The 72089-nt window shown below is 38.0% G+C and overlaps 1 protein-coding gene and 1 long non-coding RNA gene across 2 annotated transcripts; one reads left to right on the top strand and one right to left on the bottom strand.

Annotated features, from left to right (window-relative positions):
* Positions 1-22991: 22991 nt before the first annotated feature.
* On the top strand, positions 22992-25172 carry FZD1 (frizzled class receptor 1). Its single transcript, XM_074272272.1, has one exon. The coding sequence runs from the start codon at positions 23154-23156 to the stop codon at positions 25032-25034; it is 1881 nt and encodes a 626-aa protein (XP_074128373.1). The 5' UTR covers positions 22992-23153; the 3' UTR covers positions 25035-25172.
* Positions 25173-30208: 5036 nt separating this feature from the next.
* Positions 30209-61632, bottom strand: LOC141545234 (uncharacterized). The gene is made up of 5 exons (XR_012482931.1): positions 61333-61632; positions 56208-56281; positions 45787-45925; positions 37595-37670; positions 30209-30357 (listed from the first exon to the last, which is right to left on the bottom strand). It is a non-coding gene; the product is annotated as an uncharacterized LOC141545234 (long non-coding RNA).
* Between the last annotated feature and the right edge of the window lie 10457 nt (positions 61633-72089).

Raw genomic sequence — 72089 nt, 5'->3', positions numbered from 1 at the left:
ATAATATTCCATAACATTCATATACCACAATTTATTCAGCCATTCTCCAATTGATGGGCAATCACTCAGTTTACAGTTTCTGGACACTACAAAGAGGGCTGCCACAAAAACTCTTGCACACACAGGTCCCTTTGCGCTCTTTAGTATTTCTTTGGGATATAAGCCCAATAGCAGCACTGCTGGGTCAAAGGGTATGCACAGTTTGATAACTTTTTGAGCATAGTTCCAAATTACTGTCCAGAATGGTTAGATCCATTCAGAGTTTCACCAGCAATGAATGTTTCAGTGTCCCAATTTTCCCGCATCCCCTCCAACATTCAACATCATCTTTTCCTGTCATCTTAGCCAATCTGACAGGTGTGTAGTGGTATCTCAGAGTTGTCTTAATTTGCATTTCTCTGATCAATAGTGATTTGGAACACTCTTTCATATGGCTAGAAAAAGTTTCAATTTCTTCATCTGAAAATTGTCTGTTCGTATCCTTTGACCATTGATCAGTTGGAGAATGGCTTGAATTATAAATTTGAGTCAATTCTCTATATATTTTAGAAATGAGGCCTTTATCAGAACCTTTGAATGTAAAAATGTTTTCCCAGTTTATTGCTTCAAAGGTACCCTTCTAATGGGAGAGACAGCACAGCTAGGAGAACACAATAGCTTAAGATTTGGGACTGGGAGACAAGAAGACAAAAATTCAAATTCAGCCTCAGATACTAACTAGCTTAGTTAGTGACCCTCAGCAAGTCATTTAACCCTGTTTGCCTCAGTTTTCTTATTTGTAAAATGAGCTGGAAAAAAAATGACAAACTACCCCAGTATCTATGCCAAGAAAACCCCAAATGGGATCATAATCACACACCACTGGAAAATGACTGAATAATAACAACACTTACAGGAGGTTTCAGACATAATACAGAAAGAAAGGTCTAATAGTTCTTTTCTTTTTCTTTTTTTCTTTCCACATTTCCTTTACCATTTTAAAAATCAAGAAGCCAGTTCTTTTTTGATTCTCTTAAATCACTTAAGAAAAATATCTGGTGCACATAACATGTGTTGGTTCATATCTAGAGAACAAATTGATTTGTGGCTTAAAGTAATAATTATTATCACCACTTTCACCAAACTAATAAAAATATTTATCTTGGGATAAAGCTTGAATTATAGATAACAGCAGGACACAAATTATATAGAACCTAAAATTAAAAGATACTTCAAATATCATCATTTTACTGAGCGGAATCTTGAGATTGAGTGAAGTGACTTGAGTGACCTAAGTCACTCAGTAGTCATTAGCTAGTACTTATACCTAACTCAACTGCTTCCCAATGTTCCTTCCACCTCCCCCGTCCCCACGTCCACTACTTTATTTCTTTCTAAAGTAGATCTAACCCACATTGCTTAGACAATAATTTTACTTTGACATAAGCAGATCTAGTTTTTCTAAACTTTTTACTTTTCCATCTTGCTTTTTCCACATAATCAAATGGGCCTGTATATTTCACTTCTCCCTCTGAGAAATGAGAAATTCACTGCTCAATAGTTGTTTTCTTTCCCCACTTAATAGTATTTTATTTTTGTAATTATATGTAAAGATGAACATTTGCTTTTATAAAATTTTTATTTTGTTGTTTTTTTTTTCTCCTCCCCTCTCTCCTTTCCCTCTGCCCAATAGAGTAAGCAATCTGATTTAGGTTATACTTATACAATCATATTAAAATGAAGAATAAGAAGAGAAAGGGAAAATTATGAGACAAAAAAGTAAGAAATTGTATACTTGACTCTGCATTCAAACTCCATAATTCTTTCTCTGAACCTTTTTGGAATTGTCTTAGATTATTGCATTGCTTAGAAGTCCATCAAAGATGATTATAGCACAATGGTAGCGTTATTATGTATAATATTCTCCTGGTTCTTCTCATTTCACTCAGCATCAGTTCATGTGAATCTTTCCAGGCTTTTCTGAAATGTGCCTTCTCATCATTTCTTATTTCTCATCAACTTCTTCAGCTATTGCCCAGTTGATGGGCATCCCCTGAAATTTTAATTCTTAACCACTACAAAGAGAGCTGCTATAAACATTTTTGTACATATGGGTCTCTTTCCTCTTTTAATGACATCTTTGGGATACAGACCCAGTAATGTTATTGCTGGATTAAAGAGTATGCATGGTTTTATAGCACTTTGGACATAGTTCTAAAACGCTCTCTAGAATTAGGAAGTTCACCACTCTATCAACAATGCATTAGTGTTCCAATTTTTCCATATCCTCTCCAGCATTTATCATTTTCCTTTTCTTCATACTATTCAATCTGATAGGTGGGGCATGTTACCTTACCGTTGTTTTAATTTGCATTTCTCTAATCAGTTATGATTTGGAACATTTTTTCACATGACTATAGTTGGCTTTGATTTCTTCATCTGAAAACTGCCTGTTCATATACTTTGATTATTAATCAATTGGGGAATGACTTGCATTTTTATAAATTTGACTCAGTTCTCTATATATTTAAGAAATTAAGTTTTTATCAGAAACACTGGCTGTAAAAATCATTTCTCAGTTTCGGTTTCCCTTCTAATCTTGGTTGCATTGGTTTTATTTACACAAAACCTTTTTTTAAGAATGCAGTCAAAATTATCCATTTTGCATTTCATAATTTTTTTCCTATTAAGTCATTAGGTTCAATAGTTTTTGCTGTTCATATTCCTTAGGGGCACAATTTAGTAATAGTTGTCTGACTGTTATTACCAGTGAGATCTTAGTCCCCTGTCTTTTGACCTGCAGATAGAAGGGACTACATTCAGAATAGCCCAAAGAAAAGTCAGTTCTAAGCATTTTTTCAGTAAGTGGATAGAGGATTAGACCAGAAGTCAAGAGTATTGAGTTCAGATCTGGCTTCAGATAGGATCCGGGGAAGATCACTTAACCAGGCCTGCCTCAGTTTCCTCATGTGTAAAATGAGCTGGAGAAGGAAATGGCAAAGCACTCCAGTATCTCTGTCAAGAAAATCCCAAATGGGTCACAGAGAGTCAGATATGATTAAAATGACTGAACAACAAAAAGGACTGAATAGCAAGCCCTAACATGTAAATTATTCACACATTTTCTCTTAATACAATCCTGCAAGTTCAGCAGTTGACAAGTATTTAATATGAATCTACTATATGCTAAGTACTGTGCATCATGGAAGGTGTTATTGTTCCCCTTTTATAGATAAAGAAAATGAGGTTCAGATGAGCTAAATTATATATCCAAGGTGATGTGCTTAGAAACTATAGATGGTGGGACTTTTACAATTACGAAGCTTCTGACTAATCTAAATCTCTTTCTAATGTGTCATGCATATGTTAACAAGTTTTATAAATGACCTTGTTTCTTATATAAAGCATAAAACATACCAATAAAACCATGTCTAAAATTAGAAATCTGAGAGTAAATTCTGAAACCTTTAAGTAGGTGTTACAAGTATTCCAGATATTTATGGACATTGACAGTAGACTGGGTTCTCTTCCAGCTTGAGAATATAACAATGTGGCCTCCAGGGACACCAAAGGGAAAAGAGCTTCCATCTGGCCCTTCCAGTTGCCTTTGAAACCTCCAAATAGAAGCCCCAGTGAATTGCTGAGCTGTTCCTAAAACTGAATTCCCAATTGCACCCCCTCTAGGCTGTGTGATTAGTCAGTCCTTGGACGCTGGATGCCTTCCTTCTGCTGGTTCTTTCCAATTTATCCTGTACATAGCTTGTTGGTACATTGTTTTTCCATGTTTTCTCCCCTATTAGAGGTTGGGAGCTCTGTGACAGCAGGAATTTGCTTTTACCTTTCTTTGCATCTTCTGTGCTTAGCACAATACTTGGAATACAGTAGACACTTACAGGTTGACTGGTTTGAGTGTTATTACCAGTGATACTTTAGTCCCTGAACTCCAGCCTCCAGATAGAAAGGATGACATTCTGATTAGCACAAAGTCAGTTCTAGGCAATTAGGGAGATACATCTTCTCAGGAATGTGCTCCTTTCGTACCCTTACCCCACTTGGTCCTTACAAATGAAAATCAGCCACTTTAAAAATGGAAAACAAAACAAAACAAAACAAAACAAAACCTATTACAACTAATGTCTTAGTCTTATTAAGAGAGACAGAGGACATGGCTTCAAACATACCTTGCTAAGTCTCTAGTTGCCCTGAGTAATGAATAGGAAGTGAAGCTATTCACAGGGTACAAGTCAGAGTTGGGAACACTGAAAAATGACAGAACAGCAACCCAGTCTGCAATCAAAGGACCCAGGTTTGATACCCCTCTACCACCCGAAACCCAAAGCAAGTCCTTTCTGGTCTCAGTTTCTTCAGGTGCCAAAATGCAGGAGATTGGAATCCATGGCTTCAGCTGTTTTTTCCCTTGATCTTCTGGACCTGAATATCCATTTCTCTTGGCCACATACATTATTCTTTATATATATATTTCTTCTTAGCCATATTGTCTCTCTCTCTCTGTCTCTCTCTCTCTCTGTCTCTGTCTCTCTCTCTGTCTCTGTCTCTCTGTCTCTGTCTCTCTGTCTCTCTCTCTCTCTCTCTCTCTCTCTCTCTGTCTCTCTCTGTCTCTCTCTCTCTCTTTCTCTCTCTCCTCTTTCTCTCTCCTCTATCTCTCTCTCTCTCTTTCTCTCTCTCTTTCTCTCTCTTTCTCTCTCTCTCTCTCTCTCTCTCTTTCTCTCTCTTTCTCTCTCTCTCTCTCTTTCTCTCTCTCTCTCTCTCTCTCTCTATATATATATATATATATATATACATATATATATATATATATATATACATATATATAGACACACAATATGGCTAAACTGAGTGAAAGAGCAATAAATTAATCAATTTTAAAATTTATTGTTTATGTAGTAGACTTTCCTCCCACGAACTTAAGGAAAAACACAGCTGACAAGCATTGTAAGCAAAGTTTAAAGGAATAAGAACTGGAATCAGAATCAAAAGTTTTCCATTCACTAGCTTATTGAATTAGAGTCAATCATTACTCTGAGCCTCAACTTATTCTTCTATAAAATAAATATAATTATTTTGGTTACTGTATGGAGACATAGTTTCATGTCCTATTTCTCACATATGGAGTATTTGACAAAGCATGACAGAATAAACAGGAAATTGGATGTTGAGCCAGGAAGACTTGAGTGCAAATTCAGCCCCTAACACTCATTAGCTATGTCACTTTGGGTAAACTTACTTAAGTTCTGTGTGATTCATTCCCTCATTTTTAAAATGAGGGTTTGGACTCAACGGTATCTAAATTTGCTTCCAGGTTGAAATGATCTTCTGATTCCTATACAACCTTCTCCATGTTATGGAGTTTTAATGGTATATAATTATTGTAATTTTTGTAGAGAAATATTTGTAAACCATAAAATATTATGCAAATATGAGATTTCACAAAGATTATTATTTTTTAATCATTTGCCTTCCTCCCACCTAGCTATATTATACAGATTCTTATCCTTTCCCAGAAGTTTTTTCCTTTCCTAAAAATGTGGCTTAATATTCTGAGATCCTCTCGATAATCTGATGGGCAGAAAAGCTCAAGTTAAGCTCAAAGCTTTTAATATACAAATCATGTGTAGAAGGAACAATCATAAATGTCCTAGCACTGAAAACCAGTACGGTAAATGGAAAATCAAAGAAGGATATGAGGAAGAAACCTGTGGAAAGATATGGTGCCCATTTCCAGTAGGCTAATTACTGTATTTGTTTCTTCTAGTTGCAAGAGATAATCATGGTACTTTGTAGAATAAGAGAAGGCTAGATGTTATTAGATTACTCCATAAGGACTCCATATCGCTCTCTTGTCTTTTGAACAAACAAACAAAAAGGTAATTTTTTGGTCATTTAATGTCATACTAGAGATTTCTGAGAGTAGAAAATCCCTGGACCATTTTGATTTTAGCCATCCATTGCTTTCCTTGCCTTTGGAAAGTGAATCTACTTGGAGTGATACTTTAACTGAAACACCAAAGTCTCAGTCAGTAACTTCGGACAACAGCATCCCTCAGATCTTCCATCTCCTTGTGTATCTTTTCTTTTCACAACTTTGCCTTTGGCCAGTAAAAGGAAATTCCCAGAAAAATAGAAAAAGCCCACATCAATGTCATATCTGCTCCCTGAGACTCAAGTCTCAGGGACTCAAGTCCTGATAACTCAGGACTCTGTTTTAAACCTACATAAATTCAGGCCTTATGAGGAAATGGAAATGGCCCTTGGAAAATAGTTTAAGAGGAGAAAAGGACTAGGTGAAATATCTACAGAGGACTGAGCTTGAGGCAGCATCATTTTGAAAGTACTGTCAAATGTGTTCTTAAGCAGTTTGCAAGGGAAAAGATACTGAATCAAATGGAAAAAATAAATCATGGTTGGTATCACTTCAAAAAAAAAATAACAAGACCTTCCAAAGATTTTAAAAAGCATCTCAATAGCTACCAACTCATTCACTACTTTTTAAAATTTCTGTATAATTTTTAAAAGAATTCTCTACATCTACATTGAATGTGTCTTGACTTCCTTTATCTCGGCTCAAAACCCACCTTCTATAACAGGCCTTTTCTGGGTCCCTTCAGTCTTTCTCTCTAAGATTACCTGTAGTCTGCTTTTTATATGTCTTATAAAAACATTGCTATTTGCATCTTCTTTCTACCATTAGTATGTGTGCCCCTCCAGAGCAGGAACTGTTTTTGCCTTTCTTATGTCCAGCTAAGGGGCACCATAGTGCATAGAAAACCTGGCCCGAAGTCAGACAATCTCCTCTTCCTGGGTTCAAATCCGGCCTCAGACACTTCCTAGCTGTATGACCCTGGGCAAGTCACTTCCCTGTTTGCCACAGTTTTCTCATCTGTAAAATGGGCTGGAGAAGGAAATGGCAAACTACTCCAGTATCTTTGCCAAGAAAACCCCAAATGTCTCAAAGACATGACAGAAAATGACTCAACAACATTGACATATCCTTAGAACTTACAGTGAGAGGTACCCAATGGATATTTGGAAATGTCTGTTCACTTGTCTTTCAGCTGCTTCCACCCACAGGTAATATTGTGCTTATTGCAAAGCCCACAATAGGACTTCCTTAACAAAATTCATGAACTCTCAAAAGAGATCAGACTAACAATCCATGTAGGAAAAACCAAATGAATGGAAAATTGGAGGTGCTGGAGCCAACTGACTCATAAGAACCAATTGTTAAATAATCAGGGTAAGCATTTAGACTTTGAAAGTTGCCAAATGCTGCAAAGCAGGCTTGAACAACTGTTTTGATGATTGTCTAGACTTAAGAAAATGTTAATAATGCAATTTAACTTAAAAGTGTGTTGTTGTTCATGAAACTTTTTTCCTTATTGTTTAAACCTTTACCGTCATATTCCTTTGGAAAAAGTTTATTGTTCAAATTCTGACATAATACATCTGGATGAGCAGTCCATTGAGTTGTTCCATCAGTGTATCCAACTTAGACAAATACCATAGGAAACAGAGGAGTAGCCCAAGTGATACAATGGAACCCACAAAACAGAGGAAGACCTACAGGGAGCTCTTTTCTGGATGAATCCTCTCTGAGCACTTATAGGATTGCCATAGATAAAATTTCACAGAATATAAGATGTGGCTAAGATTTCCAATCTGTAGTCTGAGTAGTCACAGTGTTCTAATCAGGGCTCAGCTGAATGATGATACGTTTCTTTAAAGGCAGCTATAATTCTGAGCGGGATATCAAATCCTGGACATGTTGCTTATAGTACTTTGTGATACTTTGAAGAACTAAGATCACTTAGTTTCTTCAGGTATGGAATGGGGATAATACCTATGTCACAGGATGGTTGTGAGATTCAAATAAGATCAAGTATGCAAAGTAAGACAATAATGAAATTCTATATGAATCTAAGTTATTCAGAGTACGCCAAAAGTATTAGTCTACATTTTAAGATTTTAATAGCAGAAAAATGCACTAAGACTTTTAGGACATGCTGCATAAATACTAACTATTTTAAACTATTGTCCAGAATTTCAGATGATCCTGATACTTCCCCCTCCAAAAGACCTCAGAATTTGGTCTTATAATTCCAAAAGACTCATGATAAAAAAAACACTGTTCACTTCTAGAGGAAGAACTGATGGAGTCTGAATGCAGATTGAAGCATACTAATTCTTTTGATGGGTTTTTTCCTTGGTCTGTGTTGTCTTTCAGAACACGACTAATATGGAAATATGTTTTGCATGATTGTACATGCATAAACTATAGCAGATTGCTTACTGTCTCAGGGAGGAAGGGAGAGAATTTCAAATTAAAAAAAAAGAATTTGGTCTTAGTTTAATCATCTTCATGAGTTTTTAAGCAAAATTCATATTCCATCTTAAACACTAAGAAGAACTGCAAGTCAAGAAGCTCTGTCATTTTGAAGATGCTCCAATCCATAGACCTATCTGTAAATTTAGGGAAAGAAAGCAGAATGGTTTTCTCTAATTCCAAGAGATTTTTTTTCAGAATTTCTGAATGAATTTAAAGAAGCATTTATAAAGCTCTTATCATGTGTTAACATCTGGAGATACAAAGAGAAAAGTAAGACAGTCCTTGCTCTGAAGAAGCTCATAGTGTAATGACGGAGACAATCCAGAAGAAAGATCTCAGCTGCAAATCAGACGGAAGAGTCCCATGGTCCTTGGAGTGCAGTGGCAATTTTTAATGTTTTTTCTATTGATAAAAGCCAATCCACCTCTAATGATGAGCTATTTGCCAGTTCCAAGGACTTTGTCAGTGACTTTCTTTTCCAGGGCTTTAGTAGCAGAAACTAAGTCAAAAGCATCAATAATATACATTTTTAGTCTTAAGTGCTCCAATGTTCTTGCTCAAAATGGTGCTGTAGAGGATACAGTTATTTGAGTATCTACAAATTCAACATAACTTTTTTGGTAAATTATATTTTTTCCAAAACATGAATCTGCTAGGTAACTCAATTTGATGTATGAAAATTAATCACATTTTAAAAGTGAGCTTCCTATTTCTATGCTTTAGCAATTTACATTTTAATTGCTCTCCAAGATGAAAACCCTTTGTATTAGCAAATTTCTTGATGACAGCAGAATTCGGGGTTGCTGAAATCTATTACAGAGTATAGGCTAAGACTTAGCTTCCCAACATTCATAATGCTCCAGCTCTCTATGTCCCTCTGAGTCACCTTATTTTTGTGGGGGAGAATTTAGCTCTATTTTTCAAAGCATATTTAAATCTACCATAATAATATATGGAATATAGAAAGAGGAAGGCATAGGAAGTATTGGCCAATGGCTACTGAACTGAAGCTACTGAACCTATTGACTCAATAATTTTTGCACAATGGTTAACACATTTATTTAACATACAGGGTTTGTTTTTTTTTAAAGATTTCATTCAATATTTCCTGAAGATACACATTATATTAAAAATCATATATAGATATGATACAAACTGCAAAAGCCTACAACAAAAAAGTATTTATTTGGAGAATGTCTTTTATAAATTATATTCTATCCTCTCCAACCACTACACTACAACCTCCTTGGAGATCAAATTAGAAACTATGTCCCGAAGGAATTTCTCTGAGCTCTTCCTCTCTGCATCTCTTTTCCTCCACTTCTGGAACCAAGAACCATGATATGATCAACTCTGTCATTGTGTCTGGACAGAGTGTGTTAACCTACTGCCCTTTGATACTACTCACTACACCTTAATTTTCAAGACCAAAGTGACCCTCCCCAGACACTGCTTCCTTCCAGAATTAGAATACAAACCCCTAAAGGGCCAGGACTGTATGTTGTTGTTGTTGTTGTTGTTGTTTTTTGTTTTTTTTTTTTTTTATATTTTGTCTCCTCAGCACTTAAACTCAGTGCTTAGAACCTAAAAATTACTTAATAAATACTACTTACTCATTCATTTATAAATTCAGATAGTGTATATAACAGTCACGTTTAATGAACAAGAACTTTTAATGGTCCTAAAGTCAGCATAGTATAGTACACTATTAGGAGCCCTTGGATATGGAGCCAAAGATCCTGGGTATTTGGCTTTTTGTAAGCCTCAGCTTCTTCCTCTGGAAAAACAAAAGGATTGGATTGGATCACTCCTAAGGAGCCTTCCAGTTCTTCATCAATGGATCCCAGGAGCCTATACTCCACATCCCATTTTGGTCTGTGGGTGTATTAAAAATATACTACAAGCAGACATCATCCCAGGAAAGTCCAATGACTTCATTGTTTTCTCTTTATTCCTGAAAATGTTATTATCGCTTGGATGTAAATCTTGAAGAATAGAAGAAATCTACTTGTGAGCATTTGAATTTTGTTGATTGAGTTATTGGGAAAACAAAGGATGAAAAGGAGAGAATATAGAATACTCCTCAGTTTCACTTGACATAAAATTTATAAAGTTTATCGGGTCAACAATGTATATTGTGTGTGATTATTTTACAAAATGTACCTAAGTAGATGTTAATAACCTGCACGTTCATATAACGCCACATAATTTATATTATTGTAGTTCCATTGCATGTTCAAGGTGGGAGGAATTAGCTAATTCAACTCTCTCTGTCTTTGTCTATTTTTTAACATGAGCAAATTGAAGCCCAAGACAGCTAAAAATTTTCATGAAAGAAACCTTGTTTGCTTCCTTTTAACAGAATCCCTAGGGGCATAAAAGATTGATTGATTTAAGTCAGGAAGAATTAAGTTTATATTTGCCTCCTCTCACTTTTTACTAGACTTTGGCCCTGCTAAAGTCATTGTGAAGCTCAGAAAACTCTTCGAGGTTTATCTACTAAGTCATAGAAGGAGAGCCACCTAACTATTGGGTAGAAGGATTTTCACACCAAGAATATTATCCATTGAAAAAATCATTCAGGTAATGGTACTAAAGATAGAAATAGAATTTCCTATTGATTCCCTCATCAGTGAGCAAACAGAACTTTTTTTTTCTTAAAAAAATTATTTTAAACTTAAATAGAAAACAGGAAAAGAAAAACGCCATGTGCACAGTGGAAGAGAAGAGAGAATTCAAAATATAAAGCAATAAATTTCCATTTCAGAAAAGTATATAATAAATACTATCTACTGTGTTCAGATCTGCCATCTTTTGCTTTCTTGTAGGTTTTATTTTGTTCTCTACTATTACTTTTTACTTAATTCTTTTCTTCCCCTCCCCATCCCTGAAGACTACAATTGAATATATGTAGTGTATGTGTAAAACACATATATGTCATATGAATCTATATATACACAAATATATACACACATATATATATATACACATAAATATACTTGTGTACATGAATAAATACATTGTATACACCCATAGTATCTATGACCATGTTTATACATCTATATACACAAACACACGCATTTACACACACACATTTGTGCACACATGCCTATACATAGACAATTATAATCACACATATGTTTGTATGTACATACATGCAGCACAAGCCTATTCACACTCATACATATATGTAGATATTTGTGATCATGCAGATTGCTTGTACGATATGTGCATATTTTTATACAAACATGCATATGCCTACATGCACACACATATTTGTACACACATACACAGATATTTAAATCCCACGTTTCTATGTATGCATGTACATGTATATGCACACAGATGTATGTACATATGTACACCAACCTATCTGTACACACATACACATTTTTATATATAATATGCACATATACATTCATATGTACCTATATCAGACCATACTATGCTAGTTTGCCCTCTGTTTTTCCGAAGGTGGAAGGACTTCTTTCATAAGTCCAAGTCTCTCCAAACAGAACTCTTTTATCAGAAATAACAGAGCACAAATTTTGATTCTTAAAGCCATGTACTTATAACAGGCACATAAGTGACAAAATAAAATTACAATGAGAAATGTGAACGTTTATGAGTAACTATTTATGCAATGGCAAATGAAGAGGAAATTACTTGAGTAGCCCTGTGGAAAACTTTTCAGTGTGTACTGTAAAGAGGGCTAGATTATCAGGAAGACCTGGGTTCAGATCTGCTCTGCTGTATGCTACCTGTGAGACCCTGGAGAAGTCACTCTGTGGACATTTGCTGAACTAGAAGAGATCTTTCTAGTTCTATAGCCTACGGCACCAAGAAACCTATGCCTTCTTTGATAGTGATTACTGTTCTGAATCATTCTTTCTGTGGACAAGGGCTGGGGAGTTATGGATACACTCTGAAACTTATTTCTTTCTTTTTGTGGGCACTGTGGGAAGTTGTTACATTTCTCAAATTCTCATCATAAAAATACCAACTAGAGTTTATATAAATCAAGTTCATTTATCTCATTTGAACCTCCCAGTCACTCTGTAAAGAAAGTACTCTGGGTATCATTATCTCCATTTTATTTATTAGAAAACTAAAGCCCAGGGAGGTTGCACCTTGCCCAGGAGCACACAAATAGTAACCATCTAAGGCAAGATAGTCTTTAACAAACTCATTGATTGTCACTCAGCTATTAAGCTACTTTCAAATTAAAAAACTTAATATGGTAATGGCAACTTTAACCATCATAAAACATAAAGAGGGGGAACTAGTTGATGTAGTGGATAGAGCACCAGCCCTGAAGTCAGGAGGATCTGAGTTCAAATGTGACCTTAGACACTTAACACTTCCTAACTGTGTGACCCCAATTGCCTCAGCGGAAAAAACAACAACAACAACAATAATAATAATAATAAAATATTAAAAAATAAAACTTGTCATCAGGGTATAGTATGTCAGATTTCATGTTAGATAAAGTTTTTCTTCTTAAAAAAAAAAAGCCTTACCCTTCCTTTTTTGGCCTTAAATTACTACAAATTAAAATTTTCACCTGATCTGATAGTCTTCCTGCTTATTCACTTCACTAAAATTCAATAAGCATTATTTTAGAGTTGGAAATGCACATACAAAATTAAGTCAGTCCCTTACAGTCTACTGGAAGGCAACGATAGGAGCTGTGCTTTGTAAAATAATCCACTAAGTGCAAAGTATGTGCAAAGTAATTAGTGTCCTATGCAGCGTTTGTATAGCACTTTAAAATTGGAAAAGCACTTGACATTTTCTCTTTCTATCTTCACAACTCTGGGAAATAGGTGCTATTATTTTCTCCCCACTTTACAAAGGAGGAAACAGAGGCAGAGAGAGGTTAAATGACTTGCCCACAGTCTCACAACCATCTCACAACCAGATCCAGCACTGGTGCCACCTTGATGCTTAGGGAGAGGCTCTCACCTGGGAGGAACAGGGGAGGTTTCCTGTAAGAGGTGGCCCTCAAACCGAGCTTTGTAGGAAATGAAGACATTGGGTGAGTCAGCGGTGGAGAGGGAGTATATTCCAGGCATGGGGGAAGAGTCTTGTATAATTGCCATTCTAAAACTGCAAAGATCGGAAGTGGCAGGCCTGGGATCGGGGGCTCTTTTCCATGTCATCTTCAGGGGGAAAATACAAATTAAGGAAAGCAAAATAATACTATAATAAGGGCATTTGAACAGGATATAACATGGTTTGAAAGCAGAGATATAAAGGGATTTCCTGACACAGACTAAAACCCGCCAAACCACCAGCAGGATGAGCAGAAGTTTTTCTCGTTCTCCCCAACTTTCTGGAGCACTTGTTCCAAGTCCCGGACAGCCAATCGGAGGAGAAATCTGCAAACAGAAGCAGCCCGAGGCTTGCAATTACAAGGGATCGTCGACAATTCTTTTCCAAGTGTTTGAGGAAGTTCTGCGTTTCCAATGGAAGAGACAGACGCCTGCCTTTGAAAGGTTTGCCCATTGCAGCATAAAAGCTGCAGAAGGAGGAAAAAACGGTTCCATCTGAAGGGTGTCTTGAAAAAAAAAAAAAAAAGAAGAAGGGTAACGATCGGGGAGGCAGTACAGTTTATGTTTGGGAGAGGGATGCTTCCTAGAGGGATCTTTACTACAGCAATTTTCATTTAGAGATTTTTGAGTAAGTATTACTCACCAAAGGCCTGGATTCCAATCCCAGTTAGGCCACTGAATATTTATGTGCTGTGTGAGCTTCAAAGAGTAATTACTTCAAAAGCAGGTCCGTTCAAAAGCTGTCTGAAATGAAGGTTCACTCACTGTGTGACTGAATCCAAGATCTACAATGACCCTGTGAGGCTTAGTGCGATACAGGTAAAAGGATGAAGAAATGAAAGACAATTGTTTATTTTATTTTATTTTATTTAAAGTTATTTAAAACTTAACTGATCTGCGTCTCAGCTTCTTTATTTGGAAAATGAAAGACTTAGTCAAAATGATCTCTAAGGGTCTCTTCCACCTCTATGATCTTAGGATACAGCAGAACCTGTCATTTCATTGATGCAGGGAATTGCCAGTGAGGAAACTACCAAGGCAGACTCCCAGGACTTTAGAGCTTTAAGAGGTCAGGTAATTTTTCCAGAGTCACACAGCCAGTATGACAGAGTTGATTTTGCCTGTATGACGCATTGATGCTCCTTCCACAATTTCTGTGTGTGTGTGTTTGTGTGTGTGTTTTAACTTTTTCTCTAGATGAAAACTTCTATTTTTTAAAAAATTATTTTCCTTAATAATGAGATTGTGGAGATATAAAGAGAAAATGTCCAGTGCATTTCATATCCTGATCATATCTAGTCTCTCTCCTACTGATGAATCAAAAAGCATTTATTAAGGGCCTGCTATATACAAAGCATTGGGCTTTCAAATACCAAAGTGAGGCAGTCCCTGCCCACCAAGAGTTTACATTCTACTAAAGAGCTTTTAATTTATCTTTTGCGTCTCTTATTATTTCTAACGGAAGTTTCTAAAAATGAAGCAGTAATCCTCCCAAATTAAACAGAATTTTAAAACCCAATGTAAGTGTTTTTATAGAAGATAAAACTGGCAGTTTGGTAATGAATTTGGCTCCCATTCTAACCCTAAAATTGTAACCCTAACTCTGAGTGTTGGACCTGGAAAGAAGAATTTGACTTCAGATACTTATTAGCTAGTTCTGTGACTTGGGGAAAGTCACTTAAGCTCTATTAGCCTCAATTTGTTCATCTGTAAAATAGGGATTTTAGCACATATCTCTCAGGATTGCTCTGAAGATAAACTGAGTTATTTAGAATTTGCTTTGCAAACCTTAAAAAGTTATACAAATGTTAGCTACTTCTATTACTACAACTATCATTATTGTTAAAAGTGGTTGTTATAAACTACTTTGAGGAATATTAAATAGTTAGGAAAATTGGCCCATTTAAAGACTATCTGAAAGGAAGGGTTAGTGTGCAACTGAATCCAAGGACTACATTGCACCTGTGAGGGGTAGTACTGTGTAAGTGTGATACAGGAAAAAAGGGTGAAGAAATGAAAGACTTTTTTTTTTGTTTGTTTGTTTTGTTTTTTTTTACTTAAAAGTTTTATTTTGAACTTAAGTAGAAAATAAGAAAAGAAAAAAAAAATACCCTGTGCTCTGCAGAACATGAGAGGGTTCAAAATATAAAGCAATAAGTTTCCATTTCAAGAAAACTTATATAATAAACACTACACATTGTATTTAGACTTGTCCATCTTTTCTTTGCTTCCTTATAGGTTTTCTTTTGTTTTCTGCTGTGCACTTTTTACCTTATTTTTCTTCCTTTTTTTCTCTTTCCCCCATCCTCCACTGCTCATTTTCACCCAATTAAATACAGATATGCACACACATATGCATGACTGTATATGTATACATGTATACACATGTGTATAGATATGCACATATGTGATGGTTTCTATACATACACATACATAATATAGTCATGCATACATAGACATGCATATAAATATCTATAATCATATATACACATATATGCATAAAAGTATGTATATATAGATATAGATATATACATATATATATATATATGTGATGGTACTCTGCTTATTTTTACTTGTCCTCTATTTATCTGAAGGTGGATAGCATCTTCCTTCCTAAGTCCAAGTCTTCCCATATTTTTTTAAATCTACCAGCTTTTCATTTCCTTTATCACAGCAATATTCCAACCTTATACTGTCTAGTTATTTTAAAATACTCTAAAACAACATTAATTGACATGGCTGACACATGACGTAGTATCCCTATTTTTCTCTTTTGAATATTTACTTTTAAAGTGTTGCAAAATAACCAAGCTGGGGGGGGTTGTTTTGTTTTTGAATATGAGTTGGCTCCTGAAAAAACTCTGGGGTTGTCATTCTTCCAGAGAGGAAATGAGACAGAGATCTGTGCCAGACCATCCATAGAACTGCCCACTTGTGTCCCCCAGTAATTGGATCACATACCCCAGAATTACAGCCAAGATGCCACCTAATAACAACAGCAAGGGCATTTGGTGACTGACAACAGGATCTTCTTTGAGTTCCCTTTGGGTGTATCAGTGAATGAGATTAATCTGTCAGTAATCATGGGGCTAGCTAATTAATAAACTTTCCTTGGGGATTAAATGATGGGATCAGGCACTTGGAGGACTGGATTGCTTGGTCTATACTTCTGACAATCAAGAGTAAATCAAAGCTTAATAGTGCATCCTTATAATATTTGCTTCCATGTCATGGTATCTTTTGGCCTTGAGATTTCATCAGTAGAGAATTGTCTATGTGGAAACTTCTTACCCAGTTGAAGCTCAGCAACTTATGGTCTTAGAAAGATGCCAGAAGCACTGGAGCTTTGTACCATTTAAGCAGCAAATATGCTAACTAATATCTATGAGGCAAGTCTCAAGCTCAGGGATTCCCAACTTATACCAAGGTCAGCACTGTTTCCACTGCACTAGCAGTGTAGTTTAGAGTGGGAGATGTGTAACACAAAGGAAGTTCTCACCACCACCACCACCACCACCAAAAGAAGGGATGTGATTAACTAAAGAATGGGATGATGGGTCACATCCAACCCTTCCTAGGATATCAAATCCTGGGCTTGGTCTCCATTGAAATCTTACTTATCCTTATCTCCTTTTTTGGTGGGACCTTCCTATAATTATAAATGAATCTCTACTGAGGCATCTATAACAACAACTATAAGGTGTCATTGGGGAAATTATCCTCCCACATGTCACCATACTGATTTCTTTTGCTACAGATGACCCTGTGGAAAGGCTAGAAGCATGACCAGTGGGGAGGGGGACTCTGAGTTCAGGGCTGTCTCTTCTCAGAGCTGGAGAGCATCTTTAAGGTCCTCTTCTGACATATCTACTATGCTGAAGAATCTTGTTCATATTATCTTCACCACATCCCATAATTCTGTTGTCTTCTTGCTACTTATCTAGATATTACTCTAGGTCAAGTCTCACTAGCTCTTTTGGAGGCTATTGCAGGGACCTCCTTTTTGTTCTCTATCTATCTATTTTCTCTCCTTCTCCAAGTGATTCTCCATACAGCTGTCAAAAAAATTTTTCCTCAAGTGCAGGTATGACCATGTCACTCCTTTCCTTCAATAAGCTTTACTGATTTCCTAGCGACTGTAGGATTAAATATTATTTCATCTTTATCTCATCACTTAACATTGTCTATTTTATGTAATTATGCACACAATTATTAGTTTAGTAGTGTATGTTTATAATTCATAAGTGAGTAAATAGGCACATATTGGACTTCATGCTCAAGGCTGTTTTTTTTCCCTTTATAGGGAATCATTATCAAAAAAGTTTGGAGACTTGCATAGTGCCACACTGCCTCTTTCTAAGACAAACCTGAATGTAAACCATAATTATAAAATCACACAAAATCTGAGTTGTAAAGAATTCAAAGACTATCAAGCATCCTCATAACCTAGCACAGTGTTTTGCAAACCAAAGGACCTTCATACATTTATCTAATTGAATTGAATTCACTGGATGAATGGGGGGGGGGGGCATCTGGGACAAGAGAAATTCTCCATTGTTTATCCATGTGATTCTAGTGAACTATTCTTCTATTCTATTCTAGATCTATTCTAGTGACTTATATCTTCCTTCTTTCATTCAAAGCCATTTCCAGCTTCTCATTCAAAAACAAGAATAGTTCTGCAATACAGATATTTACCCATAATTTGGACATGTATTTCAATATGCTCTTATACACAAGGCTATTTCTAAAAGGAACTGGTTATCTATGGTAATTAACCACACTGAACTTGACAAAATAATCCGTCTTGAGAAAGTTTGGGGGATTTGGGAAAGGGCTGGTAAAACAAGATACTTGAAATAAGATAACATTACTAAGATGATGAATGCTATGATGCAACCAAGCCCATAGGAAAATAATATTATGCAATTCATCTTAATGTAAATACTTTATTACATAGTTAAATAATAGTTTGTTCTATTTAATCTTTATCTGAAGATCTCAAACATCATAATACTTTGGAAATTTCATCAGGATTAAAAAGTAAACATTATTTAAAAAAGAAAACTCCTCTTTCTATCCCTTTTCCCTCTCCAATTTCCTTCCTCTTCTCTTCCCTCCTCTTTTCTTACCTCCTCTTCTCTTCCCTCCTCTTCTCTTCTTTCATCTCTTCTTTCCCCTCTCTTCTTCTCCCTTCTTTTCTTGTGCTCTCTTCTCCTCTCCTTTCCTTCCCTCTCCTTTCTTCTCTACTTATCTCCTCTTCTCTCTTCCTTTCTTCCTTCACAATCTCCCACTTAACGTCAAGGTTTCTATGGGTTTTAATTCTGCCCTCTTTCCCATTTCACAGAATTTCAGAATCTGAGAACTGAAAGCGACCTCAGACACTTGCTCAACTAACCCATACCCAAAAGAAATCCTATTACAACCTACTCATTGAGTGGTTATCTGGCCTCTGCTTGCAGACCTCAATGGAGAAGGAATCCTCATGAGGTTCTCCATTACTCTTTTGGACAGCTCCAATTTGGGGAAAATCTTTCCTCACAAATTTTCCCTTTTATAATTTCCATCCTTTGAGTCTGGCATTGCCTTCCAGTGATCAGGCAAAAGAAATATAACTTTTCTTTGACATTTCAACCTTTCAGATACCTGAAGACAACTATCATATTCCCCTCATCTTCTCTTCTCCAATGTAAAATCCCTAGTTCCCTCAGATATTCTTCATATGATATGGATTCAAATCCCTTCACCATTCTGGATGTCTCTCCTTTGGATGCTTTACAGTTTGTCACTGACTTAAACTGGGCTACCTAGGACTGAACAGAAATATTTCAGAGAAGATATGATGAAAGCAGAGTGCAGTGGGGCCATCACCTCCTCATATCCTCTCTTAAGGAAACCCAAGAACCCATTAGTCTTTTGGGGGTGCTATATCATACTGCTAATTCATAGTTTACAATCCACTAAACTTCCCTAATTTTTATTTCAGACAAACCACTGTCTAACGAGACTCCACCACTTTATACTTTGTACCTGAGTACAAGACTTTACATTTTTCTCTAATGCATTTAATCTTCTTAGCTTCAACCCAATACTCTGAGCTTTCAAGTTTTTTCTTTTCTTTTTTTTTCTTCTGAATGCTGAATACTGATTGAATACAGATTGAATACTATTTAAGCTATCACTCCTAATTTCATATCATAAATTTGATGAGAATGCCATCTATCTTTATCCAAATTATTAATAAAAATGTTAAACAGAATAAGAATCTACAGCACTATGATTGGCTCTTTATCTGAGTTTCACACCTTAGCTCTCCAAACTTTGATATGAGGGGTGAAAGGGGAATATGTAATTGTTAATTTGTATAGAGAAGCAGCAGGAGAGTAAATCCATGATTTTCTGTAGGAAGCATACAAATATAGTCTAGACAAATTTGGAGATATGATACAGCATGAGGAACACATTAAGCTATTACGTGGAAACTTGTAGTATCATAGATTGAGAACTGGAAAAGAACTCATAGAATATGTGGTCCAATTCATTCATTTTGCAATGAAGAAATTGAGATCTTAGCAGTAGTTTCATCTTTCATAAAATTTTCAACATGTATATAGCTCTGCTTTGGAGGTAGAATTCCCAGAATTCTCAGCCTCCCACAGTTTCTCTCCAAAATATCTGTACCTGTTTTACAGAGAAACTCTGGGAGGCTCAGAATTCTTGTGCCTGAAAACCAGAGCTACATATACAAAAAACATGTTCTAGCAGCAAAGGAGAGAATTTGGCTACAATACCAACTAACCATTTCTCATGGCCACTTCCCACATTTCTTGAAGGGCAGGCCAAAGGGCACCACGTTCTCCCCCAAACATTGGTCATGGCCCTTAAAGAGCTTGGTGGAAATCCTCATATTTTTTACTCTTTGGGAAGCATTGAAGATAACTGTTAAAAAAAAGAAACTCTTCTAAGGAAAGACTAACATTAAGCCAATATCAGTTATCAGAAATTAATAAATAATTATTAAGCTAAATTGATCATTAATTCTTGGCAAATATTAGCTTATTAGTGAGTCATTTAGCAAAGCTTTTAGCCATTTAGAATATGGAACAAGGTAAATTTTGATTTGGAGTAGGAAATCATCCTATGATTACCAATGATCATACTGATGATGATATCTTACATTTTGATCCGACTTCATGATTTATAAAGTACTTTTCTCACAACATCTTGGTGAGGCTGGCTATAAAAGTGTCATCATCTCCATCTCGTAAATGGAAAAACTAAAGCCTGTGAAGTTGAATGGTCTCCCAATGACCATATGGCTATTAACTATGACAGCTGAGATTTAAAACCAGCAAGTTTTTTTTTTTCAAGGTCAGAAGGTCCAAACATGGAGGAAGAGGACTGGATCTGCAATTTTATTGGAAAAGGGAACTCTCAGATGCGGTTGGTACCTGGACTAAGAGGTTAGTGACTAATCTGGGGTTACACAGCCAGCATAAGAGACTGTCTAGCTGATCTACCATGATGACTATCAACTGGGTGTATTAGGAAGGACATCAATGGGTAGGGCCTTAGACAATACAAAAGTATAGGAAGGGAGGAATGGGTATGAAAAAGATATTGGGAGATTCCAAAGGCTACATCTGCTCTAACTCTGTTGGCTTCTCATGATTAAGGAAAGAGATTATTTCCTGTAATGAGCTATCAACGAACCTTTTCTTTAAAGACATTGTCCTAGCAAGAAGTAAATTAACACTACATAATTGTAAATAATAGTAGCAGGATTACTAACTGGAGAATTTAGTGAATAAGATGAAACCTGGCTGTAGAACAGGAAACAGAAGATTGACAAAATTTGTCTTTTATTTCACAAAATTACAAAATTATGAGGTGGATTTATATGGTTGTATCACTTGGCTAAAATATCACCAAAAAATTACATAGGAGATTAATAACCCACAATCATGTAGGTCTGATAAGAGATAACCTGACATAGCAGTGTTGGGATCAGGAAAACTTATGATCTAATATGCTAAGTGTGTAACCCTGGACAAATCACTTAATATGGAAGCTGGCAACTCTCTGAGACTAACTTACAGGTGAGTTGCTTGATGTGCATCGGTGAAGGGGGTTTCGCCAGTGGAAGTTCTTTATTTATGAAATAACCCTCCGGAGCAAAACCCCAAATGGCCTAGCATAAATAACTATTCTTTTCATAATAAGAGGAGAATTTTATAATTCCATTCGCTCCGTTGCTCCACCCCAACCCTTTAGCTAGATTTCAAGGTGGGTGGAAGCTGGTCACCTTAGCATCTCAAAACAAGCCCATGGCCAGAAAACAAAACAAAACAAAACCCTAATTCCTCCTAGGTCTCTCTCTAGATTTTCGGGTACTTTCACAAACATCGCCTAAGCCAGTATATTTTTCTCTATTTGGGGGGAACTTTTCAGCTCTTCGCAGGACAGGGAATGGAAGGCTGGGCACTGGCCTCAAGCTATAAGCAACAGCCACTCCCACTCGGACTCCGAGAAAAGACCGGCCCAATTTCAGAAGGCTTCAGCCAGATCCCGAGTTCTCCAGTTCCGGGCCCTGGATCCCTTTGGCATTCTGCTATGGATCATTTCTCTGAATAATGTTTTTAAATACATAAACTACCTATGATTACAAAGGAAACAGGTATATATATATATTATATATGTGTGTGTGTGTGTGTGTGTGTATATATATATATATATATTTTTTTTTTAAACCGTCAAAGGCCCAGGTTAAGAATCTCTGCCCCAAAGAATTAAAGGAGAATTTTCTTAGTTTCTGCTTGTGGTTTAATGGGAGGAGGAGGAAAGTGGGAGCCATGGACTTTCTCGATCAGCGTCTACAATAATAATAATAATTTTTAAAGGGTTTGTGTCTGTGGTTGCTCGGATCAGGAGCCCGGAGAACTTTCCCCTCTGGTCCCCCCGCAGAGGCGCTGCCCGCAGAGAGCCGCGTCGGGGTGGCCGAGCCCAGGCTCCCCCGAGCCGGGCCCGACAAATGATTCCCCGAAAACTTTGACAGCCCCGAGCCTAAAAGGCAGCGCGCCCCTCGCGCAGGAGCCGCTCTCCGGGGGCTGTTCCCCGTCCCCTACGTTCTAACCACCGTGAAGAGCCGAATTCGGAAACACGAAAATGAAGAAAAGGGAAGAAAAGGGGGTCTCCCAGGCTGCCACCTCCCATTCATCCCGCCCCGCGACACATGGGACTATTCTCCGGCGTGTCCCGGCGCTTTCTTCGGCTAAAGCAAAAGCCATCCAGCGCGTCCCGCCGCCGAGCGAACCCCCCCTCTTTGTACTGGAGCTCGGCCCTCCGCCGCCCCAACTCTCCGCCCCGCCCCTGCTGCCCCCCACCCCCGCCCCCACCGCTTCTCGCCGGGAGACGGCGGCTGGCTCCTCTTCGCCGGGAAGCGGGTGCAGCGATTGGGTGACGATCCCTGAGCCCACAAGTTCCGCGTCGGTTTCGAGGCTCCTCCCTCCGAGTGAAAGACAGACTCCGGGGCGCCTGGAAACCGGTCGGGGAGAGGGAGAGGGAGCCCAGTTGAGGGATTGACACAAATGGTGACACAAATGGTCAGGCTCGGGGCTGTCCCCGGCTCGGCCCCCGCCGGCGCTTCATGAATCGCCAGTCTCCGCGGCGGCGGCGCCGGCTGCGGGACGCGGAGCGAGCGCGGGACAGCGAGGGCAGCCCGGGGGGAGCCGGCAGCAGCTCGGCCGGAGCGGCGCCCGGGACGGGGCAGAGAAAGTATGGCTGAGCGGGGGGCGGCCGCGGCCGGCGGCCGGCGCGGACAACTTTGCGCGGCGCTCGGGAGGCTGTGGCCGCCGCCGCCGCCGCTGCTGCTGCTGCTGCTGCCGCTGCTGCTGCCGTCGGGAGTGCGGGCGCAGGCGGCCGGGCAGGGGCCGGGGCCCGGGCAGCCGCCGCCGCCGCCGCCGCCGCAGCCGCAGGCGGCCGGGCAGCAGGCGCCGCCGCCGCAGCAGTACCACGGCGAGCGCGGCATCTCCATCCCGGACCACGGCTACTGCCAGCCCATCTCCATCCCGCTGTGCACCGACATCGCCTACAACCAGACCATCATGCCCAACCTGCTGGGCCACACGAACCAGGAGGACGCGGGGCTCGAGGTGCACCAGTTCTACCCGCTGGTGAAGGTGCAGTGCTCGGCCGAGCTCAAGTTCTTCCTGTGCTCCATGTACGCGCCCGTGTGCACCGTCCTGGAGCAGGCGCTGCCGCCCTGCCGCTCGCTGTGCGAGCGGGCCCGCCAGGGCTGCGAGGCGCTCATGAACAAGTTCGGCTTCCAGTGGCCCGACACGCTGCGCTGCGAGAAGTTCCCGGTGCACGGCGCCGGCGAGCTCTGCGTGGGCCAGAACACGTCGGACAAGGGCACCCCCACGCCCTCGCTGCTCCCCGAGTTCTGGACCAGCAACCCCCAGCACGGGGGCGGCGGGGGCCGCGGCGGCGGCGCGGGGGGCGCGGGGGGCGCCTCGGGCCCCGAGCGGGGCAAGTTCTCCTGCCCGCGGGCGCTCAAGGTGCCCTCCTACCTCAACTACCACTTCCTGGGGGAGAAGGACTGCGGCGCCCCGTGCGAGCCCTCCAAGGTGTACGGACTCATGTACTTCGGGCCGGAGGAGCTGCGCTTCTCGCGCACCTGGATCGGCATCTGGTCCGTGCTCTGCTGCGCCTCCACGCTCTTCACGGTGCTCACGTACCTGGTGGACATGCGGAGGTTCAGCTACCCCGAGCGGCCCATCATCTTCCTCTCGGGCTGCTACACGGCCGTGGCCGTGGCCTACATCGCCGGCTTCCTGCTGGAGGACCGGGTGGTCTGCAACGACAAGTTTGCCGAGGACGGGGCCCGCACGGTGGCCCAGGGCACCAAGAAGGAGGGCTGCACCATCCTCTTCATGATGCTCTATTTCTTCAGCATGGCCAGCTCCATCTGGTGGGTGATCCTCTCCCTCACCTGGTTCCTGGCGGCCGGCATGAAGTGGGGCCACGAAGCCATCGAGGCCAACTCCCAGTACTTCCACCTGGCAGCCTGGGCGGTGCCGGCCATCAAGACCATCACCATCCTGGCGCTGGGGCAGGTGGACGGAGACATCCTCAGCGGGGTGTGCTTTGTGGGCCTCAACAACGTGGACGCCCTGAGGGGCTTCGTGCTGGCGCCCCTCTTTGTCTATCTCTTCATCGGCACCTCCTTCCTGCTGGCCGGCTTCGTGTCCCTCTTCCGCATCCGTACCATCATGAAGCACGACGGCACCAAGACGGAGAAGCTGGAGAAGCTCATGGTGCGCATCGGGGTCTTCAGCGTGCTCTACACCGTGCCGGCCACCATCGTCATCGCCTGCTACTTTTACGAGCAAGCCTTCAGAGAACAGTGGGAGCGCAGCTGGGTGGCCCAGAGCTGCAAGAGCTACGCCATCCCCTGCCCTCACCACCAGAGCGGTGGGGGGGCCCCTCCCCACCCGCCCATGAGCCCGGACTTCACGGTATTCATGATCAAGTACCTTATGACACTGATTGTGGGGATCACCTCTGGGTTCTGGATCTGGTCGGGCAAGACCCTCAACTCGTGGAGAAAGTTCTATACCAGACTTACCAACAGCAAGCAGGGGGAAACCACCGTCTGAGAGAGAGAGGAGAGGGGGAGAGAGAGAGACATCGTCCCACAGGCAGCAACTCCAAGAAAAAGCCATTTGCAGTTTCCTCTACGTTGCCGTCCCTGAGAAGGTGGCTCCATTGGACCAGCTCCTCTTGTTTGACTCTGGCTCTTCCCAGCCATGCTTCCTCTCACACACATTTAAAAAACAAAACAAAACAACAAAACACCTTCCGATCCCTAGAAGCGTTTCTGGAAGCAAGCAAACAAGGGGACTTAATCAACAGCTAGGAGAGATTTGGGACATGACACCTCACTCTCTGGTACCAAGACTTTATGGTTTTATGATTGTAAATAGCCTGTGTAAGATTTTTGTAAGTATATTTGTATTTAAATGATGGAAAAATCACATTTTTAATTATTTAGGGGTTTTTAACCATTCCCAGATTTTCTTCCTCGGGCTTTTCCCCTCCCCAAGTATTCCAAAAAGAAAAAAAAAAAGTGGGGGGGAATCCATTCCCTCCTTCACACAGGTTTTTTTCAGAGCCATCTGCTCAGGGTTGAGCAGAGAAGTCTTGATTTTGTTGCCATGTCTGACAATTCTCCCCTCCTTTCTCTGTGACCCCACTCCCCCTTTCTGAAGTGGGGTGGGGGAATTCAGATCTCTTCCAGCCTTCCAAACCCTAAACTGGGAGCCCTGCCAGGCCCAATTCCACCCTCCCCTGGGGGCAGATTCTGAAGCCCTGTCTTTTTACTTTATAAAACTGAATTTTCTATGTGAACTGTGCTCTAAGCTCACCAGGGACCTGGCAGATGTGGGTGCTGACAGTCCTCAGCCTCTACCACAATCCACCCCTCATTCCCAGGCACTCTTAGAGTGACACTTAACCTGGTTTGAGGATGAATAGGATGTAAATTCCAAGCTTGTTTTCCAGTCTACTTTTTCATGGATGAACTTTTTTTTTTTTTTTTTTCCCTGAGTGTGTAAAATCTGAAATAGATTTGGCCAACCTCATGGAAAAAAATGTGGTGACTGAGCTTTCAGAAGAGGCATCACACTCTGTGTGGGTTGGAAGAGACTGAAAATGGTGGTTTGAAAATGTTAATTTCAATTGTAGACTCATTCTTGGCAGTCTGCCTCCTGGATTGAGACAGCTTAAGTGTTTATATTTTACTTTTCTGTAAACAAAACAGTTGAGATCACCTGGAAATCTTTATTGGAAAATTGATATTTATTGTCATTAACAGAACAACAAAGTCTAAAAAGGATCAGAAAACTTAAGGGGTTCGAGAAAATGGGCTTTCTCACAGTGTGTTGCTATAGTCACTTTTGGAAATCAATTTACAAACCAATTAATAATTAGTCTTATAATTGCAGGACTCTCTAAGCAAACAAAATGTTGTACATTGTTAACCCATTCTTGTTAATTAAGAAACTGAGACTGAAGAGTCCTGGGTGGGTGGGGGAGGGAGGAGAGACTCTGTGCCTCTGCTGAGGAACCTTGAGAAGATTCTGGAGGTTGAGAAGTATCAGTGATTGATGGGTTTATTCCCTCAATAAAATGATATTGCGTACATGGGAGAAAAGGGGCCCACCGACTGCTACCTTAAAATCTTGTGTGTTTCTCTTTCCCACAGATTTATACATGCAAAAAAAAAAAATGTGATCAAGTCATGTTTTCTGTGAGTTTGTGTGGAAGGAAAGGAGAAGAAATGCAGCTCTCCTGATAGCTTTGTTTTAAACTTTCAGAGTATATCATAAAGCCTGTACTTAAGATCCTAAATTAATCTGTGGCTGTCATAACCCTAAAATGCAAAGGTTTCTTTCTTTTTAAAAAAAAATTTGGTATGCATTTATTCTGTTCACTATCACAAGATCATCTATATTTATAGAGGAATAGAAGTTTATATATATCAAATACCATATTTTTAATTTCGCAAATAAAAAATTGAGGTTTTGTATAAAATGCTATGGTCTTTGTGCCTCACAGGGATAGAGCTTGTACTGTCTGCTGTCTTTCCATTTTTATAAGGGTCTCAGAAGCCCGTCCCACTGGATTTATGAAACAGGTTTGCTGCTTCAACATTTAGGTTGGGTTAAATAAATCTGTTTGTCCAAAGAACTATGGTGATCATCTTCAGGATCTCTGTTGTGGGTGATAATCATTGAACTCAAGAAAAAAAATCTGTTTTTATAAAAGGGAAAATAGAGGTTTCTAAGGATATTGTCTGGAGAGCTTATGATTTTATTCCCCCTCCATGAAAAGATTTTTTTTTAGTATTCTTGTTTATATTTCATCAGTTATTTTTATCATAATATTTATAAGATTAACTTCTCTCTCCAGTTCTGACTATTCAGAAACAATCAATGAAATGTGGTTTTAAGCATTTTTCACTGCAATTAAATCTGTAACTTAAAAAAAAAAAAAGATGGTAAGGTTTTGAAGCTCCTAAATTTATTCCAAAAGATTCTAAGGAATTTTTATTGCAGTCTCCCATGGAATTATTTACATGATTAGCTCAAAGAGTTTGCTTTTTTATTAAGGAGTTCTTGAATTTTTTTTTTAGTTTAATGTATATATAGAGAGGTTACTGAACATTTTATACTAGGGAAATAAGACAGATTTATCATCTACACTATAAACAAAAAAATTAAAGTTTTAAAACAGAATAGCTTTAAAATTTAGAATACCTTTGTTTAAAAGAAGGGAGAAAACCCTGTTACTCTATAGATTCAATACTTCTTTTGTGACATATTTATATTGTAATGTTTTTGATCAATCACAGTGGGTTAAAATGAACATATATTACAATTATGTTTTGGTTATAAAGGAATTGAAACAACTGTTTTTATTATTCAACTTTTAGGGAAATTAAAAATACTTCCCTATTGTGAAAAGTAAATATAATAGCCTAAAATTTTAGGTACCATTTGCACTGCAATTCACATATACTTCCCCCCTATCCTTGTTAAATTGCTCTAAGTAAATATAGGAGCTATTTGGAAAATCCTTCTGTAAAGACATGGAAAAATCAACAATATAACAAAAGTGTATCTCTTAGAACACTAGGTGATTCAAAGAGAAAATTTCCAAGAATCTACTTTGAAGCTCTGATTGATTTATTTCTGATAAGTTGCACCAGATTTTACATGAGGAATAAATTCTTGGATGCTCTTTAGTCTGGGTGGTAGTGTAAAGGATGGTCTGATAAAGAGTTTGATGCAGAAGGGTTTTGTAAGCTAGGTTTAAATACTTGTGGATGGATTTTTTAAATTACCACCAGACTTCATTATTGGAGTTCAGGTGATTTAATACTGGAAGTAAAAAACAGAACAAAAAAAATGTAGGTACTTTTATTTTGATTGTCTCAAAGACCTTAGAGCTTTTGGCAATAGTGTCACAGTGGGCTATAGGATCATGTTGGTGTTCCCCTAACAATCCTTATTTTTTATATTATTTAACTTGTTCTCTTATTGTAAATAATAACTGTCAAGTGGAATCTTCCCCCCTACCCTCAGCTTCCTTGATTTAGCTGTTAGAATGGGATTTTGTGTGTGTGTGTGTGTGTGTGTGTGTGTGTGTGTGTGTGTACACAGTTAATACACCTTCTGATGTTTATAAAAGAAAAACATTCAACACATTTATATTTTATAGCCCCACTGGGTCATATTCTTAATTTCAGAAGTGCTTCCCCAAATTAGCCACCCATAATATAAACAGGTAGGTACTGAAGCATACCTTTCAGTTAGTTCTGTGGCAATCACTTGTCAAACAGAGTTAATGCTACTGCTCCTTTTGTCTCCAGTGAGCAGTGGTAGACCCCTCACTAACTCTTCTGAAAGATTTTGGCATTTAATAATGGAGGAATGAATGATGGGCAACTACTTAAAATAATAACTAAACACAAGCCATGTTAGTACTTAAGTGTGATTTCAGATCAGTTCCACTAACACTATGTACCTTAGGCAGAAAATATGCTTGCCAAGAAAAAGGCTTTTTTTTTTTTTTAACCATTGCTGCTCTACTTTTCATTTTCCTTCTAGCCAATGTGATTGGCTGTAGGCCAATTTGTGCAATCAATTAAAATCAATGGTTTAGTGTTTGTAGATACACCACAGATTTTTCATTCTAATACATTGGGGGGTTAGTATATCCTTGGCCTTCAAAGCTACAAACTAGGCATCTGTATCCCATGTACCAACTAAGGTGCAGCCTAACTTTGATCCCTTGTGACTTAGAATTCCCACTAACTTTGGGAAAATGATAAGTATTTTCTTATAGTTTTATTATGCTCTTTGATAGTCACTGTCAAGCTGTAATCCCAGCTATATAAGACATCACTTTGTTGATTAAGCTGCCGACAACCCCTGGACTAATTTTAATAAGGCATTCTGCAAGGAGTAATAACTAATTTCTCCCTAAAAATGGAGCATAATGATCTTTGAAGATAAGCACTCCCTTATATGTTATAGATAGGGAATTATATTTTTAAAAAGTATAGTTTTAACATGGCTTAGTCACAAAATTTGATTTCTTCTATGTGATCTTGATTAGGATGATTGTACATTGTTTTGAAAAGTAAATATTCTGAAAGTCATAATCAGCTCTACCAGCCAAGGAGATATTTAACCTCAATTATTTAGAAAAGTAAACAAACTCCTATTTTGTTTCTGATTTTCCAGTATTCATAAATCGTTGTTTTCATTTTCAGATGGTTCTTTTCTAAGACAGCAGCATACTTCTAAGTGGTTTTTGAAAGGCCACTTTTAATGCATTCCCTGAATGTCTCATAGCAGATATAAAATGTCCCTTAAAAGCTACATATACCCCTTCCCCTACATTTAACATCCTTTATAAAACTATTTTAGATTGCATTTCTTCAAAATCTACACATTCTTAGCAACCATCTCATTTAAAATATGAGTTTTTAAAATTACAAACATCAATACGCATGTTCTGTACATTTCAAATGATAACGATCTCGAGAATATTTCTCTATAGAACAGGTCTTAAAGCATATATTCATAGCAATCCAGTGATTAACACATTAAAAAAGGATGAGCTGCATTGCTTTGAAATAGTTCAGTGTGACCTGTCTTTTCTTTCCTTTCCTTTCCTTTTTAAAAATCAAGTATTATCCTCTAATCTGTGGCTATCTCCATGTTTCAGATCTCCACACCTGTTTGAATTAAATTTGCAGGGGAATAACTTCAAATTCTCCCCATAGACAAAATGTAGCCTCTGTTTCCTTTCAAATCAGCAGTGTGCCCTTGCTTAAATGATGTACAGTGAAACAAAGTGTTCTCTTGCCCTTGGAGGAGATTCTTCTTCACAATCCCAGCATCCAAGTACCTGGAAGTCAAATAGACCTGAAGGCTCAGTTGGAAGTTTCCAAATGTCAAGGACTATTGTCATGTTAAAGTGTTATATTTTCTCCTCTGCAGTAACCCAGGATTTTTTTTTTGGGGGGGGGGGAGGAAGGTGAAGCATGTGTGAGGTCTCTCCAATTTATATCTAAGAAGAAATTGGGAGGTATTTTAGCATGATATATCCGGTTGCCTAAGATAATTGAGAGCAGTGGTTGCACAGACAATGGAAAGCAAATGTTTGAACCCTACATTTTCACAATCTAAGAGAATTTCATTATGATAGCTTGGATTTGGATATCTACAGGTGAAATTATGGGACCTGAACTGGGATGGCATACAGTAGGAGCCTATAAGGTGAGGGTTAATGTAGAATTACTAAAGGCTCCACAGTTGTGCTAAGCTCCTTCCTTCACCAGGCCCTTTGCTAAAATTGGGAAGAAGCAGCAAAAGTTGTTGATTTTTACCTCTAACTTCCTTTGACAGATCTGCCAATATCAGGAAGATGGCCCAAAAGCAGATATCTTGAGAAAATCATATCAACAAGTATTTATTAAGCGGTTACTAAGTATATTGTATTAAATCATAGTGATACAATAACTTTTGTTGTTATTCAGTTGTATCAACTCTTCATGATTTCATTTGGAGGGTTTCTAGGCAAAGATACTGGAGTGGTTTACCATTTCCTTCTCCAGCCTATTTTATAGATAAGGAAACTGAGGCAAACTGGGTCAAGTGACTGGCTTAGGGTCACTGTAGCTAGTCCATATTTCATTATACCACATAGCTAATATTTATATAGCAGTCTGTTTTACAAATATCTCCTTTCATCCTCACACCTATCATGAGAGTTAGGCTCTAGGTGGCACAGACAGGAAGACCCGAATTCAAATCCAGGATTAGCATTCATATATCCATAACAGGCAGGAGAAATTCTCCTAAAGACCTTGGAAAGAGAATTATTTAAGACTATCTCTCTCTAGTCTTAGTGGCAAAGTAAGAGTAATTGGTGCCAGGTTCCACAGGGAATAACAGGACATGGCAACCATATGAAACATAAGGACCTGTTAGGATATACTACATTGGTCCTTTTTTTCTACTATCCTTTTTTCCCCAGCAAGGAGAAGTATGCCATATTCTTATCACAATCCTATTTTTTGCTAGTTGTCAGTTCAATTCAATTGATCTAGCATTTATTTAAAACTATTCAGTTCAAGACACTGTACTCGCTTAGGGATACAAAAATTAAATGTGATATTTCCTGCCCTTAAAAAGTTTAAGAAAGATGGAAGCAAGCATTTATTAAGTACCTGCTATATACCGGGAACTATATTAAGCACTTTATAGATATATCATTTGATTTTCTCAACAATCTTGGGATGTAATTGCTATTATTATAGCAGCTATAGGAAACTGAGGCAAATAGAGTTAAAATGATTTGCTCAAAACCACACAACTAGTAAGTCTGAAGCCAAATTTGAATTCAGGTCTTCCTGACTCCAAGAGTAGCGACCTACCCACTTTGCCACCCCAGTTACTTGTTTAGAATTCAGTGGGAAGGATATGACATGTCCATAAGTAAAATATTTATCTGTGGGCTAAGCACTTGGGCAAATTGGTAGAGTAAGACAAGTCAAGGAGAAGGGCAGAAGGGATATTAGAAAATTTGAAGCAAGAACTTTCCTTAGGCTAGAATTTCAGTTTGAGATGTAAGGGAGGATTTCATGAAGGACATATTATCTGACTTGAGCCATGAAAGAACAGAAGGATTTCAAGAGCTTGAGGATGAGATGGGATGATATTCTAGGATTCTGGAGGCCCAGCATTTCCTAACTCCCTGGATGCTAATATCCTTTCCATGTCTTCTTCATCTTGTCTGAAGTTTGTCAATTCATGTAGTCTCCTCCAATTATGTATGTCCCTGAAGTCAGGGGCTAAGTTAACATCCCCACTGCTTAACACACTTTTTGGCACATAGTAGGTGCTTAGTAAAGACTTGCTGATTGATTGACAGATAACAAAACTGTATATCAAGGACAAATCCTAGAAATTGGTCAGATACTTTCATTTTATAGTTGAGAATGAAAAAAACAGTGATTTTTTTTTAATCTTGATATCATACCATTAGAGTGAGTAAAGGCTGAAAGCCAACAATTCCTATTGTAACAAGATGGAATCAAAGAGATTTGAGAAACACCATCCCTTTGTTTGGGTTTAATTAATTTTGGTGTAATAGAATATGGCAGGAGGCTCAGGTAAAACCACAAGCTTATGAATAGGCAGAGTTAACCTCTCTTTTAGGGCCTGATGAAATGTGGACATTTCCCCTTAGAGATATGAAGGTTCAATTTCCACAATTTTTCAAAAGCTAAATGTTTATACCAAGTAAAGGAAAATGAAACATATAACGTAAGTTATTAATTCATATAAGCAATGAATTTTAATGCTAGGAGGGACCATGTAGGACAGGAGTTCTTAATCTTTATTTGTGACATGGACTCCTTTGGCAGGCCTATGAAGTCTGTGGACATTTTCTCATGATAATATTTTCAAATGCATAAAATAAAATACAGAGGATTACCAAGGAAACCAATTATATTTAAATATAGTTATTAAAATATTTTAAGAAGCAAGACCACAAACCTCAAGTTAAAAAAACCCTTTTTCTAGCCCAATATCCTCAAATGATAAATTAAAAAAACTGAGGCTAAGAGAATATTATTTGCCCAAGTTCAATTAAGAATAGTTAAGTGTTTGGCCTAGTCTCTGGGGAGGCTGAGGTTGTGGACTGTTTGAATTTGGGACTTCTGAGCTATAGTAGGGCTAAGTCCAGCACTGACATGGTGATCAGTCAGGAGTAGAGGCCACCAGGTTCACCTAAGGACAGGTGAACATGTAGAGAGAAAAAAGAGAAATGGAGGAGATTGAAGCATCTTTGTAGGTTGTTATTGGTGTTGGACCTGTAAGTGGTCATTGCACTTAGAGGCCTGGATTAGGTGAGAGAGAGACAGACAGAGAAAACAGACACAGAGAAACAGAGACAGACAGGAACAGAGACAGGGAGTGACAGAGAAAGAAAGAGAAGGAAAGGAAGAAAGAGAGAGACAGAGACAGAAAACAAAGAGAGAGGAAAAGAAGAAAGAAGAAAGAAAAAAGAAAGGAAGGAGAAAAGGAAGTGAGGGGGAGAGGGAAAGAGGAAGAAAAAAGAGAAAAGAAGAAATAAAAGAAAAAAGAAGGAAAAAAGGAAGGGATGGAAAGAACAGAAGTCAATAAAGAAGAAAAAACAAAGGGATGGAGGGATAAAAAGGGCAGGAAAAGAAGTAGGGAAAGAAGGAAAGGAAAATAGTAATGAAGAGAAGGGGGAGAGGAAAAGAAGGAAGAAGGAACAAGGGGAAGAATAAAAGAAAAAAAGCAAGAAAATAAATGTATGTAAAGCACACATATTTTGACTTTATACCTGCTTTATGAAAACACAAACCTACTAGGGTCCAGAGGGAGGGCCTCTTAGAATATGATTTTTCAAAAATTCTAAAATATATCAAATATAGGAAATATCATCTAGAGAAAAATAGGTTTGGTTATATAAGCACATATGTAACATTTCAGAGTTTTGAAGCTCTAGCCTACCCATGGGGACTTGGCATTTAACATGCTATTTTGATTTAGATAAAATCATAGCAGCTCTGAGCTCGAAAGGGCCTTCAAAGTCATTCAGTCTAATCTCATTTTGTGATAAAGAAATGAAGGGAACACACTGAGGTGAAGTCATCTACCAAAGGTCAATTAGTGACTGAGCAGGAGTCACAAACCATGATTCTCCTTGGCTATGACTTTGCCCTTCTGCCAGGCTGCCTCCTCAGCCCAATTCAATCCACAGAATCACAGTCTCTGAGAGCTTGGCAGGGTTTCATTGACCATGTTGTCCAACCCATACCAGAAGGGAATCACTATAATCACATGTTTAACAAGTGGTCATCCAACTTCTGCTCACTGCCCTTTCAGAAAGGGGAATCCCACCGATTCTTGAGGCAGCCTATTTCAGTTTTGCTCAGCTCTAATTGGTAGGAAATTTTTCTTAACATCAAGCCTCCAGGTGCTTCATCGAATCATTTATTTATTGCTTATCATTCTGCCCTCTGGGGTCAACTAGAACTGGCGTAACTCCTGCTCTCCATGGCAGCCCTTCAAACCTTGGATGATGGCTTTAATGTTCCTCTTGAGTCTTCTCTTCAACAGCCTAAAGATCCTCAGTTCCTTGAACTCAGAGCCCTTTACTAATATAGTGGATCTTCACTGGCCATTTTCCAGATTATCAGTGTCCCTCTAAAACTGAGCTCCTCAGAATTCAATATAATCCTGCAGATGAGATCTGGCAAGGATACAGTACTGTGAGCTATTATTTTGTTCTGTTTTGTTTTGTTTTGTTTTGTTTTCCTGAGGCTGGGGTTAAGTGACTTGCCCAGGGTCACACAGCCAGAAGTGTTAAGTGTCTGAGACCAGATTTGAACTCGGGTCCTCCTGAATTCAAGGCTGGTGCTCTATCCACTGCGCCACTTAGCTGCCCCCCCCCCCCCCGTTTTCTTATTTTTGGAAGCTACAGTCGCTTTTTTTTGGCTGCCACATCATATTGAGCTTGTGGCCCATTAAGTCCCTCAGATCTTTTTTCAACACAATGGAATCCAACAAGCATTTATTAATCATCTACTATGTGTTCTTAAGGCACTGTAAGGTGCTGGGGATATAGTGATAAAAATGAAATAGTTCCTCCTCTCTGGAAGTTTATATTCTACTGTTAAGGATTTAACATACATAAGGAAATAAAAAAAAATTCATAAAGACTAGGGTGTTAATAAATAGAGGGTTCAAGAAAGGTCTCATGTAGGAAGTGGGACCTAAGCTATGTTTAGAAACATTTCCTGGGATGTTGGTCAAGGCAGACACAGAGAACTGCCTTGGAGACAGGAGGTAGAATGTTGTATATGAGGCACAGCCCATAGGCCAGTTTTATTGGAAGAAGATTGGAAGGTCAGAAATAGGCAATAAGACTGGAAAGGTAGATGGAAGCCATATCATGGAGAACTTTAAAAATCAGGCTAGGGAGCTTGTATTTTATCCCACAGGCAATAGGGAGGCATTGCAGATTTTTGAGTAAGAGAGTTACATGGTCAGATTTGTGTTTTAAGAATATTTAAGAATATATGCATTCTGGAAAAATTTTCATCAGCCCTCATCTGAGTTTGTGCTAAGGAAAACTTCTTCCCCCCCTCCCTTTTTGATTGAGTTTTCTCAATCCCATTGCACATATTTAGTCAGGTAAGCTCATAGTAAATGGGCATATGGTTTTAACAGCTATTTCAAATAGCATAATAATGTTTGAAAGCAATTAACTGCATCAAGCTTCCAAAGAGCAGCTGCTTTGGCTGTAGCAGAGAGTAGATAATCTGAGTTTTTCTCTCCATAGTTAAGGAAAAAGGAAAAGATTTGTTGGACAGGTAAGCAGACTTCCCTAATTCAAGGTGGGAGGGAAAAGGAAAGTGCCATGGACTGAGTGGGGGTTTCTCAGCAACCATACATCTGTTCAATCTGCTTTCAGTTCCTTAGCTTCAGCCCTAATTCATATGTACTTTGTACATATCTCTCTGATTCCAGTCTCTCTTGGTCTCCTACTGATCCCTGAGCAGCTACATGGAATAGTGGCTAGAACATCAGCTCATAGTTAAAAAGACTCTTCTTTGTGAGTTCAAATCCAGCCTCAAATACTTCCAACTAATGTGACCCTGGGCCAGTCATTTAATCCTGTTTGCCTCAGTTTCCTCATCTGTAAAATGATCTGGAGAAGAAAATGGCAAACCACTCTAGTGTCTCTGCCAAAAAGAACCCAAATTGAGTCACAAAGTAAGATATGACTGAAAAATGTTGGGCGAGTGAAGGCCATTGGCTGTTTCTTCATTACATGGACAATTTAGAATGCCATGTCAGAGTACACTACATCCTTATAGGCCATAAATACAACCCATATGTCTCTGCTTTTTCACTCCTTTTTTTCTTGTGGCTTTCTTTATTGAAGTTGTTCAAGACCAAAAGCCACAGGACACAGGGAATTCTGGTTAGTGCCACCCTCAGGCAGACACTTCTGCCTTTGTGATAATAACTCTATAAGAGAGGTGATCTTCACTGAAACCTGTACTATAACCAATTTTTATGAAATAATGTTATAGCTGGGTAATTGTGAACAATTAATTGTTGGGTGTGTGAGCTATATTTGGAATATATATATATATATATATATATATATATATATATATATATATATATATATGTATATGTCTATATTTATAGTGTAGAAATTCATTGTCTGCAGTTCCATGGAAGACAGAATGCTTTTGATGTGTATTTCTAGCTGCTAGGTGTTTATAGGTGCTAAATATTAGTAGTCTCCAGTGATATGTTGTGCAATTTCTACCATTCTTAGCATAAATCACATTGCTCACTAAATTTAAGTTCCTTCAGGATAACCTTTTTGCAATTTCTGGTTTAAAAATCTTTGCCTTGGTCTCTATATTCTAAAAGTTTTTGGAGATTTGGATCGTTCAGTAAAGCATCTATTTAAAATCTTTAAAAAATTAATTTTTTATCTCACAGTTTCCATCATTTCATTGCATAATCTCCATTAATCAATAAGTGGGACCATTAGGGATAAACTTTTTCTAGTATTTGGTAGTGATGGCCTAACTGAAGGACTTTGCGAGTGACTTCCTCCCTATGTATAATGACAGCCATTTGTTTGACTCATTATTAGTTTTCATCATTAGCACCATTATCTCCATCATATTCAAGAGTTGTGTTTTTATCTGGGAAATTTTGCAGACCAAGTATTATAGTGCCATTACTTGCAAGCGACTCTGTATTACATTGCCTTTCAACCCAGTTATACAGTAAATCAATAATTAATTTGAAGACCCTGAAGTCATTGGTTTGACCTTATTATCTATACTGCCAAAGGGAGTTCTTCATTGCCAGTTTTGGAAAATTCCTCCATGACATCAGTAAGGGTGAGTAGATCAATTCAGACTAGTAGAAGCAAAGGTTTTTAAGTATCCTGATTAACTTGGACTCTATTTCCTGATATGGATTCATACCCAGTTTAGAGATTTCCCTCTTAGCTATCCAATTCAATTTAATTCAACTCAACAAATATATCAATATTTAAAATGCTTACTTACTGTGGGCCATTTCACTGAAGTAGACTGTGGAGATTTTTTTTCCTTTTGGCTCAGATATCTGATTAATCCGGGATGCCTAGCAATTGAGAAATTAAATATTTTGCTTCTTTCAATTGTGTAGCCAAGTATGTATTAGAGGCAAAACTTCAATCCTGGAGATTTTGGATTCGAAGACTGACCCATTATTTGACTATAGTATATTGGTAGTGGAGATACACACACACACACACACACACACACACACACACACACACACACACACACACACACAAAATCCAAAAGAGATTAAAATTATGGAAACCTTTCTTTAATGTCTCAGTTTTCTAGAAGCCAGATGTATCCACAAGCTTTTCTTCTGCCATATTGTTATTGCTAAGCTATCCAATCTCTCTTTTTATTCTTTTCTGGAGCCCTTTTTCCTTTTGTTGGCTTCTGAGATTTCCTCCTAAATATCTTAGATTCTTTTTGTCAAGTTCAACATTCTTACCCACAAACTCTTGGACTTTATTCAATTCTTAAGTGTAAGGACTTGGTTTTGAATTCTGGCTGAGCTGATTTTTAGCTGTTGTTACCTCAGATGAGGCATGTCATTCAGTTTCATTATTATAAAATTAGAATATTTCTTCTTACACTTCACTATTATTTTAAGACTGAAATGAGATGCTGAATATAATGAATATAATTGATAGAAATGTAAACCATATACATATGTATGTTATATTGTTTATATATAATGGGAGAGCTAGTTAGGGTGCAGTGAATGTAATAAGCTAGACTCAGAGTCAGGAAGAGCTGATTTCAAATCTTGCCTAAGACAATTTATTATCTTACCAGCTCTATGACTCTGCATAACTCCCTTAACCACTCTGTGCCTTAATTTCCTCATCTGTGAAATGAAGATGATAAATGGGATCTACCTCCTAAGACTGATGTGAAGATTAATCAATGTAATATGTATAAAATGCTTTGGAGGCCTTAAAATACTATTTAAATGTTGTACTTATTATTATCATCATAGATTCTTCTACTATTAACCACATATTCTAGAATGGTACATTTGGAATCAGGAAGACCTGGTTTCAAATTTCAACTCAGACTTTTACTATCTGTGTGATTTGGGGCATATTACTTAATTTTCCTTTTCTCATCTACAAAATAAAGTCATACTTGAAGCCTTTAAGTATGCTAAAAATTTATAACTATGACATTTATCATCATATTTCCTTCTTCCATTTGACTTTGTTTTAATCTGTTTCTAAGCATATTTGGCCCATACTGATGTATCCAAATGGAAAATTTTGTCAGAAACTTCAAAATCAGAGAAATAAATAATTTAGAGGATATAAGAATATGTTCTAGGAGGTCAGTTGCTGGGAGGAGATTCAGTATGAAAGAACATTAAATTTTAAAATAATGCCAAATATTCAAGAAAAAAAATTATGTACCTGGGAGTTTCTGGGTAAATGGAAGGCAAAAAAGAAGAGCTTAGTTAAAGATAGGAGAAGTGGGAGCCAAGCGTAATAGTTAAGGAAGTAGATGGGGGAGAAAAGCTAGAAGCAGGGAGAATTTGCTTATATATCTGTGTCATGGCAGGAAAACAAGTCATGTAATTATATATGAACAAAGCTATTTGTGTGTATATGTATGCATGAGTACATGTGTCCCTGCCTAGTACATGCATGTATATATGTGTGCATATGGCTGCATTCCATGGAGAAAATGAGGCAGAGGAAGCTGGGAGGGCATATTTTCTGCCCATACTATACCCCTAATAAGGCCTGGCTCCTCCTTGGGGAAGTCAGAGATCTTTAGGAAAGAAACTGATTTTGCATCTCTCATCTTCACTTCCTAAGTCATTCTAAATGGACTAAATTAAATTCTTCTTCGGGGGCTGCTGAATAGCCCTAATGTGATTTCAGTAGCACCTCCTGATCCCACAGAGCCCTACACCTGCTCTGCTGATAGCTGGCATTTCTTTAACAAGTGACAAAGCCATTCATTTCCCAATTAGAGATAAAAGCTTTAAAATGGAAGGGCTTGACTTGTGTTGACTCTTTAGTGAGAATGAATTTTGATCAAAGTAAAATCAGTTACTCAATCAAACAGGGGCAATTGATGGATAACAGAGCCTTCTCTGTTTGATAAGTGGTAATAAAATCAGCAGAAGTCAATAGGACAGCTCAGTTACCAGGAGGGGCCTCCCTAAGGGAGGGAAGAGGGCAGAAAGAGAAAGATGGGAATGCAAAAAAACAAGCCTCTGACTTCATAATTTTGTCTAAAGTTAGCCCTGTTTACCTTCCCTTGGGCCAGGACAAACAGAAGCTGTCCTGGAAAGTATTCCTGGCATGTAGCTACAAATGGAGGCAGCTCTGCATTACGTGACTTGGGATCATGGGGGGTGGAGTGGGGGTGTTTTGTTTTTAAAAGATGAACGAGTTACCATAAAAGAAATTCATTCCAGGGAACTGAGACATTAATCACATAAAAGATTGATTCATTAACTCAGAAATCAAATTACCTTCTTTGGTGGACAAGACTGGTTGAAAATACAAACTTGCTATTCATGTTGGTTAATTAATATGTCATTCCAAGAAACTAGAAAACCGGTATTAAAGGAAATTCTTAAATCCAAAATGTGGATGTGTCTGTGTCCTTTGTCTTAAGTGTATTAAAATTACTTCATTAGGAAGAAGCTCATTTTGCAGCCTAGAATAATTTAAGGCGAGATTGCTGAATTCTTTTAGAAGGAAGTCACATTTTGTCCATAAAACTTAGGTCAGATTGGAAAGGATATTAGAGACTTTTTACTAATGCTAATAAAAGACAATTTACTACCACTACCACCATTACCACCACTGCTACTACTACAAATACTACTACTACTACTACTACTACTACTACTACTACTACTACTACTACTACTACTACTGCTACTGCTACTACTACTACTGCTACAAATACTACTACTACTACAAATACTACATTACTACTATAGATACTACACTACTACTACTACTACTATCGCTACTACTACTACTGCTACAGATACTACTACTACTACAAATACTACTACTACTATTGCTACTACTACTATTGCTGCTACAAATACTACTACTACAAATACTACACTACTACTACAGATACTACACTACTACTACTACTATCGCTACTACTACTACTGCTACAAATACTACTAATACTAGTACTACTATAGCTACTGCTACTGCTACTACTACTACTACTACTGCTACAAATACTACTACTACAAATACTACACTATTACTACAGATGCTACACTACTACTACTATTGCTACTACTACTACTGCTACAAATACTACTTCTACTACAAATACTACACTACTACTATTACTACAAATACTACTACAACAGCCGCCACTGCCACCACCACAACAACATACTAATACTATTACCACTACTACTACTAGCTAACATTTATTTAGCCCTTATATATTGTATGTATTGCTATGTATTCAGGCATTGTGCTAAAACTCTTACAATTATGATTTCATTCAATCATTACAACAGCCAACAGAGGTAGATGATATCTTTATCCCTGTTTCACTGATGAAGAAACTAAAGCAAAGCAAAGTGGACTGATTTGCCAAGGGTCACACAACTAGTAAGTGACTGAGACGGAATCTGGATCTTCCTGACTTCAAACCCAGTATTGAAAAGCTGGTAAGTATCAAAAGCAGAGTTCATAGCTGTTTATATTCTTAAGATCTCTTGGACAAACATGACAAACCCCACTTTAAATGACAGTTTTGTTATTGTTTTATTAAAATAAAAATACATGGGATTACAAAAGAAATCAATTATATGGAAATATGATTATCACAATATTTTTAGGAAAGTCATGGACCCTAGATTGGACCTTGATCCAGAGGGAGTCTATTGAATGCCCTTGAGAGCAAGTCACATGAAAATTTGATTGAGAAGTATGGATCTCTACAATGGAGAAAAAAAAGATTTAGGTGAGGCAAAATATTATTTTCAAAGTAAATAAAGAGCTACCAAGTTGAAGAAAAAAATGTATTTGTCCTGATTGGACTCAGAGGGCAAAACTTGGGGAAATAGATGGAACATGAAGAGAAACAGTGTCCCATCAACATTCCCTGTGCACAAAAGGATTTCTAAACTATCTAAAAGGGAAATAAGTTATCCAGAAAGGCAGTTGAACAGTCAATAAACAAGCACTGACCGATCAAGCATTTACTATGTGCCAGGCACTATGTTAAGCATTAGCAGGGTTCAAAGAAGGGCAAAAATATATACTCCTCTTCAAGAAGCTCATAATAGGTAAGAAGACAAGCAGACATTTGTCACATGTATGTATGGGTTTGAATTAGGTATTTACATGTATGCGTGCCTGTTTAAATACATGTATGTCACATACACATGCATGGGTGTGTATATACACATATGTATATCTGTGTGTGCACAGATACATATATACATGTAATACAAACACCTAACTGTTCTTTCTGTTCTCTCCAAACTTTCCTCCATCTGACAGCCATATGGATATTCTTAAAGTAAGTTTTGATCATGTCACTCTCGCACTCACAAAGTTCCAAAGGTGCCTGAAGAATAAAATAGAAACTCCTTTGTTTGACATTTAGAGTTGTGTGGTTCAATGGAGAATGTCCCAGAATTTAAGTTAGGAAGATCTGAGTTCAATTTTAGCTGAGATATTTACTAGCTAGATCTTTTTCAGTTATTGAAATTTGGATTAGTTCCATTGTGTTGCTGTTTCAATTACAAATGAATCATATATGTTGAAAAAATTGCTGTTTAAAAAACCATTTTGATAATGTTCTTGTTATATATTATGGGATCAAAGGGTATAGTTGGTTATATAATTTTTGCAATGCACTTCCAGATGAGCAGCTAGTGACTAGAATACTGGGCCTGGAGTCAGAAAGGCTAGATATTAACTGTGTGACTCTCAGGAAGTCACTTCACTCCATCTGCCTCAGTTTCCTCATCTGTAAAATGAGCTGGAGAAGAAAATGACAAACCATTCCAGGAGCTTTGCCAAGAAAACCCCAAATGATGTACCAAAGAGTTAGACATGACATGACTGAATAATAACAATAATTTCCAGATGGTGCTACAAAAATATTCTATCCACAATGTATTTGAAATTCTGCCCATAATACTTAAAGCACAAAAATGAACTTTAACAGATACTTAACTCATAAGTCAATAATCTATCACAGAGCTTAAGCTCTCCCCGTGGATAAAGAGAACTTTATGAGACAACCAAATAAATATTTTGCTTTCATCTTGGATCTGTTCTGTCTAAACACCTAACAAGGTCCATATCTTCTAGCATATGACCAGCCAGTCATAACCCCTCATTCTCTTCAAAGTGATAGATGAATGTGTTGGTCGCCATCTTCTCTTCCAAGAAGTAGTATGTAAGAAAACACTTCTTAATATATGTCTTACACCAATGCAGAAACTCAAGGGAGAGCTAAGGCCCAAGCCTTTCTTCAGCTCCTGTAGCATTTTAGGGGCCACTAACTTCTGATTCCTAACCCTATCTTATATAGACTCCTAGTCCCAGGGGCCAAAGAATTAATCAGAAGATTCTTTTCCAGAAGTTCCTTAGCACACGATCAGGGTATATGCCTTCACAAAAAGGGTCTAATATTCATGTTCTACTTCAGCTATTACCCCTGTTACATGTATGACTTCATGAGGTAGGTGGTATAAATATTTCCACTTTATGGATGAAAAAAACTAAGATTGAGAACTAGAGCAGATCCTCAGTGGTGGAGGGAATGTTCATAAATGAGATGATGACTCTATAGTATGTAATTGAAACTATCCTCTCATTCTCAACAATTTCTTCTATTTTTTCAATAAATAATGTTTTGTCTCTTCTCCACACTTGAGGTAAGTATATCATCCTCTTCTCTTTCAACTTTCTAACGATTCTTTTTTATGTTTTAAATGTATGATCCAGCTGGAATTTGCTGTTATATGTCATAAGGTAAAGTTCTATATTTTTTTGTTACATTGTTACCAAGTTATCCCGATGAGCTTTATTAAATGATTTCAATTCCCCAGTTTTTATCTTAGTAGATTTATTAAAGACAAATATTTGTTTGATTCTTTACTGATTCTTTCTCCTATTCCATTAATGATTTAATTTTTTTTGTCTGGTAAACCTTTTATATTTTAAAATCTAGGATACCAAGTTAAGCAGGTTTTTTTATTTTCATAAACACCACCTAAGATTATTTTTCATTTATTAATGTAAATGTTATAATTTTATTTAGTTCTATAAAAAATCCACAGGAATTTTGATTATTGAAACTCACAAAAACCATTTACTGAAATAGATGACTTACAATTTGAACAATGGAGGGAATTTCATTGATGCAGATCCTCAGGTTGATGATACTTGTCCATACTTTCTCATCTCATGAAACATGTGGGATGTCTCCCACTTTTAGTAGATATATTGAACATGACTTCCTTAAATATATCTGATTCTCTTGCTGCTATCTCTATTCTATTTCGTTGGACTATTTCCAAGGACCCTTATCTCCTGTCTCTTTTTAGTGTATGTGCCAATGTCTCTCTGATGACATCTTTCATGTCATTTTATTTTCTGTATATCTCTTGTTTGGAAATGTATGGTATCCTACTTATCCTACAACTCAACATTTATATCTCCATTGTCCTTGAAGGAATTTTAATTCTCTGGAGACTGTGAAATTCCATAACTCACAGCCCTGCAATATGACCAGAAGAGTATTGATGTTAAAAATATGGTCCTTTGTTTTAGGTAGAAGGTTAAGATAATTTAAAACACTTAACAATCCAAACAATAAGCACACATTTCTTTATATATTTCATTCAATGGTGTAACTATAAAAATGTGGTTGTATAATTCTATCTGATCTGCTATAGACTATTGTTTACCAAAAATATCCTTTTGCTTCTCTCCTAATCTAAAACCGTGTGTAGATTATTCTCTTCAAAATTTTGTAGAGATGGGTAAAAGACATATTGGTCCACAGAGATTGATATCTTCTCAGTCCTTCCCCATCCAGACTTTTTGTTCTTTATAATGCCCATAATTTCCCCAAACATTTGGCATTCTTCGTTTTTCTCATATATCTTGAGAATCAATCCCCTAATACATTCAAAATTATATCATCTAATCATTATGACATGAATTCAACCCCATTTGGAAATGGTGATAGTATATAACAATTTCTGGGGTTTTTTATCCATTTTTTAAATCCATTCTTTTATCTATTTCCCATTTTCAGTTTCAATGAATAGCTTAAATAGGTCAGATTGGAATTGGCTGACTTGTGACGGCTAATTCATTTTTATTTTCTTTCTCCAATTTGATATTTATTCTGGTCCTTGCTCTAACAAGTTGCTATTCTGACTATACATAAACAACTGCTTCACAAATGAATAAAAATCCATCATTTCATATCTGTTAAAATATAATCCATTTCTTCTTTTTAGAATAGTATTGTGCCCAGCACTTACTATCTTTTTAAAGAAAGTATCTTGACATAGAGACACAAAGCTTCTATGTAACTGTTTTAAAATTTTGGTCTCTTTTGTGTCTCATTTCTGAATTATGCTATCCAAAATATTTTTGTTGCCTTCACCTATGTTCACCTTTTTCATTAAAGTTACTGAAAATTACAGCATATTATAATTTATATTGACATGTAAGCTTCAATTAAGGGAGAAGATAATAATTTTTCAAATAAGAAATCTGGAGAAGAGAAAACTTAAGGGAGGTGATAAAGACCTGATATCAAACCCATCCTTAGATATTTAGTAGCTATGTGACTTACAAGTCACTTGAACTTCATGTGCCTCCATTTCCTCAACTGTAAAATGGGGAATAATAATAGCATCTATCTCCCAGGGTTGCAGTGAAAATCAAATTGTTGTGAGATAAAATCTGTAAAGCCAATGCCTGGCATGAAGTAGGCACCTGATAAAATACTTGTTACCTTCCCTTCTCCTCCCCCTCCTCATAAGTTGAAGAGAGGATTAACTAGTAACTATAATTAGCTCCGAGGGACAGAACTGAGTATGGAGCATGAGCTCTCTAGTCCTCATCTTTCCTTCAGTGCCTAGATGGTCAGTTGATTTTCTTATTTATAATAACATTTCTTACCATGTTTGGGGATTCATCTACTGTCTCTGCATTTATCAGCCTTTCCACTGTCTTCCTCTTGAATCACTGGCTGGGATTATTCATATTAGTTCAAGGTTGCTTCATGAAATATCATCAAAAGAGAACCCAATTTGATTACCTACATCAAAAAAGAAGATTCGGAATGGTACAGCATTTAGGAATTTATACGCGCGCACACACACACACACACATTTATGTGTGTGTGTATAAATATGTAAATATATATATATATATATATTGCAAATAAGCATCCATTTCATTTAAGCTACTTAATTTGTTATCATATATCACTACATTAACCATACAATGATGATATAGAGTCTACAATAATCCACCAACAGTAGGAGCAGATTCATTTAATCATATCTTATTACAAGGTACTATTACTTAGGAGATAATTTTTTTCTAATTCTAATATTCTATGAATTTCTCTTAATTTTAATTCAAGTTTTTTTTGTTTGTTTGTTTTTTCATTTTTGCTTTTACTGCCCATCCATCAAATCCCTCTGCTGTGGGCTTGCTACAACAAAGTATTTTCTATTTTCAAATAAACACAGGGATATGAAGACAGGCAAATTGTTTAAAATAGAAAATCACCTTTATTGAAATTTCTAGGGCTTGCTGTTTAACCAGCATTCACGGGAACAGCTATAACTCAAAGTGAGTTTCTTACTGAAAAAAATAAAAAATATATATAATTATTGATTCTTCTCTGCAGTGGTCCGAAGGGAGCTCATTAGCATAGACCATGGAGGTCTACCACCAGGCTGCTGCTGCTTCTCAGCTTAAAATTGCTGCTTGCCTAACCTTGGATCGCCTATGTTGATACAATCCAGATGCAACAGTACCTGATTCCCCCTCTGCAGCTCGTTAGGTGTTAACATTCATTTCTGCTGTCAAGCTTGGGTTTTGTTGGGCTAGATGCTCTGGTACTGGCATTCTTAAAAGACTTGTGGCAGCAATCTCTCCCCAGGGCTGTCCTAGCCTGAGGCTAGTCCTTTAGGCATTTGCCAGTTTGATAGAAGCTCTGGTAACATCTGGGCCACTGCATTTCTCAGGTTTGCTGAGACCGGGACCAGAGGGTGACTATTTGGACAAGAAATGACACTTTGTTCCTGTGTCTATCCTTTGCTTAATAAAAATTCCAATTTCAACCTTTAGCTAGTGTGTATTCCCAGCTAGTAAGCTGTTTGGTTCAGCTCTGGAAGGAAAATACTTTGTAAATCTCCAAGCTCTATATAAACATGAATTACTATCATCATCATCATCATCATCATCATTATTATTATTATTACTATTCCTAATACCTGATAGAACCCATTGATCTAGAAGGAGTCAGACTATTATGTTCCTTTGTTTGAAGGACTAATCAAACCATTTTTCATTTCTCAAATGAATGGTTTTGACATCATTATGTCTACATGCATATAAAATAGCATCTTGCAGATGGACATTTTACCAGTACTAGAATATATGAATTGGAAAACTATGTATTAGCAAGTCTTCTGCAGGGATGGATCTTCCTCTTGGTGGTGTGCTGACTCTGAATTCTTGAAGGTCATTCACTGGACTGATAACACTGGCAGCATCTCCACTGCATTTCCCTGAAAGGCTTTGACTATTACTCACCAACTAGGTGGAGAAGTGAATAGAGTCCTGGCATTGGAGTCGGGAGGATCTGAGTCCAAATCTGTATTCAGACACTTATAAGCTGTGTGACCCTGGGAAAGTTACTTCATCCTATCTGCCTCAGTTTCCTCATCTGTAAAATGAACTGAAGCTGGAGAAGGAAATGACTGCTCCAGTATTTTTGTCAAACACACACACACACACACACACACACACACACACACACACACACACACACAAATGGGATCAAGAAGAGTCCGACATGACTAAAAAATTAACTGAACAACAATTGTTCCAGCAGCTGGCTAATTTCTGCTTTCCAAAGGCCCCACCCTAATTTAGATCAGGGAAGATTTTTACCAGTGAGCTGGTTATTAATGAAATAACTTTTGGAAGCCCTGATTCAAGAATGTTAGGGCCAGTTAAATGTTAAGAAGCTCTCTAAGACTTTGTGATCTAAGGCTGACAAGATAAGACATATAGGCATTCTCTCCCTGACCCCTCCCCCCAATGCTCACCACACATCAGAATACTGAAGAGACTGGGATAAATGACATCTAAGACCCCATCTCCTCTAAATTCTGTGACAGTACATAAAGGGAAACTTTCTTAGCAGCCTATTCTCCTTTTCTCTTTTTTGTTGTAAAATCATCAATAAGCAAACATTTCGCCACAAAGAGAACAAGAATAGAGATTGTAGAAGAAGCTGAATTGTTGTGTATGGCTAGGTATGAGGTTTTTTTAGCCTCTTTCAGTGAGAAAGGTGATGCTGTCTCTTTAACTTCATTCCTTAGCACACAATATTCTAAGCATTATATTCACATATGAAACTGAACAAGGTAACAAAATCGCTCTGTTTGTGTTCCCTTCTGCACATCTTTTTGATTTCTCCTATACTCAAGGAGATCAGAGATAGAGGAAAAGGACCTAAAGATTCAGTTATTTATGATTTCAAGGCTATTTCAAGATTATTTTATAACTTTTCATATAGCAGAGAATTGGAAATAAAGTAGTTACCCATCATTAAGAGGTTGGTTGGACCAGTTGTGGTGAGATGAACTTAAAGGAATGTGCTACTGGATCATAGGATGAATGCTGTAGCTTTAAATAGACTTGAATAAACTGATACAGAGATGAGCAGAACTAGGAGAATTATTCACTGGATGACTAAACTAAAAATGAGAAGAAAAACAAATTAAATTCTTCAGGACTCTGATTAAAGTCACCTATTTGCACAGAAAACCTAAATCCTCCTCTGATTTAAGCTGAAGAAACAAGAAAAGAGTTAAAAATAGAAGAGTTACAATGATACTGTTTAAGTGACTACAGAAGACCTAATGGGAATCCAATTTTCTCATGTAGATCCCAGGGACCCCATCCTGCTCAGTTCTGTTCTAGATGTTTTGTGTCCCTAATATTTTCTGCAACAGTTACCTTCAGAGTCTCCAGTAGACTTTTAAGATTAAAAATTTGGAGAGCAAACTCAGAAGTCTCATTTCCATTCATCCCAACTGTACATGTTTATCCTGAAAAATGATTCATGAAGGAAGTGGGTGTTTCCCCCCTAAATTTTTTTTGATATTATAATTAACTTTCCTTTTTAACTGTAGAGAACTGAGTTTACTGGATCTTTATTCAATTCTAACATCAGGATGGAAATTTCAGTGTCAATAACATTCCTTTTGTTTATTCTTTACAAATGAATTTTGTACTTTTGAAAAGTTTCAGAAGCTGAGACATCAAAATCCTTCCTCTGCCCAAAGGATAAGGATGGCTGGAAAGAATTATGTTTACTCCTGATGTACCAATTTTTCACTAGAGACATTATCTGTTCTGGAAAGATAGAAGTTTGGACATTAAAATTGAAAGTTTCCATTATATTGCAAGCAATTCTGATATCAATAATGAAACCTTAATATGGCTAGCCCCTCAGCCCTAAGCATGCTCCAAAGAGATGAGGCACTTATCACTTGGAAAAATTGAGAGCTAGTTGTATGTTTGCACTGTGGGGAGAGGGGCCTCTGAAATATGATTTACTACTAACTAAAAAAAAAGAATCAAAGAAAACGCTTTTCTCCCACGGGTCTCCCACAAGACAGGCGATACTACCATCAGTAATTCATTCTTTTTACTTAAAATATTGTTGGTTCTGGTATCTGACCTCTCCCAAGGGAAGCTGACGCCTAGAGGTCAGCAGAGGTCCCTGTGATCCCAAGAGACAGAAGCACTTTTACAGCAGAGTAGAGGGCAGCAGGGAACTTCAAGGTAGAAATTCTTGAAAGGGAGCTATTAACTTTGTATGGAGGTGAGATATGGTGGGGTTTGGAAAGATAAGTAAGAGGCTAGAGCACACATTTTATCCTGAGAATGAAATTCTACCCTTAAAAGGAAAAAGTCATTCTCTTCTATCTTTCTGTAGTCTGTTGATCACATTCTCCCGGATATTAGACTTTCTTCTCTAGGTATTCTGGCCATTCCTCTTCCCCCTTCTCTTTACCTGATTGTTGCTTCTGTCCCCTTTGCTGGATCCAGCTCCAGAACATGTCCTCCAACAGAGGATATCCTTTAGGGTTCTGTCCTACATCTCCTTTCTTCTGCTGTGCTACTTTACTAGGTGATCTCAACTCCCAAGAATTTAATTATCATGATGATTCTCAAATCTACCTTTCCTGCCCCAGTTTCTTGGCTAATCTCTAGTCTTTCATCTTCAATTGCCTTTCAGACATCTTGAACTGGATGTCCAATAGATATCTCAAACTTGTTATATCTAAAACACAACTCATTACCTTCTCCTCTCTAAATCTTCCCATATTACTTAGCTTCCCTATTACTACAGAGTGCTTCCCTAGCAGCTTCCCTATTGCTATAGAGGGCATGCCATCTTTCCAGTGTTTAGGTTCCCCATCTAGAAGTCATAGTGTACTCCTCACTGACTCTTACCGTCCATATCCAAGTTGTGGTAAGACCAGTTGATTTTAGCTTTGCAACATCTCTTGAATATGTTCCCTTCTGTCCCATGATATTATCACCCCTCTGGAGCAGAGCCCCAGGTCTCTCCAGTCTCATTTCTATCCATTCTCCATTAGAATGGAGATAGATTTTCCTAGAGCTCAGGTCAGATCCTTCACCCCCAATAAACTTCAGTGGCTTTTTGACTGCAGGGGCAAATACAAAATGCTCTGTTTAGCATTCAAAGCCCTTAAAAAACCCAGACCTTTCCTGTCTTCTTAGACCTTACTCCCCTTCTATACCCTGATCTAGTGACACTACCTCCTGGCTCTTTCATGAACAAGATTTCTCTTGGCTTTGGACATTTTCTTTAGCTGTACTTGTGCCTGCAGTCTCCTTCCTCTCTTCCAACTACTGACCTCCCTGGCTTCCTAAAGTCCAATTAAATTCACTTTCTACAGCAAGCATTCCCTAAGTTAGAGTCTTCCCTCAGTTTAATATGTCTTGTTTATCCCATATATAGCTTGCTTTGCATTTACTTGCATGCATTTTGTCTCTCCTATTATATTATAAGTTCCTTCTCTTTTTGTATCCCCAGAGTTTAACAGAGTATCTAGCACATAGTAGGTACTTAATAAATGTTGATTGATTGAGTGCTACAGGTAGCAACTAAGATTGGGATCATATTGTTGGATTAGAAAAGCAAGCTATGTAGTAAATCATTATAAAAATGGAAAAACTGGTTTCAAATCATTTATTAGTCAAAATGACCTTAGGCTAAATGGAAAAAGTCTTTGTAACCCATTGAAGTTGATTAGTTGTTGTCCTTTGTACTGGAAGAAGACCAGAATAACATTACTATGTTAGAGTCGAGTTACAGTGTGTCCAACTGTGGCTGATCAGACCAATACAGAATGTGCTGTCACAGGTCAGATACAAATAGTCTTCCAACATAGACATTTCATCTTTCTTCAATTCTGCTTTGTTCACAGAGCACAGCACCTTCTCTGATGAGGGTCTTGTGCCAGGGTCTCCATTGTCATACAATCAGTTCTAAAGTTCTTAAGAGATAATGAGTGTCCTTGTATCATTTTTTCTGACCACCTTGTGAGCGCTTGTCCTGTGTGAGTTCTCCACGAAATATATACATGTGTGTGTGTGTGTATGTTGGCCAACATACATTTATCATTCAAACAATACGGCCAGCCCAATGGAGTTGTGCTCTCTGCAATAGAGTTAGAATTCTTGGCAGTTTAGTTCAAGAAAGGACCTGAGTCTGGTATCTTGTCCCAGGTGATCTTCAGGATCTTTCTGACACAATAAATGGAAGAGATTCAGTTTCCTGGCATTGAAGTGAAATCATGCTAGACAAGAGGTCTACTTCAGCTGTCTGAAGGGTTTTCTTATGTCTTCCCAGTCCTACCGAGAACTGTCTAGAGTGATGAGAAATTGCAGAAATTGGAGCATGTGGTTTTCTAGCACACCTTTGAAGAGTGAAGAAGATTGAACTGTGGCAGATACTAAGCAAGGTCAATGGCTCCACAAGCATCTCAGAATGGAAGAGCCAAACTAGGTTAAGTCCCAGTGATGCTAGAATGAGGAAGAATTACAGGAACTGGAATACGTGGTTTTTCCTGGAAGTCTGAGCTATGGCAGAGAAGAGAGACACTGAACAGGGTCAGTGACTCCACAAGCATCTGAGGGCGAAAGACCTAGGCTAAGTTAAGAAAAGGAAGGCTTCCCCCCCCAACTTTCTTTGTGTGCCTCTCTATCCAAACCCACTGTAATATAATTGACTGTTTTGGTATTCTGATGTTTCCAGTAAACTGAATCTTTCCTAAACCACAAAGAGACCAGGGGTTAAGTAGAGATAGATATAAATGTAAAGTTAGCCAGGAAGCTGAATCTTTGTCTAAATGTTAGGAATTTTTCTGACTGGTGTTTTAAATGATTGTGACTGGACTCATAACTAACTGTGTCTTCAACAGATTCCCTAAAGATGGAACCATGTGGATCTTATGGGCCATGGTATTGCCCTCCATTATAAATAAGCAAAATACAAAAATATGTCAGCTACTTTTCTGTTATTATGTCATTTCTAAGAAGCTAAGACGCTGATGTTGAGAAAGTTTAAAGGCAAAAGGAGAAGAAGTTGGCAGAGGATGAGATGGATAGATTGTGAAGACAAAAAGTACGAGCTTGGGCAGACTTCGAGAAGTAGTGGAGGATAGAATGGCCTCATGTGCTATGGTCTATGGGGCTTGACTGAGAATAACTGAATGACACTAGAGAGCTAGGATCAATAGAGAAGATCCTAGAGACACAGAGCTCAAGGCCCCTGAACAATAGCTGCCTTGTAAGGAGAAATGGGAGGGTTGAGTCATATATCCAGTTGGGGAATGCTAGTCAGCAATTAGCTCTCAATTCAACTTGCAAGGACACCCTTGCTAGTTCATATCTAGGTGAGCCAAGTACCCATAGAAGTACTAGCACATTCTAAAAGAGAAATATTTCCAAAGGGGATAATGCAGTTATCCATTATCAGTCTGTGACATTTATTCAGTCATTAACATCTTCATAAGGATTAAGATATCAAAAAGCAGGATCTTGTGATAGAAGGGGATGGAGGACAGGCAAATGCAATCATAGAGAGGGGAAAGGAATAGATCCAGATAATGGGATAGGGATAGAAAAGGCTTATCTGTTTCCATGGAAGTGGGAACATTATAGATGTCGAACTGTGTCTTTGAGGATAGAGTACTGTACTTAAAGCCATATATGAGTTTGTGTGTGTGTGTGTGTGTGTGTGTGTGTGTGTGTGTGTATAGGTATGTTTATGTGTCTATAGATATGTAGGTAGATATATATATGTGTGTGTACATGTATGTGTATAGTATATATGTGTGTATATACATGTATGTGTATAGTATATATGTGTGTGTATACATGTATGTGTATAGTATATATACTATAGCTCAACTATAACTCTTGTACCAAGATAGCTCAACTATAGCTCTTATTCCAAGAGTCATTATTGGGAAGACTTAGTGGCCAGAAGTGGGTAGGTAATATCTCAAATTCTCCAAGTTTCTGTGAATTTTAACCAGGGGTATTCTGATAACTCTAAGATTACAAATTACAGATGAATTGTCAATCCACATCTGTGGAGATAGTTTCCATACCAGGAGTTTCTCCTATTAAAGAAATCATCAGTCTGGACTATCCCCATCCTTACTGCCCAAACCAAACCCTCAATAAATTACCAAAAACCGCAATAATGATAACTACGGTAACAAATACCACTACAGCTAGGATTTATAAAATATTTTAAGGATTATAAATATTGTTGTATTTTATTCTCACAAGTCAGTGCTATTATTATTTCTAGTTTGAAGATGAGGAAATTGAGGCAGACAGGTGAGTGACTTGTCCAAGGGCACAGTGTTAGAATGAAGGTCTAAATTCAGGTCCATTGTTGTAGCCACTATACCTAGATGTCAAATAATAAATCCTAACTTTAGACACTAAGCTTTGTGATCAAAGGCAAGCATGTTGCTTAATGGCTCCAAATCTCAATTTCTCCAATTGTAAAATTGGTATAATAATAAATATAATATAAATAAATATAAATATAATACCTATTATCTATGGTTTTGTGGAGGCTTTGATGAGATAATATAAGTCAGGCACTTTTTTTGTTAGTATTGTTAATAATAAGATGTTCATCAAATTTTTAAATCTTCAAGTCTACTGAATCTCTCCACAATGCAACTTAGTCAAAGCAACTTGAAATAGAAGATTCTGCTTCCAAAGGTGTCTCAGAACTCAAGATCTCATCAGAACTTATCCCCAGATTCAGATTCTAAGGCTTGATACTTTCTACTTTGTTTTACTTGGAATAGGCCAAACCCATCTTTAAGTAAATAAAGGCAAACCAACCAGTTTACAGGGGAGTTTCAGAAAGAAATGACAACATTGATGATTTCACTTTCTCCCCTCCCTTAGCCTTCCACTTTCACTGCTAATGAGAAGTGAATTTTTTGTTAAAGGAAATAGCCAGAGGGTAGAAGGAAGAGGGAGGTGGGCAATCCGGATAATTAACAGACAAGATGATCTGAGTAACAGAGTGCAATACGGAATAGATAACTTTTCCCTCCCCCCCCCCAAATTCTTGATGATCCTGGGCTCCATGGGAAATACAAAGTATTCAATTACCCAAAGCTTTAAATGCCAAATGGAGACTTCTAGGAATATTGCATTTTTATGTATGGTCTTAAGGAAACTTTTTCATAGTTATAGCCATTAATATTTAGATTAATGGAAGATTTGATTGGCTTCACTTGCCTGCTGTTTTTTTCTAGAATATTTTAATGAGAGCCCAAGATTTATATTCTACCAGAATTCACTAGCAGAGAGATGGCTACTTCAGGGAAAACATCCATCTCGCTGACTGATGCTGGCAGATTCTTTGTTGATGTGTAGGTGGACACAACACAGCTGCCTCTGACTTTGAAAATAGAACTAGCATCAGGATGTAGTTCATGGGAGGGGAATTTAGAGTCAGCTTGAATCTCATTTCTGCCATTTAATACCAATGTGACCTAGGAGAAGTCACTTAACCCCTTCCTGCCATGGTTTCTTCATCTTCAAAAAAGAGGGAATTGGACTATCTGGTCCCTAAGGTTCCTTCCAGCCACAAATCATTGAATTCTCTTTGCCTTCTATGATCTATGTGCTACTTGCTCCAAGTGGTCTCATCATGTAGAGCTAAGAGGAATCATTTAATTCATTTCAATCCCTTTGTCTTATACATAAAGAAATTGGTTCCCATATTCCTCAGTTGATAAATGGTCAAAGGATATGAACAGACAATTTTCATGTGAAGGAATTAAAGCCATTTCTAATCATATGAAAGAAATTCATTAAATCACTATTGATTAGAGAAATGCCCATTTAAGACCACTTCCCACCTCTCAGATTGGCTAAGATGACAGAAAAAATAAAGATAAATGTTGGAGAGGATGTGGGAAAACTGGGACAGTAATGCATTTTTGGTGGAGTTGGGAAATGATCCAATCATTCTGGAGAGCAATTTGGAAGTAAGCCCAAGAGGCTATAAAACTGCATATCTTTTGATCCATTAATGTCACTACTGGATCTGCATCCCAAAGAGATCATAAAAGAGGGGAAAGGATCCACATCTGCAAAAATGTTTATAGCAGTCCTTTTTGTAGTGGCAGAGAACAAGAAACTGAATGGATGCCCATCAGTTGGGAAATGGCTGAATAAGTTATGGTATATAAAATGTAGTGGAATAGTATTGTTCTATAAGAAAGGATGAAGAAGTTGATTTCACAAAAGCCTGGAGAGACTTACAGAATCAGGAGAACACTGTACAAAGTAACAGCAAGATCATGTGATGATCAACTTAGCTCTTTTCATTAATATAGTCATCCAAAACAATTCCAATAGATTTGGGATGGAAAGTGCTATTTGCATCCAGAGGGAGAACTATGGAGACTGAATATGGATCTGAGCATGGTATCTCCACTTTTCTTTGTTTGCTTTTTCTTTCTCATGATTTTTACCTTTTGGTCTGATTTTTCTTGCACAACATGACAAATAAGGAAATATGTTTTTTAAAATTGTACATTAAAAAAAAAAAAAGAAAGAAAGAAATTGACACCCAGAGAAGCTAAATGATTTGCCCAACATCTCACAGGAGTAAGAGATGTCACTGGGATTTAAACCTGGGGTTTCTGATTTCAGATCCAGATTCTACTATAGTATTTTGTCTATCATATCACACAGGATTCACTTACCAAAATTTCTGGAAAATTAGCAGGAGGTAATGAAGCCAAGAGCATGGATGGTGACTAGTTCATGAATGGAGAGCCTGGAATGAAGAGTTCAAACTGCTAGAGAAATATGTGCTAACATATATATGAAAACAATGAATGACAAGAATAATATTTAATGCAGTAGAATGTAAATTCTTTTAAGTGCTCTATCCACTGTCCTTCTCATTTTTGGCTTTGTATTCCTACTGCCCTACACAGTGACTGGCACAAAATTGGAGTTTAATAAATATTAGGGAATGGAATGGAGAAAATAGAGGAGACTTCAGCCTGAGTTATAGATAACTACCAAAGGTGTTAAGTCAGAAATGTCCAAACCCCCTCCCCTTATGCTATAAATAGTGGTGCACAGAAGAAGCTCATCTCTCATTTCTATATTTCCTTTACTCTTATCAATCAATAAATTAATCAATATCCCAATAATAATTAAGCATCTATTAGATGGCTAGTTTGGTCCTAACCATTGGCACAAAAGAGAAGTTTAAGACATGGATCTTTCCAGAGTTGAGACTAGGAATCCTTTCACTTGAGGCAAGTATAATTAGAGAAGGTATATTGGGGGGGGGGGGAGATTGAAGGGGAGGTAGATGCAGTTCCACTGTGTACTGCCCATGTTTCCTCTGCAGTTAAAGGGAAAGGCAACCCTGAGGAGAAGGGCATCATGGTCATGCAAAGCCAGGAGTGGAGCCAAGCAAGAAAGTGGGATTGAACAAACTGGCACAGGGATAGTGATCTCTGGACCACCCTGAAAAAACCAAAAGGCCATGTTGGGGAGAATTATGCTTCCCTTGATTTTGGCCCCTCAGTCATGACACTCGATTTACTGTTCTGGTCTTTTCCCTTAAGTCCTTGTGACCCATTTGAGGAGATAAGAGACAGTAGATTGGACTTGAAATTAAGTTTTCAGCCTCATTAGGAAGCATCTCGAATCTTTTGTGCATTAGTTTTATGTTTTCAAGGTTGGAAGAGTTATTTGTTATAAATCGATCATTTTAAAAGAAAGCTTCAAAATATGTTGGCTTGGACAATACCTTGTAGTATAAATATTTTGATTACAGATGAAATTGGTTCTGATTTGTAATTTTCTAGTTTCTAGTCATGCTTTTTCAGGCAGGTGATTCTCATTGTCCATAGTTCCAATTATTGTTAAGATCTAATTCTCTGACAAACAAGTTTCATCCCTTGTAAGATCATTATCTTTTACATATGTATGTCTCTTCTCTAGGCAGTGTGGTGAAGTGGAAAGATTACTAGATTGAAAGTTAGGAGTGAAGAAGAGCTCAAGTTAGTTCTAGTTCTCCACTTGATTAACTTGGATCAACTCACTTTGCCTCTGTGAACCCAAATTTAGGCTTTAAGTAGTAAAAAAAAAAAAAAACCTTCCAAACAATCAGAGCTTCACAAAAGATGAATGGGTTGCTTTAAGTTCCCCTCACTTGAGATCTTTAAGTACAAGCAGATGACACTTACTAGTTATATTATAGAGTGATCCCTTTGCAGGTATGGACTGGATTATTAAGATCCCTCCTGGTCAGGACAGAACTAGAGCCAGCTGTATATTGGGAAGACTTTTTCCCCCTAGAGAAAGATGGGTATTTTTAACATTTATCTGCTTCCAAATAGGAAACTTTGTATTTTTGCTCAAATAAGAAAGTTGTCTTAGATGAGTTGAAGGTCTTTCTTTTTTTCCTTTTCTTCCCCATTAGAGGCAATTGGGGTTAATTAACTTGCCCCAAATCACACAGCTAGTAAATATTATCATCATCATCATCATCATCATCATCATCATCATCATCATCATCATCAATCATCATTATCTATCCTGGACTCCATCCAAAAGGTTTGACCAGCTGAATTATTACAGGACCTTATTAAAAGATGGATGTCTCCAATCCATTTAGTAGTTGGGGAAACTGAGGCAGACAGAGTTAACTTCCTCAGGTCACACAGCTAATAAATGTCTGAGCCCAGATTTGAACTGACTCCAAGCCTAGCACTTTACCCACTGTGCCAGCCAGCAGAAAGAAAAGAGGGCCAGAGAATTTAAACTCCTTTGCTAAGATTATGCAATCCCAAATAGACTTTACTTTTGACATTTTATGCAAATGTAGTTCTACCTTAAAGCCTGGTCAGCCCAATAATCTAACAAACAAGAGGGGCTTAATAAATATTTTCTGAATCAGTGGTAGAGACTATTTTAGAACCAGATCTCCTGACTAATCTGGAGAAGCTTTAGTAGCAGCCTCTGCCTTCTGTCAAGAATAGTAATTTGCCTATAGGATGCTGTCTGCTCAGGTAACCTTCTGTTATCCATGTAGAGTTTTTTTCTTTGGTGGATTAGTTATGATAGGCCTTTAATTCTGAATCAACATCCCCCAAAATAGGAGCCTCCTGAATGAGTATTCCTTCCTCTCTTCTATGCACCTTCCCTCTGAATATTGTCAGGAAACATTAAATAATATTTTCCTAAGTAAACACAATGAAGGAAGGAAGTAAGGAGTATGCTACTCTTAAATAATCAAATGATCGATTTCAATGCCAAATTTAAACTTAAAAATCCTCTGTGTTTGTGTGTGTAAGAGAGAGAGAGAGAGAGAGAGAGAGAGAGAGAGAGAGAGAGAGAGAGAGAGAGAGAGAGAGAGAGAGAGAGAGAGAGAGAGAGAGAGAGAAAGAGAGAGAGAGACAGAGAGAGAGAGAGAGACAGAGACAGAGAGAGAGAGACAGAGAGAGAGAGACAGAGAGAGAGAGAGAGAAAGATAGAGAGAGGAGAAAAGAAGAAGAGGGAGAGGGAGAAGAGGAAGAGGGGAAAGAGAGGGAAAGGGAGAGGGAGAGGGAGAGAGATTCTCCATTAATCAATATCATTGGTCCCTTCCATTATCCCACATAATTAGCAGGTAATTAATAGTGCTATTTGTTGGGAATACTCTACATTATAAACTCATATGGGAAGACCTCATTAGTAAGCATCCTACATTTGACAAATAAAAGATCTTTTGAAGTTATCTGTCTGATCTTTATCTGGTTTCACAATAATATATGATGAGAATAATCAAACACTGCCTGCTATCTTTAGAATCCTAGAGATAGCTTTCTGATTCTAGCAAAATTCTGTACAGGGCTCTGAACATAGGAAGTATTTAAAAAATGTTTCTTAAACTCCATTGAATTTTACATTCTGTTTTCATGCTGATACATAGTATAGCAACAAGATTCTAGATCTTGATGACTCTTTATCATCAGCATCCAGTCCCCAACACCCACATTTCCCCTTGCCTTATTTTATAGGTGAGCCAACTGAAGCCCAGTGACATTCTGAATAAAGAAGCTGAGATTTGAACCCAGATTCTCTCACCCTGGATCCAGGGTTCTCCCCCCTCCCACTCTTGTGCACTGGCTTCTTTGCTTATACTGCTGGCTTATTTTACACGTGAATCCTCCACAAGAACAGCTGGCCTGCATCCTCTTTGGCGTTTGATTTGATATCCTTCACTGAACCTGCTGGTGAGCTTGAATGCTCTGCATATTAATGGAGACTTGCACCAGAAAGCCTTTTTTCTAATTTGTCCAGTGTAAGTGGGGAGTGAAGTGGAGAGGGAGCCTAACAGATAAACATAGCACTCACTATTCATTGAGAAAATGGACAAGGAGGAGTTCCCCATTGTAACCTGGTGAGCTCTGTTGTCTTGGGGAGCCCAGCTGTCCTGATGCTTCAAGGGCTGGTGAATGTGTGGGCGAACAGATCAATTTATTCTAAATTCTACTGCCAGTGTCAGTTAATATCCACTGGGGTGTACAAGGCGAGTTAACAATCTACAAGATGTGGGGGTACTCCTTTCTTTCTCTTTTTCTTCCTCCCTCCCTCCCTTTTTCTCCTTCCCTCACTTCCTCTTTTCTCTGTCTCTCTCTTTCTCTATGTCTCTGTCTCTGTCTCTGTGTTTCTGTGTCTCTGTCTCTGTGTCTCTGTCTCTGTCTCTGTCTCTCTCTGTGTCTCTCTGTCTCTGTCTCTCTCTCTCTCTCTCTCTCTCTCTCTCTCTCTCTCTCTCTCTCTCTCTCTCTCTCTCTCTCTCTCTCTCTCTCTCTCTCTCTCTCTCTCTCTCTCTCTCTCTTCCCCCTTTTGTTTCTCTTTCGGATTCATTGAGAAACACTGACAAAACTGCTAACATATGTTTCTGCTGCCAAAGCTTAGTCTTATCACAGTTTGAAACTGTAGAAAATCAATTACATGCTTTGAATTACTCTCTTTACTGACACAAAAGCATTTCTTCATTCTTCCAGGGGTAGCGAGCACTTCGCAACATCCACTACTAACAGGCTGTTAGGACTTTCTGCTAAATGAATGTATTACAAGGAAACTAAACAGAAGGCCGGTGGTATGCGAAAAATCCACTTTCTCTGTTGTGGCTGCAGCGGGGTTTGGTTGTTCCAACATCTGGACAACATTTGGGGTTGTCTCTCAAGGACACAGGCGTGCACCTCCGGTGAATTTCAACTTTCAACATCTCTCTGCCTCTAATCTATATTTAATGTTTCATGACTAGTAGTCAAAGAAGCTTCAACTAAATATCAGGTTGGAATGAAAATGATCCTTGGGAAAAACATTCCTTTTCAGCCTCGCACGCCAGCAAAGTGTCTGTGACAGAGATGCTCCCCAGAGACGTGTAGTCTATTCTCTAGCAGTAATAATAATTAAGACTTATGATTGCTGTGCCCACATAATCAAAGATCGCTTCATGAAATGGATTCCCGAAGGGCAGCAGCCTCTGTTCCTAACTGGATGTCAGTCACCGAGATCAGCCCCCCCAGGGATCTCGAGTCTTTGCTTTGCCCTTTCCATTATGGTATAGTTAGCATTGTATTTCTTCATATTCTTCTCGATGCAAATGAGGAGGTAATCATGTGTAAATCGTGCCCTCCAGAAGGCACATGTGGTGCAGGGGAGGGGGGTGGGGTGGATGCTTCTCCCCCCCCCACCCCCGAAACCTACCACGGGGATTTCTCACATGGAACATAATTACATCTCTACCATATGGGCTCATTTATATTCTATTACAGGTTAAGCTAATACGCCTCAGAAATAGGCTAAAAATACCTCAAAGTACTCTGAGCGCTGTCAAAACACTTGTCATTTCTGGCTTCTCCGTTTGATTGCTTGCGATCTGAGTTTTGTCTGGAGAGACCGGGCAGCCAGTGAAAGCGACATCGGCCTGCCGGTGACCGGTGTGGAAATACAGCTGGGGCTCCCGCGGACGCTCGCGAGCCTTGGCTTGGAGGGACGACCGAGGAGGCCCCGCAGGTGGGTGTTTTCAGTCTCCCGAGAGGCGGACAGCCTCGTCAATGACACGCGGCCCCTCCTCGCTTTGTTGGACGGGAGGGCTCCTGGCCTCGGAGAAACACCTGGACGGCGGACTGCCTTAGTTCCCTTACGGGTGCGAGGGCTCCGGGGGAGACACGCTTAAAAAATCTGGGAAGAGACATAACAGGAAGCAAGTCCCATTATTGGAGTCGTGACCTCAGCAGTGGCTTAGAAACAATGATGAAGGGCTGGGTGGCTGAAATGTGTCAATCGGCTGCCGTCCAGCCCTGGTGTGACTGTGGTGCACCGAGTTTTGGGTGATGGGATCCCCATTACTCCGGTTCAAATCACACCTACTAGTCATGAGAGCCTTGCAAGTTTCAGGCTCATCGATTCTCAATTTGAGAGCTAGAAGTGACTCTGGAGATCTAGCGATGTCCCACCTCCGCGTTCCACAGGAGGAAAACAATGTTTACAGAGGTTCAGGAACGGTGACATTGCACAGGCAGTAAAGAAAACATCCCTTATTTGAAGACAGGTCTTTTGTTTCAAATTTGGGGTTCCTTCCATACTATACCATGTGTCCCTATAGAATACTTACCCTCTCTCAATTTCCTGTTCTGTAAAATGGCAGCATTTTACCCAAGAGATTACTGCAAGAATCAAGAAAGATGGACGATGTCGATTGTTTTGCAAACTTTAAATTAATATAAAAATGTTCTTTATTATTAATACTCTTAGTATCAGATAATATAGATATTATATCTAATATTTCCCTCCCTACATATTACTATATATTACTACATATACTATATATTATATTATTACTATATTATTATACATTATAACATATTATATATATAATATAATTATATATTATATAAATTATATAATATATATTAATATATACTATAATATAGTACATATATTACACTATTATATAACAGTACATTATATAATACATAATAGTGGGTAGAAGGAAAAGAACTTAATTTATATGTATATATATATATATACAAATATGCATTCGTATATATATGTGTGTGTGCATATATATATATGTATATATATATATAATATAAACAACTACTAGTTTCCAGGGTTATTGATAGATATTAGACTTTATAGGGTTGAGAAGTCAATTAAATTCACCATTTATTTCAAACTGTCCAATAAAATAGACCTTATCTACATGATGCTTAATCTCAAACCTCCATGTAGGCAAAAAAAAAAGAAGAAGAAGAAGAAGTAGGCTGTATAAATGATGTTCTGATCATTTCAAGGAAAAGACTACTATCTGTTATTAATTGAGCAACATTTTGCTTCCTTATGAATGTCAGCTCCTAGTAGACTAATTTCAGAAAAGCCTGGAAAGACTTACAAGAACTGATGCTGAGTGAAATGAATAGAACCAGGAGAACATTGTACACAGAAATTGCAAGGCTGCATGATCAAATGTGAAAGATTGAACTCTTGTTAGCAACACAAGGATACAAGACAATTTCACTAGAGTTGAGATGGAGAATGCCATCTGCATTCAGAGAAAGAATCATGGAGACTGAATGCAGATGGAAACATATTACTTTCACCTTTTGTTTTGTTTTGTTTTGTCTTGTTTTTTTTTCTTTCTTGTAATTTTCTTTTTTATTTTTCTTTCACAACATGACTAAAATGGAGATATGTTTAAAATGATTAAACATATATAACCTCTAGAAAATTGATTGTTGTTTTGGGGAAGGGAAGGGAAGGAAGGGAAAGAACTCAAAATCTTACAAAAGTGAATGTTGAAAACTATCTGTACATGTAATTGGAAAAAATAAAATACTTTTAATGGGGGGGGGGGAGAGAATGTTAGAGGGCAGGAGCTATCATTGATTTTGCTTGTATTTATATTTATATCCTCAATGCTAAGTCATTTAATTCACTGGGCTTCACCTTTTTGTATAAACCTGGGTTTCCTGTGAAATATTTTGTCGTGTAAAGCCAGAGCCTTGCTTCTCACTTTGGACTGACTCATAGGAACTTCTTCAAAAAAAGTTAGTTTGAGAAAATGGGGTTTATAATCAGGGAAAGAAAATTTTAATGTACCCAAGAGTAAGTGATTATTCAGAATAAGACAGAATTTGTGATAGTTAAATGAAAGAGAATCTTAACCTTAAAAACCTTAACAAACATAATTTGTTTTTATAAGTGATTATTCCCAGGTATATCATTCCCATTATTGCTATAATCCCACACACAGTATGTGGCTTTATCTCATTTCTCTAATTACTCCTTTATATATACGAGTGCATATGTATTCACACACACACACACACACACACACACACACACACACACACACACACCCCTCTCTTAGAAGTCAGTAAAGCTAAAATACAGAATTATATTGAAGGTGAAATTTAACTTGAATAAAAAGGTAGAAAAGATCAAGAGGAAGATCGTGACAGTGAAAGATCTTGAGACCAAGCCATTTGAAGATTGTATGGAATGGAGAAGGAACAAAGGAATGATTATCCTGGAGAAGAGAAGGCTTGACAACTGTCCTCATATATTTGAAGTTCTGCCTGAGGAAAAAGGAATAGACTTGTCCTGTTTGTTCCCAGAGGAATTCAGGGCAGCATATGAGAAAAGAAAGCATGGGAAGGCAGGTTTGACATCAGGACAAAATTCCTAACCATTATAGATATTTGAGAGTAGGATGCATACTGGTTTCTCCTGCATCTGAGATTTTCCAAGGCTGGGAATTTTGCAGAGAGCTTCTTTTTAAAGCTGAGATCCTTTGTCAAAACCGATAAGAGCGGACACAATTTAGCACCACTTTCTGCACAAATCCTTTTCTAATTTCCCTTTCTCCTCTTCCCATCCAATGTTCTTCTCTACTTAATTTCATCCCTTGTTATCTATTTTATATTTTTACATCTTGTCACCTCTGATAGACTATAAACCCCTTGAGGGCAGAAACTGTTTTTTTTTTCTTTCTTTCTTTTTTTTCTTTTCTTTCTTTCTTTCTTTCTTTCTTTCTTTCTTTCTTTCTTTCTTTCTTTCTTTCTTTCTTTCTTTCTTTCTTTCTTTCTTTCTTTCTTTCTTTCTTTCTTTTTCTTTTCTTTTCTTTTCTTTCTTTCTTTCTTTCTTTTCTTTTCTTTTCTTTTCTTTTCTTTCTTTTTTTTTTGAATGTCATTGTTTGGACATAGTGGATACTTAATAAATGCTCCTTAATTAAGTAATCAATTGAAAATAGTGCTTCATCATCTTCTGGCTTGGGTACATTAAAATTTTCCCCCCATTTTGGGCAGGTAGGTGGCACAGTCATAGAGCAGCAGACCTAAAGTCAGGAGGACTACAATTCAAATCTGGCCTCAGACACTTAATACTTCTTAGCTGTGTGACCCTGGGCAAATCACTTAACCCCAATTGCTGCAGGGGAAAAAATTATAAGCCCATTTTTATAAGCCCAACTTCTCTATTTAACTTTTTTTTTTCTTGAACAAGAAGAAGATCCTATAGAGTCAGCCTAACAGAGAGACAAGATTGGCTTTACACAAAATAGTTCACAGTAAATCCGGGTCTATACGACAAAGTAAAGTCAGGTCAAGTCAATGAACATTCAATATTGAGAAGACAAATAAAAGCAAAAACAATGACAGTTCCTGCCTTCTAAGATTTTGTACAATGGGATGGATCTCATAGGAAACTCAGGAGCCTTCTATGTCCAACCCCCTGAATTTTATAGGGGAGAGAAAACTAAAATCCAGCAAAGGTAAGTGACCTGCCAAGCTCACTCAGGTTGTAAGTGACAAAAGCAGAATTCAAAGTCTTTACTCCAAACCCTGAGATCTTTCCACTGCCCCATGCTAGTCAGTGATTGATGAATCTGATTTCCATTGATACAAATGACAAAATTTTATTTTGTTTTGTTGTTTTTATTGTTCACTATTTGCAATCATTTTCTACTCTTCATGACTCCATTTGGGGTTTTCTTGGCTGAGACACTGGAATAGTTTGCCATTTCTTTTTCTAGATCATTTTACAGTGGAGGAGACTAAGTCAAAAAAGGTTAAGTTACTTGCTTGGGATCACACAGCTAGTAAGTTTCTGAGGCAGATTTGAACTCTTGAAGATGAGCCCTTCTGATTCCAAACAGAGCATTCTATGCTCTACGGCACCACCATTATGCACTTCCCACACCTTACCAGATACTGTCCATGAGTTGTTGGGGCTAAAAAAAAAAAAGAAGAAAAATAAGTGCCTCACCAAGTGATTAGCCCTCTCTGAGCCTCTCTAAAGTTAGCTAGACTGGGACTATAACAACTGACACCTATCTCCCGGCCTTAATTCAATTAAAAACCTTTCTATTTTAGTGCAACTTCTCAGAGCTCATGTGTTTTTGCCATAGTTTTTGAGCTTAGTGCCATGGGTGGGCACCAGATGGAATTCTCAATAGGCAATACTATGAATGTAAGTTAAACAAAAATTATTTGGGATGGCTTATTTATTTATTTATTATAGCTTTTTTTTTTTTTTTACAAGATATATGCATAGTTTTATAGCATTGACAATTGCCAAACCTTTTGTTCCAATTTTCCCCTCCTTCCCTCCCCCCTCCCCCCAGATGGCAGGTTGACCAATACATGTTAAATATGTTAAAGTATAAATTAAATACAATGTATGTATACATGTCCAAACAGTTATTTTGCTGTACAAAAAGAATCGGACTTTGAAACAGTGTACAATTCGCCTGTGAAGGAAATCCAAAATGCAGACAGACAAAAATAGAGGGAGTGGGAATTCTGTGTAGTGGTTCATACTCATCTCCCAGAGTTCTTTCACTGAGTGTAGCTGATTCAGTTCATTACTGCTCTATTGGAACTGATTTGGTTCATCTCATTGTTGAAGATGGCCACATCCATCAGAATTGATCCTCATATAGTATTGTTGTTGAAGTGTATAGTGATCTCCTGGTCCTGCTCATTTCACTCAGCATCAGTTTGGGGTGGCTTATTTAAAACAATTTTTATTTGATTTCATGTTGATTCTATTATATTTGGTGAAAAGTGTTCTATTCCTATAATGGGAGTTTCAGCCTCAATCTTTTTTCATATTATAGGACATGAATTTTCAACCTTCATGATCTTGGTAATCTTTAAGACTATAGATTGCAGAGTAGGTGCCATCTGCATTGGTAGGAAAAGTTTCCTTGATGGGAATTGCTTATGTCAATGAAATCATCTATCGGGCCAAAAAAAAAAATTGAAGCAATTGTGTTTCCCTTCCCTTTCTTTGGTTCTGCATTGGGAGAAAAAGAGATGAAGTTGAAGAGATGCCAGGTATTGTTGACCCAGTCCCCAACAAATTGCCTAGACTGACTCCTGGACCTCAAGCTTACAGACAATGGTGCTTCAGATTTAAAGGACTTGGTAGCCATGGAAATAACTATGTGATTGTAGACACTCGTGACATATGAAATTTCATGCTCAAAAGTGATTTTTTCAGCTTTTTTTAAAAAAGTGTTTTTTCCTTCAAAATTACCCTAGAGACTTCTCTTCTGAAAGGATTAGATACACAAGCTTTCACTGGTTAAAGCAACTGTGTCTTAAATTTCTTTAAAGTAAAAATTAAAAAATTCTATCTTTAACCTAAATATTTAAAATTAAATGACTTTTTAAAAGGTGAAGATGATTTTTCATTCACATTGTATCTACATTAGAAAAATATTTCCTATCACATAACCCCCAATATTTGCCAATCATATTTACCCAAATCACACAGGAGGCATCCACTTGGCTTGCGACCAGGCAGGTAGTTTTTGCTCTCCTAAAAAAATCTTTTTACTAAAGTAAAGGAGAAATTCTTCAGGTAATTATGGAAGTAAAACTACAATGTTGGCATTGGGCCCACCCTCAGCCCTTCACAAATCAGTTATTTCATAGATGTAGGTAGTCCCTCCATTAATGTAGATCACATCTGAAACTCCATTGTCTTTGAGCTTAGGGGTCCAGGAGACAGTCTTGGTTATTTACTGGGGGACTGGGTCAATAATTCCCAGCATCTCTTCAGCTTCATCACTTTTTCTCCCAATGCTAAACCAAGTTTGTAAATTTCCTATGATAATATTGTGGAAAATTTATCATTATGTAGCCTACTATATATAATTTTCACCATTCATTGAGTATGCTTTCCATTCCCAGACCAAATGCAGACATATAAGAGAATGGAAAGATCTACCAGAACTTGCCAGGGGAATGCATCAGGCCCAAATTTTAATGGAAAATTTAGCCAGAAACCCAGTTTATTCCTTGTAAGACATCTATTTACTTTTTATAGTTCTGCTTCAGGGAAATAACTTCCTTCAGTCAGTCAACAATTAATATTCAGTAAGCTTAATACTTATTAAGCATTTACTATGTTCTAGGTACTATGCTATAGCTAAAGACCAAAAGAAAAGCAAAAATAGTTTTCAAGGAACTCATATTCTAGTGACAAAGATAACATCCAAATAACCAGGTACCTGAAAGATAGAGAGAGACAGAGATAGAAAGTTAAGGTGCTATCTTAACACAAGACCTTTTCCTTTTGAAATCATTTCAAAAATAAAATGAACTTACATGTAGACATTATATCCCCTCGATAGAATGGAAGCTCCAAGAGGGGAGAGACCCCAGTGTTCTTCATTTTTGTACACCCAACACTCATCATTATTTTCTACATATAGTAGGCAATTAATGCTTGCTGAAGTAAGTAGCACAAAAACCAGGCTTGATGCAATTCAGCTTTCATTTCATGGCAAACATCTGAAACTGGCTTAAGAATCAAAGTTGTGAGGGGCAGCTAGCTGGCGCAGTGGATAGAGCACCAGTCCTGAAGTCAGGAGGACCTGAGTTCAAATCTGATCTCAGACACTTAACACTTCCTACCTGTGTGACCCTGACATCTCAAATCTAGCACCTAATTGGCCATGTAATAATTTCAGCCTCTGGTTATTCAGATATATCTCTAGACAGTCCCTTGCAAAGCCACAAACCAGGTGAATTTTTAGACTTAGCTGGTGTTTTTTTATATGTATTATTGAGGAAACAAAATTGTTTCAGACTTTATACCACATAAAATAATTGAATAATAATAATAAAAAAAAAACCAGGAAAGGGATTTTAAGGATCACCTAAGCCAGTTCTTAACCTTTGTTGCTTCATTGGTTAGTGTCTATTTGAAGCCACTTCTGAGAATGATATTTTATTTTGTTTTGTTTTTTTGCTGAGACAATTGGAGTTAGGTGACTTGTCTAGAGTCCCACAGCTAGGACATGTTAAGTGTCTAAAATCAGATTTGAACTCAGGTCCTCCTGATTTCAGGGCTGGTGCTCTATCCACTGCACCACCTAGCTGCCCCCAAGAATGATGCTTTTAAAGTCACAAAATATATAAGATTTCAAAGATTACAATGATTACTACGAATATAGTATATAAAATTACATGGAAATTCAGTTATCAAAATACCTTTTTTTTTTTTTAAAGTTTATCGATCTTGGTTTCACAATTTCTCTAGTACAAGTTCTTTTTTGACAGAGAAACTGCATCTGAGATAGATGAAGATCAAGATCAGATAGGTAATAAGTGACAGAGTAGGAATATTTGATTTACAAATAATTTTTGAACCCACAACCAAGGAATTCATGTTCTTTATGGGAACTATTAATTCCTTCACATTTTAGTTTGTTCTTTAAGAAGTCATATATAGTAAAATGCAAAAAGGATCACTTACATATAAATTATTTTTCAAAAACACCCTAGTGTCCTTATTTCTAATCCTATGATACCTTTTTCACCTTTGACCTTGCATCTCCAGAATTTAATAGCAGGCACCTAATAAATGCCTTGGCTGGCTTTTGGATTTAGAGCCAATTGTTTTCCCGATTTAGATCTTATTTTCAGTTGCTTGAAGCTTCTCCTTTCATTTCTTTCACCCAGGGAAAAAGACATTGGCAAGATTCCACAGCAGGATGAAATGAGTTCCAGGTGGCCACAGCCCCAAAGCCAAAGTGAAACAGAACTATCTGGATAATTGAGGGTTGTAGAGTTCAAGGGTAAGGTCTGCTGGTCTAGCTCAAAGAAAACAATGGACATTCTACCTGAAAAAAAATACCTTGGGCATCTGTTTTAGGCAGGGGTCATCCAAATGTAGGACAACATTTGATCGGACTGAAATCAAAGGCTTCCTCCCTCTTGAATAGCCTAACCTGTCGGCAAAGTGTTGGAAACCGTTGCATTCTTCCAGTCAAGAATGGAGAGTTTAATATAGAACCGGCTTGGAACACAGAAAGGAAGGAAATAAATTTTCCTGACAAAGATGACTTCTTTTTTTCCCTTCAAACCTCCACTGAAAAGCTCTGTTCTTCCTTCTTTCTCTCAACCCCAACTTTCTGGGCAGGGGCTCATGTTACTACTCCAAATAAGCCTCTCCATTGGGACGAACCAGGGTGATTTTCAAGATGATCTCCTCTAATATAAAAGCATTTCCATCCAGGCAGGGAGACAGGCAGGGACACTGCTGAACAAACACCTGTTTTAGTCATAGAGAACTCAAGGGAAAAGGCTTGACCCACCCTGGGGAGCATTTTGCTACAGAAAGCCTGTTCTTGGAGAAGAGCAGAGGAAGAGCAGCTAGCAGCATGTGTCTGCACTCCCAGAGGTTTATGTACTCATATACACAGAGAGGGCTTGCTCACACTTGGACACACACAAAGGTTTCTCACACATATTAAAATATGTTCAGGGCACACATATTCCGAGCCATGCATCTATGCAAAGGAAATAATATTGATTAATAATGATGATGATTGCTAGCATTATCATCCCACTTTATTGTTTTCAAAGTGCCCTACATATATAATTTCATCTGAGCTGCACAACAATTCTGTGAGATAGGTATCATATTTATTTCCATTTTACAGATGAGGAAATTGAGTCCGACTTAAGGATTTACCTAGGGTCTACAAACATACACACACATAGACACCCAGAGAAAGTCATGCAAGGGGACACATGAAAACAAGCCCACTTAAAGGCACACAGCCATGTGCACATGAGCACACACAGAAGCTAGCACATGTATGCATGGGGACTTGTCATGTAACAGCCATTTTAAGTCAATTTCTATGCTCCTGATTTAATGGGAGTCAGATTGCTGGCTGAGAATATTTCTCATTGATTTTTTTTTTTGTCCAGAAGATTTCCATTGTATAAAAATAAATCTCTTCATCCCTCCTCCCCTAAGCTCTTAAAAAAAAAAAAAAAATCATGCATACAGCAACTGTTCTCTGAGCCCAAGAATTCCCATATTGTAGGAAATAAAAGGTGAAATGTAATGAATATTCTATCAGGAGGCGCCAGGACCTCAGAAAGCCTTGACTGTGTGGAGATCAGGATGCAGATTTCCCAGGAGGACAAAGCAGCCAGCTCTCTGCCTCCCCTCCTTGGCTGACCCAGGCAAATGAGTCTCTTCCTTCGGCCCCCAGCCAGTTCTCCCCAGAAACAAATGGGGGAGATTTTCAGACAGCTCCATTTAGGAAATCAGGCAGCCAACAGGGCTTATTTGGGGTCAAGACAAAGCATGTGTTCTCTTCCCTGTTTTCTTCCTCCCTCCCCTCCCTGATTTACCCATAACATACCTACAGAGCCTGTGATTTCTGGAGCTGTGGATCCAGAGGCTTGTTGGAAAAAACCAGAGCATCTCAGGCTGCTTCTTGTTCTAACTCCTACTAATCAATGCCTTTCCTTTCCCCAGGCTCTGGTCCCCTAGCTCCCTTTCTCTGTGCTCAGCAGAACCAGAAGTAACTGATCAAAGCTCCTCTGAAATCCTAGCTGATTTAAGAAAACATTCTAGCAAGGTGGATAGCGTGGGACCTAAATTCAGAGGGAGCTGGATTCAAATGTAGCCTATGAAACCTGTTAGTTGTGTAGCCATGGCCAAGTCACTTAATTTGTACAATGTGGCTACTATATCATGGGTTCCATGTGTATAGTGCATGCTATAGGTAATAAGTATTATCATCAGTCTTCCTTACTGATTCTAACTTTTAGGAAAGAAGTAGCCACACTGGTTCCTATACATGATTACTGAATGAAGGCAAAAGCATTTGTTAAATGCTTACTATCGTATACAAATACAAAAGTGAGACTAATGGGAGACAGCAAAAAAGTGTTGGCGACCTGGGAGGGCTTCTTTGGTTAGTTTCTTATAAATATATACTAGGCCTGAAGGATGTGGACCCATTCTAAAAGGCAACAGTATTGGGGTTTTAAATTTTTTAAAAATGTTTTTAAAACATTACCCATGTCTTTTGTCTTTATCTCACAGTCTTTTCTGGAAATCTGTTCCTCCTGCTTTTCCTCCTTTGTAACAAAGAAAAATATTAAGCAGAATCAGCCAATGCAGTAGGTGCTATAATGACATTCACAACTTTCTATGGATCACAGATGCAGAGTGAGAAGCAACATCGCAGTCCCATTTAACCCCCTCCTTGTCCAGAAGTGTGTTTTTCACGGCAAATATCTGAG

The sequence above is a fragment of the Sminthopsis crassicaudata genome, chromosome 5, assembly GCF_048593235.1.
Source record: "Sminthopsis crassicaudata isolate SCR6 chromosome 5, ASM4859323v1, whole genome shotgun sequence".
Classification (NCBI taxonomy): Eukaryota; Metazoa; Chordata; class Mammalia; order Dasyuromorphia; family Dasyuridae; genus Sminthopsis; species Sminthopsis crassicaudata.
This window is presented reverse-complemented; position numbering and strand designations above follow the sequence as displayed.

Bases quoted from the DNA above. Each gene is read 5' to 3' on its own strand.
- FZD1 (XM_074272272.1), top strand. From the start codon at position 23,154: ATGGCTGAGCGGGGGGCGGCCGCGGCCGGCGGCCGGCGCGGACAACTT.